Source organism: Alosa alosa, chromosome 23, assembly GCF_017589495.1.
Source record: "Alosa alosa isolate M-15738 ecotype Scorff River chromosome 23, AALO_Geno_1.1, whole genome shotgun sequence".
Lineage (NCBI taxonomy): Eukaryota > Metazoa > Chordata > Actinopteri > Clupeiformes > Clupeidae > Alosa > Alosa alosa.
The window spans coordinates 15,236,026-15,307,174 of NC_063211.1; the positions used below are offsets into that span (position 1 = coordinate 15,236,026).

The window sequence follows — 71,149 nt, forward strand, 5'->3', positions numbered from 1 at the left end:
CATGGATATAGTCCCTCACCCCCCATATCCAAATATTATGATCTTTCATAGAGCCATGCATTTCACATTTTTAGTAGCAACCCTGCATGGGGTCCTCAGTGTCCTTCATTTCTGAAAGCCTCAGATTCTACATAGATTGACCTCAAGTGCTATATAGTGTTCATTTTAAAGGAATACATGCATGGAGAAGCAGAGGGCAGATGATACTTTTTGGATGATGGAAGGTTCTATATGCAATAGCTTTCCCAGGACTTGGAGGCATATTAGCCATAATTTTAGATGTATCAGATAAATGTACTGTAGAAATATATTGGCAATATGTTAGCATGAGTGAGTGGCAAGATTTAATCAGTGAAACATTTAAAAAATAAAATGGAATTTTTCAGACAAAATCTGCACACGTGGTAAAAATATCGCTTAAGTGCTGGAATTGGCTGGACTGTAGTTTTTCTATGCTCAACTACTGTGTGTGTGTGTGAAAATGCTTTGTGATTTTTTCCCCCCAATCTGCAGACGCTGTCTATAGACTGGTCAGTTCATGTTCCCGGAGTGGACAGAGTGGATGGATCCGAGGTGAAGGAAATAGAACTGGAGTCCATCAGCCAATGGGAGACAGGGTTGCTGCGGGAACGACTTCAAGAGCTACTGCTCTGTGCAGACCAGGAGGAGACGCTGAGTCTAGAGGTAAAGCCTTCAATGACCTACTTACTGCCCACCTTTAAAGCCACAGAGATGCACCATGTTCTCCAGATAGTGCTAAGCCTCAGATCACACAGAAGTTGAATAAGTGGGAAATTATTCCAGTGTGGAGTGCTACATGGTGTGTAGGAGGAAGATGAAGCTATTTCCTGCGCTATACATACTGAGCAGTTCCCTACTGCTGTCTTCTGATAACAGAGGAAACAATGTTGTTGTGTAACTCTTCATATTAAGTGGCCCATAGATACTGGTATTCAGTGGCACATTACTTTGTTATTTAGTAAAAAAAAAAAATAATGCAAACAAATAAAAAGTAAAAGTTGTCAAAATGGCTAATTTGATATGATCAGTGTTGCAAATTTTTTTATCCAAGGCGACCTTTCTATTGTAGCAGAGCAAGTCACATATATTGCCTTAACTATTTTTTTTATTTTTTTTTATTATAGGACCAGCAGAGCTTGCAGACCCTCAGTGCCTTTTTACAGAATCAGGAGGACCTTAAAGAACTGTTCAAAGAGGAACTTGAAACTCTTCATGCCATGGGAGATGGACTCCAGAGGGCAGCAGAGGGAATACAGAAGTCAGAGACAGAAATCAGACAGTGCTGATGTTCTTAAAAAAAAAAAAGAAGAAGAAAAGAAATCAACATTTTGTTTCCTTAAGAAATATTTCCTCTTTACCTTAAAACATCCGGGTGGGTGGCAAGATGGTTGTGAATAATACATTTGCATATGTTTACATGTTCTCATGACACAATACAATACCCTCAGAATGTGGCACACATTCCATCAGCATATGTGGTTTTATACCCTCAGGAACTATTGTCTCTGGAACTAATACACATTTAAGCAATTATCAACACCACCGCACCACACATATGATAATGCATCAGTCAGTGGGATTAACAATAAGGGTAATCATTTAACTAAAGTTGTGTGTATTTTAAGGACACAGTGATATGTGCAAAAATGTCCATGAATTAATCAAGATAATCAAGAAAAGATTGCCTTTATCTTCATTATTAACACAAATGGTCCTGCCTTTCCATTCCTCTGTTCTAATACAGCTAGATGTATAGATCAGTGTTTCTCAACCAGTGGCCCGGGGCCCATTAGTGGGCCGCGAAATGTTTTCAAGTTGAAGCTATTTTTTTATTTCTATTATTATTTTTTAGCGAAATAACTGTTTTGTTTGTAATAGAACACAATATTAATATAATCTGTAATGGAAATTAGATGTTTAGAGTAACCATGTTAAACGTATAAGTACTTGTACGAATGAAAGCAGTTTTAGCAAAACCACTCACTAACTTTACAAAACTAAAAGCGCAAACACTGCTTTGCACTCAGTTTGCAATTTTGTAACACACACTTTGCAAAACTGTAGATAAAATCCACTGCACAGCACTCTTTTTGCAGAACAACTCACTGCTTTACACTCAATTTCCAAATGATCAACACACTCCTAGCAAAACTATACACATGTATGCCTATTATTTACACTATTTATATATATATATTATATTTACACTATATATATATTTTGCCCACTGTCTGGCACACTGTCACATCATGAAAACTGTTTTAGATAATTAGTTCACTTTGCAATCAGCCTAAGCAGTGTAAATAAGCCACAGGTAAGCTGTCCATGTGGAGTACAATGGAGGGAACAGGAAGAGTAAGAAGAGTGAGAATTAGAGGAGGCCTAGGAAGAGGGTGGTGGAGGTGAAGAAGCAGGAGGAAGAGGACGCAGAGGTGAAGAAGTGAGAGGGAGAGGACGACAAGGACAAGGAGGAGGAAGAGGAAGGGTAAGAAGAGTAAGAAATAGCCCTTTCCCCCGCTCCAGCCAGGGAGACGGATCCCTGGCACCAGCCCCTCCTTCCCCTTGTGTGTTACACAGGTCATCTGTTGGAAAAATTAGGCCTATTTTCATGTCAAAGTTTTCTCCATGGATTCCTGGTCAGAACCCCTATTGGAACAGATTCAAACTTGTTGAATTTTGTCCAAAAATCCAATATGGCCCGTGGCCGTATGCGTCTCGGGGGAAAATAGGGGAATGATGCATGACCATTCAAAAATATGGGTTTCTAACGATACAAAGCGTAATGCAAATGGGTGAAGTGTCCCTTTAAAATCGAATTTGTGGCCCCTCCTCGTACGATCTGGGTTCCAAAAAACGGTTAGATAGAGCTCTCTATAGTGCAATGATTGAAAACGTTTCGCCTATGATTTATTGAACCGCAATACGCGAATCTGCCAATTTCTGTCAAACTTTAAAATCGAAATAACATTAACATTGCCGGAGGCCTACACCACTGAAAAATATTGCTACAAATGGCACGCTTTAAGGACGACAAATACCGTAACTGGCTTAAAACTACAGAAAGTCTTCTCATACTGAGAGAAGGGATTCGCCCCTTCCTGGAAAACGAAACTGAAAATTACCACATCACCCTTCAGAGTAAACTTAGCAGCACTTTGAAAGAGGCCATCTGTCAAAATAAATGTGATGGAAGCGAGTGGGAAAACAAAGTAGGTGCAGATTTTTGTTACTTTACTCTGGCTGGCATAACATTCAGTTGCATCATTCAGTCATAACTGACGGGCCGTTCACTGACAAGGCTACTAAGGATAAGAAAAGTATATCTCCTTGTGTTAAATGTGATGGCTAAAATTTGATGGATTCTGATCTGCCGTGCCAGTTCTCAAAATTGCTCTGAAATTGAATGTTATCGTAGTTATCGTTCTTGGCGGCCGTTAAGTCTGTGCGGTATTTTATTATGCGCCAAGGAGGTTTGTAACCAATTTCCAGCCTATGACTGTAGGTCTGCATGACTTGGCTACTTTTCTCAGGACTGAGTTGCTTCCACAGATACCTGACTGTAAGGTCTGTACACCATGGAAAAAGGAACTCGTGGCCAATCATGCAAAAAGTAGGCCTATGATTTATTGGAACAACTGCATGCCGTATCTGTGGCCGAAAGAGAAATGGGAGGTGGCAAAGGTGAGTTCATTATTCATCATGTAGCCTACTGTAGCCTATTACATTTCATTAAAAACCCAAATTGATATAGGCCTATTGTATTGAGCAGGAATATAGCGCATGCTTCTTTGGCTTTGAGCCTATCATTAGGACACAACTATCAGACAACTGCATGAAACAATTTCGCTCCAAACCCAGTCGCCTGAACAGAGCATTTGCAGGGCAGAGCAAGATGTTCTCCAACTCAGCCGGCTTCCGCCAGGGGCCAAGTAGGCACTCCCTGCCAGGAAAGGAGCAGGATGAGACACCACTTCACCAAGATTGAGGGACTCTGCTTCACCTTTGTCAGGATGAATGGCCCCTGTATCTTGGTGGAGTTGATGTCCTTCTGCTTCCTTGCTGTCCTGGGTAGGGAGTGCTGACTCCAGTCCACACGATATATCTCCAGCAGTTTGTTGATCAGGTCCTTGATTTCATTTTATGTTTTATGTTTTCTTTTTTATTATGATCTTTATTATTTTTTATTACAATTTTTTTTAACCATTCTTTGACTGTTGCCCTTCTATGCTTTTATTTGCTATTACTGTTTGCTTTCGTTTAGGTAAAGCACATTGAATGACCTCGGTGTATGAAATGCTCATACAAATAAACTTGAGTTGACTTGACTTTTATGGTTACTCCGAGATCCCAGTTCTGACAGCAATGTGAAGCAGGAACAAAGTGCTGTTTATCATCATGCATACAATAATCAAGCAAGAAACCCCGGATGCAGAAACGGAAAGAGAGGTCCTCAGTTGACAGACACTGATGGTGCTTAAATACTCTTAACTGGGAATTAGGCTTAAAACAGCAAGGAGACATGGGCAAAATGATAACAGTTACACACATACTAGTCACAAAAGGAAGACAGAGCACCATCACAAATCCAACACACACACACACAGAAACACAGAAGTATACATTCACACTGAACACACACAATTATACATGGGATTGACCTACAACACATCACACCCAAAGGCTGTGCTACCCCTTGCACACAATATTCAAATGACAATGAACAATGAAATGGTTGGAGCTTTGAATTGTCATAAGTGAATATGCCTGGGAAATAAACAGCCTTTCTATTTTGTAGGTTACAGGGTGTTGTAAGAGATATAAGATGTAAGTCAGGAAGTGGTTCTGTTGTATTTCTGCCATGCAAAGATGTAAAGGTTCAACTAGAGCATATTCTCTCAAAGCCTAAATGTGGTTTGAATTACTATCTTATTTTTCTTATTTATTTATTCCTCCTTCTAAATATATGTCTGTGTCATCATGAATATATCTCAGGTGTACATGCCGAAGGGGCACAGAGGCCATACCACCTATGATGACTTTGATATTGCAGCGTTACTTAACCTCATGGGCCACTGTGCTCACTTCCGCAAATTTATTAAGGGCCAGCAAATACACAAGGTAATCTAAAAATCATCCAGATGACAGCAAAAGGGAATGCAACTTTCATAATGAAATTAATTTAAATGTTTATATTTTCTTCATGGTTTTGGCCACTGGTGTTGCCAGTGACCTTATTTGTATTCTTCCTATTTTAAACAGACTTCATATGTTTTGTACTTTGTTGTCACACTCAATGTATATTTCAGAGGTGTAGGCTATTTTCCATATGTTGTATGACACAGACAATTCAATAACAGTGGCTTAGTGAAGATGTGACCACAATTTAAAGGTATCATAAACTTAACCTTGTTTGTGTGTTCATTTGTATGGTCTCCTTTTTTAGGTGATTAATGTGAGAAATTGTGTGATGCATTCACCTAACCACACAGTGACCAACCAAGACTTTCAGGAGCACTTGGAAAAGATCAAAGATTTTGTCCACCTCTTGGACAAATATGCCAATGACCTAAAAATGCTGCCAGATGAGATTGACAAGGTAAGCAGCCAGTCAGCAAGCTAAACAGACATCTGCAGTATTAAATGCTGACTTTAGGTTTGATCTTTGAGGCTAGTTTGACTGCTTGTAATGTTTTTTTTAACTAGGCTACTTCTACTTTCAAGCAATGTATGTGCTACCTTGTATCTGCAACTGTAATTTCCACTATGTTAATGGAATGAAAAAAAAAAATCAAACTGAAAACTGAAGATGCAATCACAGCATAACAGCATGTTCTGTTACAGTCATGTGAGGCAGTGGATACAGGACTTCGTTGTTTCATATACCAGAGTATGGCAGGAAATATCAGATATATTCCGACAGTGGAACTTACAAAGATAGAGCAGAGAGCCCTGAAAGAGAAGATTGAATATTTGACCCAATGCTGTGAGGAGGACCAAGAAGACATCAAAGTAATGTATTCTTTAATTTGCATGGGTATGGTATGGAAGTGTAATGCATGCACTGCCCTCTTTTTCTTGTCAATTCAATACTTTATTATCTTGCTAATTTAGAGAATCAGCCTTGTTTTATCTGAATTAATGACTTTTTATGTCATAAAGAGCTGCTTCTCTGAATCATTGAGTTTATTGTCTCATTCATTCAGAAAAACAGGGCAAATTGTTTCTCAAGTGAATGAATAATGCTTCCATAGCATGGACTTAAAGACAGTCTCATTTAATTAATGTCAACTAGTTGTTTATTCATTATTATAATTATTAGACCTACTCTATACATTTTTTGTAGGCTATAGATTTTACCATGATGTTAATGGTAATATTTGTCTAAAAAGTGTCTAGTACAAATACTCATACTGATGATGTGGAAATTATGGAGTTAAGGAGTGAGCCTTTAAGTTGTTGAAAAGCAGGAACACTTGGGCAAGGGTTTTTAGTTGTGACCCATTCAACAGTAGGGGTTAAGTCATTAAGAGACCTCAGACCAGCCTCAGACGAGTCCAGGAAGTGACATCAATTCTGGATATAAGTACATAATTTACTTTACTCTTTATGGAGAATACAGCGAGAAAAAACGTGATCTGCCAGAGTTAGAGGAGCTTGTGACTCACGCATAGGGACTCACGGCAGATATTGCGCGAAATTTTGGTTTATGGCTATGTTTTAAATGTCCTTCCTATTCATTAACATGAACATGATGACTGACGAAATAAATGACTATGATGTTTAATAAACCATTGTAAGCATACATTTAACAAGTTATCATTATATCACATCAATTAAGTGTTCTGTAAAATCAGCAGGCTATCAACATGTTTGCAGTATCACTGTTGCAGAAATCACATAAAAAAAGGCATCCTCTTGATTGTTTGTACATTTTTGCACAAACATTTTTCCAACATAAGGAAGCAGCATGAGGAAACTTGCCGTTTTTCTGCCTTATTCTCTAACTAATTTTAGGAGTCTGCAGTATCACCTAGTACAGCTGTTACAAGAGGGACTTGCGTCCCTTTGTTATGATGCACTTCCTGCGACGGTCACTCGTCTCTAAATGACGTAACTCCCATTCAGACCATCATCAGGGCAAACAATCAAAGAGAAGAAACGCCCAGACTGCGTCTAGTTGACGCTAGATCTGCCAATCAACTAGCCTAGCCTTTACAAACACACCTGAAATTCAAGTGGTTTTGCTGGAAAACGAGGTACTAATTCAGATTTTCATTTGAGCGGAGCCATCTTTGATAAAGGCATTTAGTGACGTCACCAGAACGGTTTAGCTTCCATGGAATTATACATTTGACACTGTTGCTGCTTCACTATCCTACCTAAATAAAGGCAAAAAATCCCCCAAACTTATACTTAAACACTGTTGCAGGCGTAAATATGACGCTAATGTCAATGTGGATACCATAAGAACATTTTAAAACAACCATTACATTTAATATAATAAACACTCATGATTCATCATGCTAGATGCCTTCAAGGCAGATTAATCGTTTGATAGGCAGTGCTTTACCTTTCCATATCCCTATGGGACTGATGGACGCAAAGTGCATTCAAATTCACGTTCCATTTGAGTTGCTCACAAAGTACTCATCACACAAATATCACATGCATATCACATGAAACTAAACGTCCTAAGCTTTCGAATGGCAAGGCAATTAACTTGTAATGAAATTGAATCATATTTACATTCTGCATACAGCTCTGCATCTATCTCAACACACCACTCAACACAAGACAATCATTTATCAAAATAAACAGACCTTTCTGAATGCAATGATGTAAAGCATTCTTCTGTACAATTAGCATTTCCTGAGTAATACGGTTTTGAACTCATGCTAAACAACCATTTTTGTGACGCCAAACCATGGCGAACACAATTCAACATAAAACCATGCTTTTTTAAAGAAAAGGCTTACTTTTATGAATGGTTTATATCGTTCATTGATGCTATAAATATGTATTTATATCACTGCTGCATTTCCACTTTAATGCATGGTCAGGGACCACGATCAGTGCCTTCACTGACCACTAGTGCCATGAACCAATGGTTGAAAACCCCTCAACTGATGCATGATTGACACACACACACACACACTTTGGAATAATGATCATGTATTTTAGCTGTGCAGAACAAACTGAGTATCCACCCTCTTTGAATTTTCAAAATAAATCACTGATGTTTTTAAAATATGTGTCTGTTGCTGCAGGAGGACATTAAGGGCATCTGGAACTTTGTTCAGAAGAATGAGGACCTGAAGGTGAAGCTGGCACCACAGATGGAGCAGCTGCTCTCTAAGAACAGATGGCTTGAAGATTTGAAGGAGAGCACATTTTGTTATCTTTTTTAACAAATCTAAATGGCTAGGTATGGGCAGACAGTTTGTTTGATTTCTTTCACTTTTGTTAAAAAAAACAAACACAGCGTTAGAGGGTAGGTAGTAACACATGACGTTCTCTCTGTTACGTGGTATTTTTTTTTCAATAACATGTCTACTTACAGTAGAAGTTAATGCAGTAAAGTAATGCAGAATATTTTAATTCTTAATGCACTGTACACTCCTTTACATAAGGCTACACATAACATTTCACTTAGATTGTCCGTTACTTAAGTTTAGATCGTAACATAGCAGTCACCAGCGTTGAGGGCGGGGGCTTGCATAGTCGGCGCATTCCCAACGCACTTGTAGCCACAACGCTAAGCAACTTTCATTTCTTCTTCAACTCCGATGCAGTTGAAAACGAATGGACATGGGATGACAGTGTTATAAAGCGTTCACATGTTAGATTTGCATACTCTTTTTGTTAAATTTTCACTTAGATTGTCCGTTACTATAGTTTAGATCGAAACATCACGCTGGTCACCAGGGGTGTGTTTCTCAACGCTAACTAAGTTGATGCCTGACTTAAAATCGGCACGGCCAAATAAGAAAATCGGCCGATGGCGATTGATTAAAAAATAGCAAAAATCGGCCGATTAAATCGGCTGGCCGATCGATCGGTCGGTCTCTAATATAAACTTATTTTGTTAATAATTTATAGCATTTTATGATCTGCATAAATACTAATAGCTACACATATTTAGTCATTTAAATACTTAATATCCGGTCTAATTGAGTGCCTGTCACTTTAAGAAGAACGTGAAAGTAGCCTAATTAGCTTTCAGTGTCACTGTTTTAGCATAGTGGAAAATAGTTGCTCATAGTGCAAGGATATGTGGATGCAATTCATCATGTTTTCTATGTCATTATTATATATAATAAATGTTCAAAAATCTTTCTGGGATCATAGGAGATACGTGTCTCTCAATGTTCATTTCTATGAGTATGGAAATGCATGGTTTATCTTTTATTTATTTGCATTGTGCAGGCTACACTCACAAATACATTACATACACTGAATATAAACTGGAAAATGTCTCATATCCATTGTTTATTTCAACTGCAAGAAAAGGTAATTAACAGTCAGTGTCAGTAACATAACTATCATGATAGCACGATTCTGTTGTGCTATATGTGACTATCCATGCTGTACACCCCCCTAATCAACATGGTTGAAAGGTTACAGAAGCTAGTTTAGCTGTAAGAAGTTATTTACAAAATTGACCTTGCCTACTTTCTCCACACGGCTTGCTCTATAAGAGCATCACAGTCCCGTCCACAGCCGATTCCGGAAGTAAGAATTCAATACAATTTCTCCATTGACAATTGGGGTATAAGCCATAAAAACGTAACCACTTAAAACCAGCTACGGCTGTACTAAGCGATTGTATGCTCATATAGAGGGCGAAAATTCAATGGGCACCAACCTTGTTTTGAGATAAATGTCTTTTATTCGCGATGTCTTGGATAAGTACTTTATTACCCATAATCCTGAACAATCCCACAATCCCACAGTGATGCCTCTGATTGGTTGAAAGTGCGTAAACCAGAGCCCGTTTACGGAGAGCCGGATCACTCCCTATGAACTCCATTGTACCTGCAATCTGTTGCAGTTCCGCTAGGGGCGATCACGAATAAGTGCAAAAACAATAGGGGTCTATGGAGCTAGACGGCTAAATTTGTCTCTTTCACCTGGTTGTCGTTGAGAAATTGAAATTGTGGTTTCTGCAAGCTCAATAAGGATTATAGATCAAAAGTTGAATGAACGAGTAGTCACGTCCTTTAGATTTCTTACATGTTGGGTCGTTGTTGCCCACAACACACTAGCTTTCTGCTAATGAATGACGTCATTGACACATTTGAAAGGCTTTTTAGAACAAATAAGTGACTCAAAAAATATAATACTCAGCGGTGTGTATTTTCTCTGCCCCCTCTTTCGCATGCAACATTAAAATTTCTGCGCAAAAAATTATATCCAGAGAAAAGTGGATTTGAGGGGTACAGCTCCATAGACCTCCATTCATTCTGCACTTATTCGTGAGCGCCCTCATGTGGAACCAGAAATGGAACTGCAACCAATTCAGAAACCGGAAGTTTCCCGAGAGTGGCGGTTCTCCCCTTATCAGACATAGACCTCTCCGGAATAAGTCCCGCCTCCGAAACAGCCGTGTCCACCCAACTTCCGGGTGTCGAATGTCTATGGGAAATAACACGGCGTTTCGAAATATCCTACCGGTATAACATCTGTAGGTGGCGAAGTAGGAAAAAATGGTGGGCCGATTGGCCTACACACTTCTGCCATCTAGTTTCCACTGGGTTTTTTGATTGTCGGTGCCGTTAAAAGTAGAAATATATCAGTAAGAAGCACTAAGCTTAACGACGCTTCAGGACGCGACTCCCCAGTCAAGGTTGCATAGCAACGGCAATGTTTCATAGTCTGTCTTCACTGAAATGGAGTTCGTGACACCAGAGCCTGTCTACGGAGGTGGCACTAACCCTGCGTGAAATCATCATGTTTGATAGGTTGTTAATACATTCTGAAAACTTTACTGTTCTGATCAAGCAAAATAAAGCTAGACTCAATACGATTCAGCCTCTGATTCCTAGTCTGCTTATCATTATCTGTTATTTGTGAAAAAAAATCTCATCTCGTCATGTCTTTAGTGTCTTCGTCGGCAATTTCTTTCTTTTTCAAATATCTCAATAACAGCCAACAAACAATGTATGTTGTGTGATAGGCCTACCATTTAGCCAGGAAAGCTAATAGTTTTCTATTAGGATCTAGTGCAATTTTGCTTTTAGAAAAGCTCTGAAACTGGGGTGCGAACGTGTCGCAGAGGGGACAGCGTGGACATCTCAATCACAAACTGAAACATTTCTGTGGGGCGCCTGCCATGGACCTCGCAGTTGCAAAATGCAAGGGACATGAATCAGCCTTTTTGAAAAAACATTAACGGACACCATCTCTTCAGCTTGACCGATTAAAATCTAGTTACTGTGCTGTCAACTAAAGCAGACATCCGTATACTGGACATGGCTATTGAATTTGCGTCATAGGCTGTAGATATTTTCAATTGTAGATAATAGCAATTGTAGTTAATAGCAACCTCCTCACATTCCTTAATATTTCGGATTTAAAACACACTACAGCACATTGTATTAGGCTACTGTACAATTTAAATGGACATTTTAAATGCTATTATTTCCTCTCATTTTCCACCTCGTAAACTCTACTAGGCTAGCCTACAATAAAGGCGCATTATCTTTTGGCTATTGCGCAAAAGCCTCTATAGTTCAATTCTTACAACATAGCCTGTCACAACATACCGTGCTAGGCGTATATTTTCGGTAATCATTTCCAGCTTTCCACGCTGATGATGCTCAAAATGCAACACAACTGTGCTCAAAGCAGGATGAGAAAAAGCTGAGGTTGTGTGTTTGTACAAAACTTTTTACAACTTTGAAAATATTGAACATTGTTTCATGTGTAATTGAGATTGCAGAATTGTGGGAAACTGAAGAGTCAGTGCATCACCAATACCTGTAATAGTAGTGGTAGTAGGCCAGACCTAGTAGGCGCTATTACGTATCTAGATATGGCACTGTAGAATGGTTTGGGGGGAAAAGTTTGAAAACCTGTGGCGTAAAACAATATTGGTGGATAATTGTTTGCTCTGAAGTGAATGGGTCGCGATGGTCTGTCATTTTTAAAAAGTGGGTCCTCAGAAAAAAAGTTTGGGAAACACTGAGTTAGGCTACTGTATCTTTCATACTGTATGAGTCATATCATCAATCATTAACCTAGAAATACTTCGTACATTTAATGAACATTTTGTGTAATAATTCACAGCACACACGCGCGATATAAAATACACGTTGGTAAATATAACATTCAATACCAAAACACTATTATTTACACGATTACTCCTAAAATAACTGCTACTAACTGCACATTCACTATATAAAAAACACTGTTTGGAGGAAAAGGTAAGGTTTGTGTGCTGTCGTCGGTTAGAAGTTTACGGGCCATCCTATATCATTGAAATGTATAGTCTGGAATCGAACCATTCACCTCACTTAATCCAAGGGGCGGGCAGAGAATTGTATTTCAAACTGCCTAGGCATGCAATAGGCCAGCGCTACGACCATATAGATAGATAGATAGATAGATAGATAGATACTTTATTGATCCTCAAGGGGAAATTCAAGGGTCTCAGTAGCATACAGACATACAGTAACACACAACATGCACTTACAACAGAAATGGTAAACATTAGTATAAGTATAAACATATAACTAAACTCCACTGTACAATAAAGACGGTAGAAGATAAGATAAGAAACTAACAAAACGAAATACTAAATAAGTTAAATTAAGAAAGTCCAATGTGCTTGAGGGTGATCAAGCATAAGACGCTTGTAGTGACAGGGCCAGGACTGGAGAGGTGCTAAAGGGAGTGAGTGTCATGGTGAAGGTGCAAACAGTAGTCCAACCATAGTCCTTAGTTGTGTGTGCCTGGCAAGGTGCTCAAGAGAGTGGGTGTCATGGTGAAGGTGCAAAAGGTAGTCCAACATTAGTCCAACAGTGCAACAGTAAGGTCTAGAGACCAGCATAAATAATATAGACAAATAGGAGAGTAAAGTGTAATGTAGACAAGGTAAAATAAAAAACTATTTCAGTGCAAGGGCAGGTTGAGGTAACAGTGTAGCAGTAAAACAGTGAAAACATTAGGCTGTGTACAATAGTAAAACAGTAGTAAAACAGTAGTAAGCAGTAGTGGGCAGTCAGTACTCATAAAAACATGGACATGGAGAGGGTGGAGAGGCAGACAGACTAAGCAGAGAAGTCTATCTCTCCTCTTCCCTTTAGTGAGGCATTGAACAGTTCAATGGCCCTAGGAACAAATGACTTCCTCAGCCTTTCAGTTGTGCATGGCAGTGAGCGAAGTCTCCAGCTGATCAAGCTCTTTTGGTTTTTGATAGTGCTGTAGAGCGGATGACATTCATTGTCCAAGATGTTGATCAGTTTGTTTAGGGTTCTTTTGTCCGATATTGAAGTGATGCACTCCAGTTCAGCTCCCACTACAGAGCCAGCCTTCCTTATCAGCCTGTCAAGTCGCCCAGCATCCTTCTTCTTTGTGCTTCCTCCCCAGCATACCACTGCATAGAAGAGGGCGCTGGCCACAACAGACTAATAGAACATCCTGAGGAGCTTGCTGCACACATTGAAGGACCGCAGCCTCCTCATGAAGTACAGCCTGCTCTGTCCTTTCTTGTAGAGTGCATCAGTGTTGGCTGACCAGTCCAGTTTATTGTCCAGGTGGAGACCCAGATAGTTGTAGGTGCTTACCACCTCCACATTGACCCCATCAATGGAGACTGGTAGCAGAGCGGGCTTAGACCTTCGGAAATCTACCACCATCTCCTTGGTCTTTGAAGTGTTAAGTTGAAGGTGATTGAATTTGCACCACTGCACAAAGTCCTCCACCAGGCTCCTGTACTCCTCCTCTTGCTCGTCCCTGATGCACCCCACAATTGCAGTATCATCAGAAAACTTCTGCATGTGGCATGACTCGGTGTTGTAGCGGAAGTCAGATGTGTACAGGGTGAACAGGACTGGAGAGAGCACAGTTCCTTGTGGCGCTCTGGTGCTGCTGATCACAGTGTCAGAGAGGCAGTTCTTCAGTCTGACGAACTGTGGTCGCTCGGTCAGGTAATCTGTGATTCAGGTTACCAGGTGAGCGTCCACACCCATCTGCAAGAGCTTGTCTCCCAGTCTGAGGGGTTGGATGGTGTTAAAAGCACTTGAGAAATCAAAGAACATGATTCTCACAGCACTTTTCCCCTTGTCTAGGTGAGAATGTGTCCTGTGTAGAAGATAAGTGATGGCATCGTCCACGCCCACTTTCTCCTGGTATGCAAACTGTAAAGGGTCTAGTGCATGGCGTACCTGGGGTCTGAGCATACCTAAGACCAGCCGCTCCATTGTTTTCATCACATGTGATGTTAGAGCGACAGGCCTGAAGTCATTAAGCTCGCTGGGGTGTAGTTTCTTGGGAACGGGGGTGAGACATGATGTCTTCCACAGTGTTGGAACTTGTCCGAGACGTAGACTCAGTTGAAGATGTGCTTCAGTGGCTCCCCCAGTTCAGCAGCACAGGCCTTGAGCAGCCTTGGACACAGTCTGTCAGGCCCGGCTGCCTTACGAGGATGGAGTATCCTTAAGAGATAACTTACTTGGTCCGCTGAAATGATGGGGGGGATGAGGGGAGTGGAGGGGGAGGAGGAGGAGGGGTGCTTCTGTGAGGGTTGTCGTGTGGCTAGAGACTGATGGCCATTGGCTGAAGCCATTGTTGTAGCACTGCTCGTGGTCACCATGTGGGGGAGAGGTGCGATAGCCTGATCAGCAGTGATGATGGAGGGGGGGAAGGGAGGGGAGGGGGGCAGCATCTGAGGTCTGTGTGTCTGATGGCTGTTGACTGAGGTTGTTGTCACCTCTTTGTTCATGGTAGCCATGTGGGGGAGGGGTGCAATATCCAGTGATGGTGGGGGTGAGTGTTGCACTGGTAATGAGGAGGGGTGAGGGCTGGGCAATCGAACCTGTTGTAAAAGTGGTTCAGCTGGTTCTCCCTCCACAGAGCTGCTGCTCTTCTTAAGGCCAGTGATAGATTTCATACAGTCCCACACCTCCTTCATGTTGTTATCTTGCAGCTTCTGTTCCATCTTCCTTCTGTAGTCCTCTTTTGCCTCTTTCAACTTAATCTTGAGTTCCCCCTGTACTCGCCTCAGCTCTGCCATGTCCCCCTCCTTAAACGCCATCTTTTTTTTATTGAGAAGGGTCTTGACATTACTGGTTATCCAAGGCTTGTTATTTGGATAGCAGCGTACAGTCCTTGTGGGAACAACAATGTCCATACAGAAGTTCAGATAGTCAGTGCAATGTGTGACCTCCTCTAAGTCCTCTCCATTCAGTAGCACACTCCAGTCAGTGGACTCAAAGCAGTCTCTCAAAGCCTCATCCGCTTCCGGTGTCCACTTCCTGAAGGTGCGCTTGGCAACTGGTAGCCTCTGAACTTTTGGCTTGTACATTGGCTGCAAATGAATGAGGTTATGGTCCGACTTCCCCAGTGGGGGAAGGGGGGTGGCACTGTAAGCATCCCTCACGTTTGCATACATGAGATCTATTGATCTAAGTTTGTGAGGGTGGAATCCAGTGTAATGTGGTTGAAGTCACCAGAGATCGCAAAGAAGGCATCACTGTGCTGAGTTTGGAGCCTAGCGAATGTAGAGTGAATGACATCACACGCTGCGTCCGGGAGGGCTTGAGGCGGCACGTAGACACAAACAACAATGACGTGTGAGAACTCCCTCGGCATGTAGTATGGTCGTAGACTGACCGCTAGTAACTCCACATCCTTACAGCATACAGTCTCCTTCACTGTAACATGTCCGGGATTGCACCATCTATTGTTTATGTATAGCACTAGTCCGCCTCCCTTCTTTTTGCCAGAAAGTTTACTGTCTCTGTCCAAACGAGCTACACTGAAGCCGGACAGCTCAACGTTAGCTGGGGGATATGGCTTGTTAGCCACGTCTCCGTAAAGCATAGCAAACTACAATCCCTGTGCAGTTTCTGATTTATTACCAGGGCAGCCAGTTCGTCAGTCTTGTTGGCCAGTGAGTTCACGTTTCCCATAACCATCGAAGGAACTGAGGGCTTGTGTTTCCACTTCTTCTCCCGACGCCTAGTCCTCACTTTAACTCCCGCTCTGCACCCCCGAAAGCACCACAGCTCCTCCGGGATGTTTACGTGAACCCTACCAGCATTCCGTCGTATTGCAAGCAGCTGATTCCTTGTGTACACAAGTTTGTTGCCGCTGGAGCATTGTAATAGATCCATATCCATAGGATAGAATGAAAAACACTCTCAAAGTGCGTAATCCAAAAAAGTTGTGAAGTAAAAAAAGTAAAAAGTAAACAAAAGACGTTAAGAAAAAACACGAAGACACGGAGCTACCTCGACAGGCTGCCTCTCTCGACGGCGCCGGAACCAGAACCGGATATCCGTATCCGGTCGGCAAAACGGCAAATACATCCTTCTTCGAAAGGAATGACTTAAGTGGATCGTGTTGCTCAACTTTCAAAGAAAAGCAGCAAAAGTCCAACTCCTCCAAAGTTGACGCCATCGGCGATTCAAACAACCGCTCTTCGTTTGCCATAGCCACCTTCCTTGTTGTTCACCGTCGCAGGACTGTCGTTATCCTGTTAAGCCCGCCTTAAGACTCTCTAACAAAATAGAGCGCTGTGATTGGATGACGTCCACGGCATCAGCCAATAGAAATCCCTATGGTTTGATACTAGACGTGGGCAATTCCATGCAAAGGTCATCCTTACCATGGAAAAAAAAAGTTGTGCATACGCAAATAGAACTGTTGTTAAAATCTTTATTTAGGTCTATATTTTATTGTTTGTAACTGATCTGATTGAATTTGATGGAGAATTACACTCTTTACATCATAAATATGGTGTGCAACCATACAGAAACAAAATTTTTCACATGGTAATATTATACATATTTAAAAAGTGGATAAATGGACCCAAGGTTCAAACAAATTGTACCATTTGACAAATTCCAGATTGACAAGGGAATGGTAGAGCAATGTCTATGCTTAGCTTGCCTTTAAGAGCACAACTCCTTACATTTGTAAGGCTTTTGTTTTTAAGTCAGCAAGTTCCATGGCCATGTCACATCCATAACGTTTTATAGGAAAAGTGTATGCTACACATAATACAGTGTTGATGCGACAATGTCCATAGTGTCTGTGCAAAGCTGATTTATATCAATGTAAAGTGTGATGACCAAATTGTGCCACTTTCTTGCTTTTAAAACCTTTAATGGTGCGTTATGGATGTGACGTTATGGATGTTACATAATGTGAATTTACAAGACTGCAGACTTTATTATACCTCAAAGCCGATAAAACATCTGTTCTGGTGGTGTCAGTTTCAACGCATTTCACCTTAGTGTTTACAATTGACATTTCAAAGATTATTAGGTTGATCAAAACCACAGGGAGGCCTTGCCTAACCATTAGCAAAACAAATATAATATTAAAATACCTCCAGTGATTAGCCTAGCCATAGCCTATTTTCAAGTGGCCTAATAATGAAAATCTGAGCGATTATCTTCCTGTAACTGTCATACTGTTGTTGTACAGTAACTGGATTATCGTGTTAGCCGGTGAAGATGGCTGACTTTGCAGCTGGAGTTAACTTAGCAACCTCCTTCTGTTGCAGATCTGTTCAGACTGCCGTTCACGTATGCTTAACACAGTTGAAGTGTCAGGTCCTCTGTAGCTAATACCCACAGAGTAACATAAGTAACGGCAGCAATAAACTAGATGTACCGCATAGCGGTACAAAATATGACCGCCTCTCAGTCCTGCATATTCTCTTCGCAAAAATAAATCACACTTGTCAATTTGTCTCCATTTCCTACTCCTGCAACTCATGTGCATGTAAATGAGTGTGTGCATATGTGAGTTTGCTTTTGTATAAGTGTGTGTGTGTCTGTGTGTGTGCATGTGCGTATGCGTGCCTGTGTTTGTGTGTTTATGTGTGTGTGTGTGCGTGTGTGTGTTTGCATGCGCACATGCGTATGCGTGCCTGTGTGTGTGTTTTATGTGTCTGCACATGCGTATGCGTGTCTGTGTGCTTGCCTGTCTGTATGTGTTTTATGTGTGTGTGTGCTTGCCTGTCTGTATGTGTGCGACTGTGTGTGCGTGTGTGCGTGTGCGTGTGTGTGTGCGCATGTGCATGTGTGTGCATGTGCATGTGTGCGCATGTGCATGTGTGCACATGTACTTTATGTGTGCAAATCACAAATGAGTGGGTATGGGTTAGGTTGATGCGGGCTCTTGAGACTAACATACCATAAATATTTTGTCATCTTGGGTGCAACGGTTCAGGTAGGGTTAGTTATTTAAGGGAGTGGCCACCAAGTTTCATGTTCCCTGGTGTTTCAGTAACCCGGGAATCACTGACCAAAATTGATGACGGTAAAAGAAAAAATAAATTTATTTTTTATATTTTAAATGACTTGTTGTCCTTATTCTTCCTGTGTCTCTTAGTGGGCACTGAGGAAGCAATAATTTCATCGCTAGTTTTTCATGATTACTATTTCAATTGTTTCATATCAAAATTCACTACTTAATTATGTGTTTTATGTAGTTTGTCGAGGACTGGTTCAGACACGTCACATCCATAATGTGAAACCGTCACATCCATAATGCCAGTTTTTCCTACATAATGCATTATGAAAATGACGCATAGTTTCAAAAACACACTTTTTATGTTCATTCAAGTCTCCTTCATGCTACATATATCATAGTTTCGGCAGTTTCCTTCAAAATTCATAGTTTGTAGAAAACCTGTAATCTCTCACACAAGTGTGTCCATTTTATGTCACATCCATAACGCTGATAAAATGCCTTGTATTCTTAGGATGAAATTGATTATATGAAATTTGAGGATTTATCAGTATTCAGAGGACAGAGGTTACATTAAAAGTTATGTAAATTAATTCACTGATACTAATTTTGCCCCCACTCTAAGGCATTTTGTTTACCAATATGAGTCCAATTGTCACATCCATAACGCTGGAGCTGCCCACGTACAGGCTGAGCAAATTCATTTGCCGCCGCTAGGGTGCGTCTAGATTTCTAGGCTATCAGACTAGTTGTTTAAATGGCAAAATCGCGCCGGTTTTGCCTATGGGCGCGGTGGTTTATGGGATGAGTAGTTCCTTCGGTCGGAAATGAAAATATGTACACAGTCTTGTACCTTTGACTTTTTGTGGACTTTCTCTTCGTTTTTTCACTCGAAATGATATGTTGTATGCTTATGAGTTACGCCGTAGCTGTTTAGCCTGACATGCTCTAAAACTATTTAGTTACGGATTTTTCCAAAACGTCTATGGGAGAAATGAATGGGAAACTTACTTCCGGAAACTAAGCTCTCTCGAAGGAGGGGCGTGACTGTGATGCTCTCATTGCGTGTGTCACGTGACAGCAACCAGTCTATCACACTGGGGCTCTTCGCAAGACGCTACTATACTAGGCAACGGGCGGTCCTGCCAACATGCTTCTGGAACCTGCCCTGGGAAGGTGCTAATGTGGAGATGTAGTAGCCTACATATTACAGGCACGGACATTTAGAAGATACCAGTAAAAATGGCACGCTTCGGCGATGACAATTACCGTAACTGGCTTAAAACTACAGAGAGTCTCAACATACTGAGAGTAGGGCTGCGCTCTTTCCTCGAAAACGAAACCGAAACTTATCACAGGTCACTTCAGCATAAACTCGGCAACAGGTTGAAAGGGGCTACCTGTCAAAATAAATGTGATGGAAAGAAGTGGCAAAAGAAGGTAGGTGCATGCATATTGTTTTGTTTCTCTGAATATAATTTAGTTGCATCGTCTGGTTATAACTGACTCAGCCGGAATGGTTGAAGAACGGACTAGGCCAGGGCTCTTCAATTGGCGGCAGGTCATTTCTACTGGCCCTTTAAAAAAAATGTTGGTCTAATCTATAGCAAGCGCATGAGCTGTTCTCCATTCTTGCATCTCTCGCTTGCTTTAGTCCTGCAGCCACTGCACCTCAGCCTATTGAACAAGTTAGGCTACATTACAATTCATTACATTAGTACATAAGCTGAACGTAAGTGCCATAGTTTAGTTTCAACCTAAATTACCACGTTGGAGTTTATGTACTAGCCTACTAATATTTAACAGGTTGCACCACACAAATAGTTTCTGTCAACAATATCGCAAAAAAACACGGGCACAATTTCCGCAAAACTTGGTGGAAAGGTGGAGCAGATCCGACTCAAAGTATTTTTATATAGTAGCCTGGCTATTGCCGATGTCCTTCATTTCTTCACGTCTTACAACATAAACAAATGCAATTATAGTCTAGTGAAGTCAGAAATTAGCCCGTCTAAAGGCCTCTTGGAAATAATGTGGCATAACATTAAATGCGCACACAATTGCGATTCGTAGCAAAAAGTATCACTGATAGCGAAGGTAAATTGCATATTTGTAAATGTGACGACGGCAAAACGTTTTGTGGTTAAAGTGAATCGAGACTATATAATAACCAAAGTAAGTAAAGGAGATGATTTGCACCTCCGTTCACCAAATAAAGGCCGTGGTTGTGTTTCTACAATATGTTGGCACAAAACGTAATTTCTGTCAGAAACCAAGTAGGCTAAACGTTTTCATTGTCATCGTGAACTATGACGATGCCCATGTTCAGTAGGCTATGTTTTTCATTTATTCAAGCAGTGACATAGGTTTAATGCATGGGGTAACGTGAGGTGCGTCAGAAAAAAGATGGGCCTGTCCCTCTCAAAACATGTTAGAATAGTGTGATTAGCAACCAGAAAATAAAAAATTCCAGGGGGAGACACCCCCGGACCCCCGTGTTATTATTATTAGGCTATTCTGACTGGCCTGCACTGCTAAAAAAAAATCTAGAGGTCACGGTCATCTCATTTAAATGGTGGGAACGTCAAATGTAACAAGTATGCCTATAAGTCAGAAGAGCTACATATGCGACTGATTACACATTTAATTCACCTGAACAGTGTTTGAATCCTGTTTGTAGGCTACTCACTGGAAATCTTGGACCTAACAGTTACTGTGCAAAGCACAGATTCCATTACTGTTATTTGTTATCACAGATTTAATTCCATATTAGCCACCAACAACTGGGTAATGATGTTATGCATACAAAATACAACATTTGAACACCCATATTGCTGCTGTTGTACTTCATTGTATATACAGCTGTTAATGTGATTAGCCTACTCATATTTCAAGCCGCATTTCTCCGGCCCCTCAGTTGTGATGCTTTTCATGAACTGGCCCCCATTACAAACTAATTGAATAGCCCTGGACTAGACTATTGAGCAAAGCCTCTAGGGCAGAGGTCGGCAACCTTTTCTCTTAAAAGGGCAATTTCTTTGACCAGATATAAAAATAAATCTGTCTGGGGTCGCAAAGATGTCGGAACCATTTAAAAGAATTCAGTTTAGACATCTCTATCCTTATTAGCCTCAGGCATATGGCATATGGCATTATCGCCATAGGGCCTAGGCCAGTGTTTCCCAAACTTTTTTTCTGGGGACCCACTTTTTAAAAATGACAGACTATCGCGACCCAACTCGTGACTGTGGTAGTTAACAAACTAGATTCTAATACAAAGCTGTTAGCTTTCCTAAACTATATAAGGTATAAGCTAGGGGTATTACGCAACATAAATTGTCACTATATGCTGGCGACCCAAATGGGTCGCGACCCAGTCTTTGGGAACCAATGGCCTAAGCTACTCTGCCTATATATATGGTGTACTGTGCCGTATAACTGTTAATGTGTTGGGACTGCTTAACAACTATATGAAATTGCTAGAAATATTTTATAACTTCCATTTTTAGAGAAAGCCAGGGAGCCACTAGAGAGGAAGGGGCCGCAGGTTGCCTGTGCCTGCTTTAGGGGCTAGCCATAGCCTACTGTATTTAATTTAACACAAAGCTAGGGAATAGGCCTACAATATGCAAGGTATATGTTGATAGGGCCTGTATATCGTATGAATTCGCTACTTTTCTTCCACAGAAACCTTACTGTGATGTCTGTACACCATGGAGTGACGAAATCTTGGCCAATCACATTGGTGCAAAAAATAAGGTTTACTGGAAAAATTGCTTGCCACATCTGTGGCCGAACGAGAAATGGGAGGTGGCTAAGGTGAGTTTATTAGGCTATTCATCATACATAACTCCAAGCCAATACACTAATGGAGCTCTGAATTGCAATAGGTCTGAAGTGCAATATCTATTTCTTGGAAAAAAAATAGAGACAATAGACAACAGTCTGTCAGAAAATGGCATATATGTACAGTAATGCAATAAATAAGTGTAATTTGCTTGTGCCTAAATGTGGTTTTAATTTGTGTCTTATTTTTTCTATTAACTTTTTTATGTCCTGCTTTTCAAACCTGTCTCTGTGTGTGTTAACTTGAACATATTTCAGGTGCACATGCCCAATGGACATGAAGAGCACACCATCTATGATCATTTTGATATTGCAGCGTTACTTAACCTAATGAGCCATTGTACTCACTTCCGCAAATTTATTAAGGACCAGCACACTAGCAAGGTAATCAAGAGAAACATCAAGCTCACAGCACGGCTAGATGGTGCATTGGAATAATTATTTTGTACATTTAAATTTCCTGATTTATGTGATTATATATTCTTTCTTATATTTTTGTCAAGATAGTGTTGCCAGTGACCAGGGTAGCCCCTTGCGTTGGCCGTGATGCCCTTTGAAAATCAGAGGTTTACAGGCCACGGTGGCCTTGGTGCCCCCTTCTTTCAATATTCTGCTTTGCGTCCTACTAATAGTGATTTTTATTTAGCCTGTGGCCTGTCAAAATAATCTTAGCATTCACAGCATAAAATTACTTTAGTATTTTACGAGTGGAGAAAGTGACAGCCAAGAAAGAAAGCCGCCCAAATTCACCTATTCTTCTCAGTTGAACTACTTATAAGTAGCCTACTGCGTCATCACACAGACATCACAAGTATCACATGAAAGAGCTTTTTCTCAGCTTTTAAACAATGTTAGCCGATAATTGCTGTGTTGAACGGTTCGCGAGAAAAGTAAATAATATAATTCAATTTAATCATACATTCTACTGAAGGTTTTGCGTCCATGATCTCCCTACCCATTCATCTCTTATACTTCACAAACCCTTCTTTTAACACATGACAAACCATATATCAGAATAAACAGCAGACCTTACCGAACACAAAGCTGTAAAGCAGTCCCCTGACAGTTAGCCGTTCCAGAGTAATCCAGTTTTGAATTTTAAGTTTTACAATGTGGTTAAATTGTTCTACATGATTTCATAACGGGCCAAATACAAAATAAATGTTACAAATATCGCCGGGATATTGGTAAATCAGAGGACAGCTCACTAAGAGTTTGTGAAAGTAGCCTTAATGATCACAAAATGCTAAGCATGCATCTAGGCTATTTGAGTTTCTTAGAGCTGTGCTTAAAGTGTTCAATACATGATTTCATAGCAGGCCAAATATAAAATAAATGTTATATATAGCCTAGATATCTGTAATTATTAGATAATCAGATGATTTACAGTTCTATGTAATATGTCATGTTTCATGTTTTTGTAATGTTTCATACAGTGATGCAGGTCTACTGCAGTGAATAGGCTAAATACAACTTTGATCATTTTTATATGCTACTACTGTATAGTTAACTTTGGCCTTGGTGCCCTGACATGTGGCCTTTGTGCCCCCCACCAAATATGCCCAACTGAAGGCCAAGTGGCCTTGCCCCCAGAATGGTGAAATTCCAAGCCTGCCAGTGACGTTATTTTTTATTCTTCCTCTGTGTGTGTGTGTGTGTACCTGGTTTCCTTTGTAGGTAATTCATGTGAGAAACTGTGTGATGCATTCCCCTGACTTCACAATGAGCCAGCAGGAGTTTCAGCAGCACTTGGAGAAGATCAAAGACTTTGCCCGTCTTTTGGACCAAAATGTTCAGGACCTTAAGATGCTGCCCAATGAGATTGAGAAGGTAAGTCAGTCGATAAACTATAGCCTGAATTTGCTCTGCAGATCTGCTTGGTCATCCTTTAATTTACAACAATTTTCCAAAATCACAGAAAACCCAGTAACCAATCACAACCATTTATTGTGTTTTCACTAGTTCGCCCTTCGATATGATTGCTTCAGCTAGACTAGAATGTATGGGAGAAGTGCGTGTTTGGCGAGGTAGCTGTCTCAGGGTTCCCGCGGATCCTTAAAAAGTCTTAAAAAGTCTTAAATACAACTTTTGGTTTTTAAGGCCTAAAAAAGTCTTAAATTGCCTGGGATGTCTTGAATTTTTGAAAGGGAGGTGTTAAATTTGCGAATGGGACCGCCAGCGAGTGAGCGAGTGCAAGAGACCGAGTGAAATGTCTCCATTCGATTTTTCGTGTATTTAAAACACAATTGTATAAGTGACTATAAGGCTACTGGAGGAAGTGTAGTGGTTGCAGAGTGAAGATGTTTTTCACGGTTGTGGTTAAAGGTGTGAAAACGGTAATAATATGTACAAATATGCCTGACGTTTTCATGGTGTAGCCAAGGCCTGAGAGATACGCAGGTAGCCTACGTGAGTGGTAGAATGAGCGGGAGAAAGAGTTGGTAAGACAGTTAGCGATAGGGTGGCCACCCAGGTAACAATTTCTGGGAACCATAGTTTTTGGTTTCAGGAACGTTAGTTTTTGGTTCCCAAACGTTCCCCGAAGGTTAGTTTTTGAGTAAGTTTTGGTTCCCATGGAAAGTTTGCTGAATGTTCCGGGAACGTTTGGTTATATAAAACGTTACCTGAATTGTTCCCCTAACGTTATCTAAAGGTTGCAACCTTTAGAGAACCTTCCCCTAACGTTCCCTAACCGTTGCAAACTTTAGAAACCTTCCCCTAACGTTGCCTAACCGTTGCATACGTTTGAATTTAGGCAGGACATAGCCTATGGATTTTAAAAGCTCTGTCCGGCGCAGCCTCAAGCCGGATGCTCATTTTTCCTTTTTGGAGTTGCGCTGGGCATCATGGTTTCACAAACTATGGACGCCAAGACTGCTGGTCAAATTATGCGCAGTGCTTCTGTCACCGCCTGATAATTTGCTGGCGAAGGAAGGAACCACGGACTGACAGAAAAAGAAAACAAACGTTTTTCGCGAATCAAGAGGAAATACTGTACATGTTAAGTTGATCTGTTTGCATCTTTCCAGCGCGGTGTTGCTGGCCTAGCCTAGGGAAGAAAAATATCTGTCTAAGTTATAATACCTGTAATATCTGTCAGCAGCTTGTTTGCTAGCCTTTCCCAGTAGGCCTACTTCGCAAAAGTTGTGAAATATAGCTGCATTTTTTTTTTGAATGTCGGCGACTGGCTACGCGGCGCTCATAATAATGCGGTAAGGGTTTGAGATGAAACCAGTAGTTTCAGCAGGATCCGAGGAGGACCCTGAATTAATTTTAAAACAAGTCAATGGTTTTACAATGTTTCAGTCAAGCTTTGGTTGGTTTAGATACAACTGGTATGCAAAAAATGTAAAGTCAGATTAACTTTAATTTGCTGTGTTGCATATGGGACAATATGCACATAGTAAATTATATAAAGTAGGCCTATTCAAATATTTAAATAGCTTAGTCTAACTTTGAAAAAAATATTGAAGAGAATCCAGTCCAGTGCATATGTCTTTGGCAAGTAGCCTAGGCTACTACAGACACAGGTGAAGAACAGTCAGCCTCAGCCAGTAAGCACAACCAGATTTGTACAGCCAGCTTCAAAAGCAACCAGCCCAGACCCTAAAATTGGGCATTTATAGCTGTGAAGGTAATTCACACACAATTATTTTTCTTTCACTAAAATATATGTGGTAACTTCTGTAGACATCCAAAATGGGGTGGGGGAATTAGTAGGGAAAATAAACTATTGCATAAAACAGTTTTAAGTTGTCGTATGTATCTTTTTGCCGTGGTATAGTCTTAATTTTTCCATTTAGATGTCTTGAAAAGGTCTTAAAAGTCTTTAAATTTGCACTTGGAAAATGTGCAGATACCCTGCTGTCTGTGGTCCTGGAGCGGAGATCGCGATAGAGCGATGACCGCTTGCACCCCCCTGTGTAAGGAGGACTAAAGATGGGTAACAGGGCAATAGGTGAAATGGAGGAGTAGGGGGAGGAGGGGGGATGATTTCGCGGACGCCGGAGCGTGTGACATATGGAAAAGGAGGTCTGCTTAAATACCCTACGGCGGCAGTGGGTGAGTTAATTGCTGTCAATCATCCCGAAGGCTCCTCCTGAACTTTGTTTAGAAAACAACATTTCACTAGTTCGCCATTCGATATGATTGCTTCAACTAGACTAGAATGTATGGGAGAAGTGCGTGTTTGGCGAGGTAGCTGTCCGTGGTCCTGGAGTGCCTGGAGCGGATATCGCGATAGAGCGATGACCGCTTGCACCCCAAAAGATCACAGAGAAAGGCCGCTACCGACTACATAAGTGCTTGCTGAGCGTCGTGAATCCGCTAGACTGGAGCGGATGTAAGACTGGTAGGCATCCTAGGACCAACGGCCCAGTATTTTAATTTGTTGTTCCGATAAGCCGTTGAGCGCGGCTGTTGTGGCAGCTCCTATCCTGAAGGAGTGAGTGTCTGGAACCTGTGGCGAGTGATGGGTAGCCCTTCATCTGACACGAAGAGCGGGCTAGTAGACGAAGCTTGAGCTGACCGATATGAGATGTAGTGAGATAGGTATTGGAAAGGCTGAAGATCTGAGGCGGAGTTAAAAATGAATATGGAGTGTCCTTTTCGGAACTGGTCGGTTTTACTCTGTTTGATGGGAAATCGAATGGTTTCTTGGTCTAGCTGCTCTAGATCTGCGATGCACGGGTGGACATCGGGAATGAAGAGGGACGAAGGGCATGTAAACTCGCTACATCTCAGCAGCCCAAAAAAGGCCAGTAGAAACATAACGGAGATGGTGAAATCGGAATGCGGTGAAATTAACCCTTTGCGAAGGGTAGCGAGGCAGGTGGCGAGAATGCTTGAGGTAACTGGGAGTCTTGGGGGACTGGCTGTTGCCTACGGATACCTTTAATTAAGAAGCCTATCCTGGTGTCGGAGAAGGAAGGGCATTCGGAGCCGTGGAGGAGTTTGAAGAAGAAATGAATGCCAGGTAGGTAGACTCTAATGGAAGAGACTCTGATCCCGAGTGAAGTGTGGGCGTAGGTGATAAATGATGATATGGTGACTGCATCGAAACTGGGAAATGGATGTGAGTGGAACTGTTTATGGAACTGTTTGAAGAAGACCAAGCAGTCCAGTAGGACTGCATGGTCCTGGGTGCGCAGGGCTTGAGGGCTAGGTCGGTCGTGATGGGCTGAAGGTAGCTGAGGGGTGGTTTATAGGAAGATGGTCTCCCAAAAGCTGGGAGTGGGAGAGGGTAAGGGTCCTCTGGGCCCTTCTGAATCTCTGGAAATTAAGACGAGAGAGAGAGTCAGCAATTTAATTGAGGCAACCGGGGACGCGCTGCTCTTATAATAAACTGGAAGCTGGCTGCTATCCAGATTAGACGCCTGATAAGAGGGGAAAGCGCAGACGATTTTGAGCCCGAGTTATTAATGATGTGCACTACGGCTTCGTTGTCGCTGTGGATTAGCACACTCTTGGAGGTCCACTCCTTCCCCCAGAGTAGGGCCGCGATGACTACAGGGTAGAGTTCGAACACGGCTGACGATTCGTTTTCGGTTGTTAGCTCTCTGAACTCTAGTGGCCACGGGATGCAAACCGCCTTTGAAAAGCCTCGAAGCCTATTGAGGGGGCTGCGTCGGTGTATAACTGGAGGTCTTCTGGAGATGATTGGCAGTCGTCGTAGAACATGCACAGGCCATTCCGTTCGTTTAAAAACATCCTCCAGAGTTTGAGATCAGCCAGACACTGGGCATCTAGAGATACGACGTCTTCGAGAGATGGGGTTGCTGAGGTGCAGTTTAGGAGATGCGAGATGAAAGGGCGGCCCTGGGGAACGATTCTCATGGCGAAATTGAGGTGGCCTAGAAGGGAGAGAACTTCTTGTTTGGTGTGAGATGGTGATGTTATAAACTCGTTCAACAGTAAAGAGATTCTGTCTTTTATCTCTTTAGGGAGAGATGAAGAGAATTCCTCGGTATCTAAAATGATGCCGAGGAATTCGAGTCTGGATAAAGGACCGCACGTCTTCTCGACTGAGAGTGGGACTCCCAGTTTGTTGAATACATCAACTAGGGTAGAAATGCCTAGGGCCGGTGGGTAGGAATGGGGGATAACTATGAGAAAGTCATCCAGAAGATGAACGAGAAATGGGAGCTCATAATTATTTTGGAGAATCCAGCACAGGGCGTATCAAAAATTTTGGGACTGCTGCGGCAGCCGAAGGTGAGGCGAACTGCGAAATAGTATCTCTTATGCCATTTGACTCTGAAGAGGTGCCAGAATTCAAGATTAATGGGCATGACTTTGAAGGCTGAGGTGATGTCCGCTTTAGCTAGCCAACGTCTGCCTGCCTTTTTAATCAGAGCGATAGCGTCGTCGACGGAGTGGTAGTGCAGCGAGAACTCTTCTAGTGGAATCAAACTGTTAATGCTGGGAGTGGTATTATTGTGAGTATTTGCGCTACGCCTATGGGGCTGATCCTGTAGACTGGGAATGGAGGCTTGGTGAACGGACCGATCATAAAAACCGGATTCGACCTCTTTGCTTAGGAGTGAGGTGACCACCTCCGGATCTTCGACGGCGGATTGAAGGTTTTTACAAACGAAAGACTCTGTAGGTCTTGCTAAAACACCTGGATGGAACCCGTGCGAACCCGTGAATGGAGAGCAGGAACAATGATTGGAGTAGAGAGGTACTTTTTAAACTTTTTATTTATGTTCTTGAGTGCGGAACAGACTATGCCCGCGCAGTAGCTGCAAACGTGGAGGTAACGGCAGGAGGATTGGCGACACTGAGCAAAGGTAAATCTTCGGCAGATTTCTCGACCTTTCCAGGAATGCTCGTCTTCTTCCCTGGCTTCTCCTGCCGAAGCATCGGGGATGCGGGGAACATAGGATGAGGATTTCGGGGCTGTGGAGCTGGTGCTGGGGAGTTGGTGGTCGGGGTTGACTAGTGGACACTCGACCGCGCCTTGACTGGGGCTATTGCAGAGGGGACAAGATGGCTTAAGTCATAGGAAAACGCGGTTATGGAGCTCCATATCGGCCCCCAGTAGGGGTTTTGGTTCCAGAGGCCGACTCTGGCGGCGCATTTTGCTGAAAACAGCCGGTGGGTATGTATAAAAGTGGGCTCCCCCGTAGGACACGGCTAGTCCGGCGATGATGGCCAGGTAGTCATTTAACTCTTTTCGTCGGCTGGGGAACACGGAACAGATGACTTCTGTGTAGTTGGTAAAAGCTACGGTGAACTCGGGAAATGACAGAATTTTTGATGCTGGGCCAGAATGTTTTAAAGACAAACCAGTTCGCCGCACACTAAATCCCGGTTATGAGAGGGAATAGGGAGGGAGGGAAGAATGGTAGAAAGGTCTACGTCTGCACCTGACAAAATGAGGTTCCTGGTGGACGCTGTGACTGGTGGTGGTTCGAATGCTGCAGCGTGAGGAGGTGGTGGCATGGCCTTTGCTGTGGCTAATGAATAGCTTGGAAGCCGGAACGGGACGTCGCGTGTCCAGCGGCACTCGCTGAGTCACGAATGACCCCAAGGGCGGGCTGGTCTAGCGCGGAGCCGGGGAAGAGATGGGAAGGGAGAAAAGGGGGGAGGGAGGGAGCGGTCGCTGACGCGACCGGAAGTGGAGCGACCTGGGACAGGGTCGCGAGAAGTGGGACGGGGAAGGAAAGAGGGTTAAGGGGAGAAGCGGCCGGGTCGCTATCGGCGCCCGGCTGAGACCAGGTGCTTTCAGAAGAGAGATGGGGAGCCAGCGAAGTTGAATCTTCAAGCTGACGCCGTGAGTTGAGGTGTTGTACAGGCGTGGCTCCGGAATGGAAAGGGGGGGAAAGGGGAGGGAGGGAGCAGTCGTCGGAACGACTGGAGGTGGGGCAGCCCTGGACCGAGTCCTGGCTAGGGGAGGGAAAGAAGGGGTGGGGGGAGTTGCGACGCGGTTGCTACCGGGGCCATCTGGAGAAGTGGGGTCCGGACCCGAACTACGGTGGAGATCTGGGGCGGGAGAAAGTCGCATGGGAGGAGCCTGAGCCGCTGACGTGGCAGTAGCTGTGGCTGAAGCGGCAGAATGATACGCTCTGAAGCGTGTGGTGCGGGTGTGGTTCACGAGGTGACTGGTGGTGTGAGCTTCGTCCGGCTGAATGGCCGGCGGAAGGAACCGCGCCGGGATGCCAGAAAGAGCAGCCTGCTTCCTGTTCCGGAGAGGAAAACAAGGGGGGGAGCGGGAGGGCGAAAAGACCGGGTTATCCGACTGCGTTAAAAGGCGGAGGAGATGGAACTTCCTATCCGACCTACGGAACGCGATGCCGCGGGAATGGAGAGTGCTGCGGATGCGGGCCACTGTCCAGTGAATAGGGTCATCGCCTTGCTGGCGCTGGGTCCTGGTGTTGCCGCGAGATGAGGCTACTGAGCGAGAGGTGCTGCCCCGGACGGGGGCAGGAGAGGAGCGCCTTCTGCGACCCTGTGACCTGGGTTCCCTACACTGGCGGCGAGGGGAACGAGTAGGATTATTTTCGCCCGGCGGAAGGCCCTGGGTGTCGGGTGTTGGCGGGACGAAGTTGTCCTCCAGATCGCTGGAAGAGGCGTGGATTTCCAGTTCCATGATGGCTGTCTTGTCTGTGCGAACAATACTTCGGACGAATGATTTCGCGGACGCCGGAGCGTGTGACGTATGGAAAAGGAGGTCGGCTTAAATACCCTGCGTGAGTTAATTGCTGTCAATCATCCCGAAGGCTCCTCCCGAACTTTGTTTAGAAAACAACATGTATTGTATTGTATGGTATTGTATTTCACTGCTTGGTTGAATTTCCCATTGTCCTACGTAATTTAGAACGACCATTAACTGTATGTTATTTGCACACCTATGAAGTAGATCCATTTTGTTGGCCATTATCACACTTGTATATTAATTCGCCCGAACTCGTTGTGAAGTTTAAATGAACTGTCACGTTGCATCCGAGCTGTAAAATGCAGACGTTCAGAACATGGCAACATTGTAGCATATGACGGAGGTGGCTTTAAGCTAGATGGATGACAGCAGGCTAAGTAAAATAACGATGTTTCAAAGCTAAAGTTAATCAGAATCTTGGGATACGCCCGCTTGACAACGGGAGAGATAGAACTAACGACTGGCCTTTGGCTGTAGCAACCATCCATTGAGAACTAGTAACAGCAGTTTGTCCAGCAAGTTGAGAAATTAGTTGATATGTGCCGGAAGAAATTTACGGAAGCGTATTGCATTCATGACAAATTAAAAAAAAATGCACCCTGTTTGTCTGAATTAATGACTTAGCACATCCTGTTTTTCTGAATTGTTAAGTTAACTATCTCATCAATACAGGAAAAACAGCCCTGTTTCTCTAAATTAACAAGTTATTTTGATTTTCTGAATTAACGAGAAAATTATCTCGTTAATTCAGAAAAAACAGTTGTTAAGACGGCCAAGCAAACAGCAACATACGATAGCGCTTCGCGTCAGGGCCATTTTACAACCTCGACCGTGCATTAATAACCACCGTGTCGTCCATTATCCCTTACGTATTGTATTGTATCGGTATGGGGTGGGCATTATGTGATGATAGGCAGAGGAGTATGGTTAGCAATGCTATTGAACACAATCAATGGCTGCACTGATGGCATCACTAAACGACATATGTGTATTTTCTCTTTGTAATTGAGTAAATAACTGCATTTAAAATCTTCATTTACAAGAAATATGTATTTACAATACTTCTGAAAAGATTTAGGGAGTGTTTTACCTCTCCAGAAAAAGGCTCTCTGCTGATGCTTCATATGGATGCATATGGTTTTACCATAAGTTACCAAGTTGTATTGATCTTTGAGGCTAGACCAGGTGGGTGGAATGGTTGGTCACATGTATGGGGGTTATTTGAAACTACTGTACTTTTGTGCTGCCATGCATCTGCTATTACTTACAATTACATTAGCATGAGAAAATGTAATGCAAAAGATGGAAAAAGATTTATCTCCATGTGTTTAGTAAAAATGTATTAACAGCATAATGTGTTCTTTTGTAGATAATTGATACAGTGGATAAAGGCCTCCGGGGGCATGGTACGGAAGGAAAGCAAAAGAATAATTCTGATGCACTGCAACAGAAATGTATGGAGATGGAGCAAAAAGCACTGAAAGAGAAGATTGAGTTTTTGATGCAACGATATGAGGAGAACCAGGATGGTGTCAAAGTAATGTATTGTTTAATTTGCAGGCCATTTAAACACCCTGAAGTCATTTCAAGAAGCATTTTATAATCATTACTCTAGTCATTATTTTTATATTCTGTACATGTTATGTGAATGGGGATTGTAAACAAATGTTTCAAGGACACATCAAGACAGACAATGATTGCTGAGGAAGATGTGGATGTGGACCTATTTTCACACATCGACCACTTACTCTAATGCCTGAAAAAGCATGTGTCTGTTGACGTAGGAGGAGATTGAAGGCATCAAGACCTTTCTTCAGAAGAACGAGGACCTGAAGGAGAAGCTTGCTCCGCAGTTGGAGCAGCTTCAGAGGAGGGTGGACGAGCACGAGAAGCAAATCAACGTGCTGAACGAGCGGGTGGACCAGCTGGAGGTGAAGGTCACTCAAGGTGAGAGGCCCAGATTCCAATCCAGGCAACTTAAAGGACCACTTTGTCACGGTAACCCATTACATATTTGGCTAAATGGGAAACAAACTAGGTGGCTAGGATCAAGCCATGCAATATTCCAGCCAGTCAACAAATTGCTTAATTTTCTACCTCACCCTTACTAGAGAAAAGCGCTGTCACAAGAGACACATATAATGATCACAAACCATAGAAAATCATCCTTGATGTGCACTGTTGTTACCACTCAGACTGCACAGCTATACAAGCATGCAAAACCACAGTCCTATTAAACCTGTGTTAGATATGTGGTAATTCACACAATTTCAACACACAGTGTGATGAAATTGCTGTAAAACAACAGTTACTGTAAAAGAGATATCCTGATAGTAGAATAGTGACAACCAGATATCCTGATAGTAGAATAGTGACAACCATGTTACACCAGGATGCATTCTGTAGTAAGTGTTATCTGATAACAATTGTCTGTGTTATTACATTTTATGTCTTCTCAGGACCTAAGAAAGACCCTCTCTTCAGTATGAATCCGCTGAAATATAAGAACTATGTTTTTGAATTGGCACGGAAGTATGGCTGGCCTGAGCCTGTGTTTACTGAGAGTCTTGAGGGAGATGGTATGAACTTCCTTCCTCTCTTATTTGACTGAATATATCTTGTATAATCCCATGATGATTGTTACCAGCTTCACCGAATCCCCAGGATTTTATACTAGAGTATGACAACAATACTGGGAAGACCCAGTGCTTCTTGGTATATGACTGATCATCTAACCTTAGTCATGTCAGGTGCTGTGTTACTTATCGTGTCTGATTTTGTTTCATAGGATATTGAATTCAGGAATTTAGATACAAATTATTATTATTTAGTCAAAATGCAGTGTATTGAAATGCACAGGAACATTTCATGTACAGAATTGTTGAAACAGGAATGTTTAAATTTTCTCATCATGTTTTGTGTTCTGTTAGTAGGTGCCAAGATGTGCTTTGTATTACACTTCTGTCTTGTTTACTTTTCACAGGCTACAGGGGCCACGTAGAGGTGAATGGACTCACATTTTCCGGAGAGCAAGCGTGCCTAAATAAGAAGCTAGCACATCAAGAGGTTGCTAAAAAGGCCCTGGATCACCTGCAGACCTTAGCCCCCAGTGCTGAAGTCCATACTGGAGAAGAACAGCAGACGAAGCATCCAGTTGAGCCCTCAGAAAGCAGCACCTCTGAGGGTGAGTATCCTGGCAGGCTGGCTGGTTGGCTTGCTTATTGTAAAAATGCAGTTCAGTACTGTATGTGGTTCATGAAAATCAGTGGCACATCTACAACATTTAGCAAACATTCAGGTAGGTGCACAGACAGAAACCTGAGAAAGTGTAAATACATTCAAATAAGAGAAAGTCTCCTGGCATCTTCTGGTTCTAGTGTTCTCATCTAGAAAAGATGAGATTGAAGGCAACAATCAGGGAGGCTGTGTAATGTGACAGTAAAAGTAAAAAAGTAATATGTACAGGTTCACACATTCATATGCTCTTTCTCTCTCTCTAACTCTCTGTGTGTGTTTATTTGTGTGTGTGTGTGTTTCTATGTATGTATTTATTCCATTAAAGGATGCATGTCAGGGCAAGACCCAGCGAAAACTGCATCCCAGTACTATTATGGAAGTGTGATAGTGGTTCTGGACACTGAGGTTGCTTCTGAGGAAGGATGTGGTCAGGAAAAGGAGGCCATTGAGGCTGCCTATGGAAAATTGGCCCATCTTTTTGGACTAGATGAAGCCAAAGCAGGTGGGACACAGTATATCAGTAATCCAGACGTTACTGTTCACTAATCATTCTGTGGCAGTTTGTTAAAGCATCGTGTTTCATAATAGGGTCCTCAAAACAAGGCTTGGTTCAGGAGCATTTTCAGGAGCGTGGATTCCCTCCACCAGCAGAAAACAGCAGCAAAGGCCCTGATGAGACGTTTTACTGCAAGCTGAAATTGTGTGGGGCTTTTACCTTTCATGACCAAGGTGACTGCCAGTCTTCTAATATGTTTTTATAATTTTATACAATTATTTCATTTAGCTAAGCTCGAAAAGGGGTGCTTCCAAAGTTCCAGAACACAACTTTATTTAGAAGCACTTATCAAGTAAAGATCCAATCCATAGTTGTCATCAGATAGTTAATTTTGGAGTTTGACTGTTAACCACAGAGGGGTCCACCAAAAAGAAGCAGGCCGAGCATCAGGCTGCTAAAACTGCCCTCCAGCAGCTCTCAAGGGTCCTGGACTGGACGGCCAGTGGAGAAAACTACAAAGGCGACCTAAAGGAGAGACTGGAAGCCCAGAGTCTGGGTCAGCCATCTTATGACGTCACTAAGAAGGAGAGCCTGCCTGGTGGTGAGCGTGGACCCTCAGGTAAACATTGGCTCTCACAGGTTATGAGCCCAATCAATGTTTCCCTGATTGCTTTGTTGAAGGACTTTCCATACCTTGCACTTGGCCTTTTTGTTTTACTTTAAAATTGCTGCCATTACAAACTTGGCTTTCACAATGTCTGAATGAAAGATTGTAATCACCTGTGCACTCATCTCTGCAGTGGCCTTGGCTGGCTGTGAGCCTGCTGGGAGTAGTAACATGAGTCTACCACCAGGAGGCACCAGTGCTCCAAACTCAAAAGATAAACCGTCAGCAGCAGAACTCAAACCACAGCCCACAAAGCCAGACCCTGCTGTTGTAGCTCCAATGATCCCGCAGGTCATAGTGAATGAACCATCTGTAATCAACATGGAGGTGTGCAGCACAGAGACAGACAGGCAACTGCAGGACGTGGACATGTCCCCATCCAGAGTCTCAGGCAATGGCACCCAATCAGTGCCTGTCAAGGAAGAGTCAACAAGTACCTCTGTAGAAGGTGACTCGTTGTTTCACCAACCTAGAATATCAATAGTCCTACTGATATATGTATCGTGTTTTGAACAGTTTTACTTTTCATAGCTTAATCGCTTGCAATAAATGTAAACAGTATGTTGTCTTTGCTTTTAATACCAAAATATGGTTGTTAGTAATAGTGTACTTTGTGCATTTCAAATTTAAATGGCTTATACAATGTGCATACATTTTAGTTGTGACAGAACATATTGAATATGCAGATAGACATAGGCTCTATTTAGAAAAACACTCCCATTTGGCATTATGTAAGACACTAGTGTTTTCTCAGAGGAAATCCTGTACTTAAATCCCATAATTGCTCTTCCTCCAACAGGCACCCGGTACTATGGAAGTGTGACCGTGGTCCTGGACACCGAGCTTCAGGACCAGGATGGGCAGCTTCAGGAGGGAGACGCCATTGAGTCTGCCTACGGGAAATTAGCCGAAAGCTTTGGCCTCGATAAAGCTAAACCAGGTTATAGTGAAAACAATAACAGATAAATGATTGAGTTATAAAATGTGATGATTTAGCAGGATTTTAAATGTACATACACACTTATTTTATAGTATTTTAGAGTATTTTGTTTGACTTCAACCCCTCTTGGCAGGTTCATCCAGAGCTGTGGTCCATATGTATTTTGAGAGATCTGGCTACCCATTACCTGTGGAAAATGTGCAGAAATGTATCGATGACAAGATCAGATGTAGTCTCAAACTCTGTGGGTCCTTCACCTTTGTAGACCAAGGTAATGGCAGAACAGTACATTGATGGGGGTTACATACTGTATGAAATGCTTATTATCACTATTCTTTACTGTGCCCTAAAAACTGTCACAAAAGCTAAGGTTTGACACCTTCAAACAAGATAGGTAAGGGCTGTCTTGGTAAACAATTTAGTAATTGCAATTTAGTTATTTTTGAAATTTATTTTTTTATGTATGTAATTTTGTCAGTAGAATGAATTTAATCTCCCTTTAAAATCAGAGGGGTCCACCAAAAAGAAGCAGGCTGCGCATCAGGCTGCTAAAACTGCCCTCCAGCGGCTCTCAAAGGTCCTGGACTGGACGGCCAGTGGAGAAAACTACATAGGTGACCTAAAGGAGAGACTGGAGGCCCAGGGTCTGGGTCAGCCATCTTATGACGTCACTAAGAAGGAGAGCCTGTCTGGTGGTGAGCGTGGACGCTCAGGTAAACATTGGTTCTCACAGGTTATGAGCCCAATCAATGTTTCCCTTATTGCTTTGTTAAAGGACTTTCCATACCTTGCACTTGGCCTTTTTTGTTTTACTTTAAAATTGCTGCCATTACAAACGTGGCTTTCACAATGTCTGAATGAAAGATTGTAATCACCTGTGCACTCATCTCTGCAGTGGCCTTGGCTGGCTGTGAGCCTGCTGGGAGTAGTAACATGAGTCTACCACCAGGAGGCACCAGTGCTCCAAACTCAAAAGATAAACCGTCAGCAGCAGAACTCAAACCACAGCCCACAAACCCAGACCCTGCTGTTGTAGCTCCAATGATCCCTACCACTGGCTCTAGCCCACCACCTGTACACAGAAAACAGGCTAAATTGCAATTTCAAGGTACCATCTATTTGCTGTTTGACATTTGACATTTTAGTGCACTATCACAAGTCTGGATTTAAATTTCAGAAGTTTGACTTCATATAAGTGTTAATGCAATTCATTTGAATCTGTTTCCCTCTAGCAATTTTTTATGTTAGTTATGCCTAAATAATGTGTTCTTTCGTGCATGTTTTTACACTGGTATGTCTGCCAGGTGAAAAGGTGGAGAGGTTGCTAGTGTTGTTGGGTCTGCTGCCCCCTGTGGTCACATGCGAGAAGTACAGCATGGAACAGAGATTCACGTGCAGTGTGAGCGTTCAGCTGGATCAATACACTTTCCGGAGTCCAGACTGTACCAAGAGCAAAAAAGAAGCCAGTCGTAAAGCCTTCCATTCATTCGGCCTCGCGACCGGGATTTGCCGGCCTGGAGCAGGTGGTTTTTAATTGTCTTGTCTTATATTCTTTCCCATCATCCTTTGAGGGGTACATGTGGAACTATATCAAAAACCTTGTTTTTTATTTATTTATTTATTTATTTATTTATTTTTTTCAGATGAGACCTGTTCAACCCAAGAAGTCAAACAGTACTTTGCCAAAAGATCCCTCCCCTGTCCTATAGAGGAGTTTGGAGGAAAGGAAAAAGCCTTTTCCTGCTCACTGACAAATGTGTCATGCAAATTGGTCTATGAGGGACAAGGTTAATAGTTATTATTCTTCAGTTCTCTGTTTGCAATGCATTCAAGTGTTTTGAACTCACACGATGTTGGAGTTCCCCTTTTCATCAACTCTCAAACTACTGGACACCATTTTAATGCTCAGTGGTTACTCAATGCATTGAGTAACTGATGAGAAGGACCATGCCTGGTCTGGAACAGCAATTCTAGATGTTTTCGGTGTGCATTGATATTCGCAGAGATGCATTTTTGCCAATTATATGTCTGTGTGTCATCAAAATAAGTGTGAAGCCATTATTTTGAGATAAAAGAACTACATAATAAGTCTGAAACCTCCATCCTTTGCCAATGAAGTTATGCTCTCCCTATTGATGTACAGTATGCTGTTTGCTGCCATAACATACAGTAATTGAAGTGATGGTGGGTTGCTAATATTTATTTTTCATCATGGCCGTGTCCTCAGGTTCAACAGAGGGAGATGCCTGCCAGGCTGCCTTCCAGGATGCTTTCACCAAACTCGGCCGCCTCTTCGGCCTCTCGGGGATCCCAGGGGCTCCGGACAAAGCTGACGAGCAGCTGACTGCTATGCTGAAGATGGCCGGCCAGGGCGAGCCAGCATGTTCCCTAAAAGCCCAGCAGTACAAGGCCTCCATTCAGCTGAAGTTCACTGACTACAAGCTGGAGCACAAGAGCAGCACGAACAAGAAGCAGGCGCGGAATTATCTGAGCGAACGCATTCTCAAGATGCTTGGCGTGGACACAGGTGAGTCGCTCGCTGCTTAACTGACAAAGAGTTGACGGGGGCTTTCTCACTTATGTTTGATACACAATGTTTACAACCAAGTTAATTAATTATTGTACCATGTGAACAACACAAGTACAAGTACAACACAATACCGAATTATATAGGGCTGCATTGGCAAGAATCTGATGATATGATACATATCACAGGGAATCAATACAAGGGTTATGATTGAATTTATTGTAATATATTGCAATATTGTGATATACTGCGATAGACTTTAATGGTAAAATCCCATGGGAAACCCAGTGCAAAAGGCATGTATTTGATAGATTCAGGGCAATGCAGCGCCAACATTGTTGATTTGTTTGAGCTTCTGATAAAAAAACAAAACAAAAAACAAAGCACCATCTTCTGATTTGCCAAGTTTATTCTTTCAGCCAAAATAATGGCAAATTAATTATTATGATTACATTTATACTGTACCACTAAAGCTTGATGCATCACATACGATACAAAAAAAATTAAATAAGGATGCACAATATTGGATTTCTGCCAATATTTTCAAACTCATTTTGTCCAATTACTGATGCCGATACCGATATCTGCACATCCCTTTTTATCTCCTTTAAAATATGCTATGTGACATGATATTTTAAAATAAAAGTAGATCTCATCCTATTCTAACAGATCTATATGATGCTGCCTCTGAAACCTTAACAGTTTCTGCTGCTATATTCTTGATGATTTATCTGTCAGGCATATCTCCAGATGGCAATAATACAATTCTTAAGATGTTATCTTCTGATGTTGAGGATATTGCACATCCCCATTTGTAAATATATAGTTGTAGATTTTTTTTGTGTTTAATCAAAAGGGTCAGGCACAATGTTTAACGTCTAATAATTGTGTCTTAGGATATTAACTAGGGTTGGCAAAGCATTAACGACATTGACAGCTCTGTTAATACAAGAAAATTAGTTTGTGTGAAATATTTCAGATATGTACAGATTTTTTGTGTAAGAAGATAAAACATTTGTTTTAAATGAAAGGTAAATCATTACTTTTTGTGTCATCTTTTCACATGTTTTTTCTGCAAAGACGTCACACATTTCAGAAATAACTTGCCAACTAAACTCACTGTTGACAGATGCAAGCACCAGCGGGTCCCTGAGAAACTCCCTAGATGAATGGTGCAAACAAAAGAAACTTCCAGAGCCCAAATTTGAGGAAATGAAAGAACTGCTCGGAGTTCGAGTGACATTCTCGGCCCCTTTCTCCTGTTCCAGTCATGGTAATGAACTCGGCTTCTCCTTTTCTCTCTCTTTCAGACCCACACAAAACACAATGATACCCCCCCCTCCACACAAACACACACACACACACACAAACACATACAAAACACAATGATACCCCCTTCACACACACACACACACACACAGCCACGCAAAAAATTCAAACATATACCCACACAAACACACACATGCATACCCACACAAAAAGATACACCTACACCCTTATCCTACACACATACACACACACGCATGCACAGCAGCACTCAAATGTGGCTTCACACGCACAAGAGGCAAGCTGACCGAGTGGTTGAGAGGTGTGAGAACACATGGAGACACATAAGGTGCAGATGCAGAGAATGATGTGTTTACTGTGCATGGTGAGCTGCTCTATACACAGCCGTAAACATCTACAGCCGCTTTCTTCACTAATATACACAGACACCATTTACATATGGTGAATTAAAACAGGTTAGACCCGAAACATGAGGAGTATTATATGAGATATCTTGCCACGCCCACTTGTACTGTAGGGTTGTATAATGCCGTTGTAATGCAACGCTTGATTTTCTGATGGTGGAGCTATTCCAGGCCTGTCTGTCAGGCATTGTTTGGCTTAGTATCAATCACTGCAGTGTAAAGTGATAATTCTCAAGTATCTTACACTTAAACATCACAAGCTACACACATTAGCACATTAGAATGTGTGTGTGTGTGTTTGTGTGTGTGTGTGTGCTTGTGTGTGTGTGTGTGAGAGAGAGAGAGAGTGTACAGATCTTTGTGGTAATAGTCTGTATGCGTGTTTGTGTGTGTGTATAGATCCTAGTGGTAATTGTGTGTGTGTGTGTGTGTGTGTCTGCATGTGCGTGTGTGTACAGCTCCTTGTGGTAACTCTGTGTGTGTGCGTGTGTGTGTACAGCTCCTTGTGGTAATTGTCTGTATGTGTATGTGTGTTTGTAGACTGGGAGGACAGCTGGCAACAGGCCGAACAGAGCCTGCTTCAGGAGCTGACTGCACGCCTCAGCTGGAACAAAGAGGATGGAACCAGCTCAAGTCTGTAAACAGTGGTGTGTCAGTCTCCTGATCTCAACCCTGTGCTAATACAGCTGTCTCCACCTGCTAATATTAGCCTCTGGTGCCTAACATTAAACAGGAAGTTACTTAGTGGGACCTTGGGCTGGTTGCTACTGTACAGTATATGGCCTTGCACTATGTAGTAATGCTTTGCTGTTGATGTTTACAAGGTAAATCTGTTGTCTTGGCTTTTAGTTTTAGACACAAACTCTTTATATTTTTTAACTCCATTCAGTCTATGAGGATATATAATGTTTTTACGGGCAAAATAATCACTGGTGACGCAAAATGTTGAGCTACAAAGTTAAAATTATTTCAACTTTTGAGGCAACGGGTGTCGGATGATGAGGAAATCACCATATATATGAACTTGTTTGGGATGTTGTGCAATTGCTATTGTGACTAAGTGAGAACTTGTTATGAAATTCGGTATCATTTTTACATAGTATTCAATTCTCCAGTATGATCAGAATCCTGTAGTTGCTCTTTGTATAATGTGCAATAATTGAAACCAAATTACTGTTTACATCAGGCTTCACTGACGTAAGAAGAAGAATAATCATGAATTCCTTGCTGTGTCTGCTCTAGTATATCATCAGTTTGTGTGTGTGTGTGTGTGTATGCATGCGTGTGCGGGCATGTGTGCCTGTGTGTGTGTATGTGTATGCGTGTGTGGGTGGGTGTGTGTGCACATGCATGTTCATGCGCATATGCGTGTGTGCGTGTATCTCTGAGTGAGTGAGTGTGTGAGATGGGTGTGGGTTAGTGTGTGTTTTTGCATTTGTGGCTCCAGCTTTTGGATGTGTGCTGTTTAACCACTTCCTGAAGAAAACAGTCACTTCTAGCAGGTGCAAAGTAGACTCTAAGCATTTGGCAATATCATGTCAGTGGGAAGGTGTGAAATTAAATGAAATTAAATTAACAATGAATTAATATTTGTGCCTCATTATCAATGCCGGTAAATAAATCCTGAAATATACACTAACACACCCAGCTCTCTCTGTGTTTATTCTTTCATGTCAGTGATTTGTCTGAAAACCGAATAAAATACTAAATCAGACCATCAGGGTTTGAACCATAGATATTAGAAAGCTAGATACCGTGTTGTCCGTCAAGTTCTATTAGGTGGCATGTGAACACGGCCACCATATTGCTGGGGCCAAACTCCTTACTATCTATGGGCAACACTTGGCGGCAATCGGAGACACTGGTCTAATTTCCAATTACGGACACGTTTCTCCATTGGCCTTCAGTGGTCGTTGCCCCAACCAATATGGCGGCACTATTTATGTATGTTCTGAAGCTCAATGCGGGATCTAGCTTTCTAATATCTATGATTTGAATTCTGGAGTTGGCCTGTTGGCAGCCCTGCTGGCCTTTTTGTGTTATGTGTTTTGATTTGTGCATCCTGTCATGCATTTGGGTCCTCATCCCATGTAGCTGCATTTGTACATACATGTGAGACTTCTGCTGACTGCATGATGCAGTGTGTGAACGTTGCGTCAGCCTTTTTTGCGACTGAGGGTGTGTACGATCACAAATCGACTGAGTGTGGTAACTTTGGTCGGTGTTGGCCTAGTTGAGAGAGCACCAGAACTTTCCATACCATTTCAGTCGACTCAGAGGTGAAGATCGCCTTTGTGCTCAGTGTGACTAGAGGTCAGTGAGTGGGAAGGATATGTTGATAGACAACAACCTGAGGTTTGCTGTCACCGCAGTATGTCCACACTCTTGAATGCATCACGATACCTATGAATAATTAATCGCTCAATTTGGTTCAATTTAATTCATCTGAGTTGATTGATGTAGACTTCAATAGATACAGTTTCAAGCACTTTATCAGTGCAAACCTTAGCAAAATGTTAACAAAGGCAAAGAAAGTGTATGTAAACAGTGAGATAGTTAATAGGTGTGTGTGTGTGTATGAGAGAGAGAGAGAGCGTGTGTATGAATGAAGACCTCTGAAGGAGCCATGGAACTTGGCCCCTCATATGACTTTAGGTCAAGTTTATTGTCTATGCATGAGGTGATCTATATTAATGTGCCATACAAATATGAAAGTATGAAGTCACATATGAAGAAGTTTCTCTAAGATATCAGGTCAGATATATGAGATTGTATCTGGTCATGTTAGCATGTTTTAGATGCATTTTTATACCCAGCCACTTTTTGTTGTATAGAGTTATATCACTGTGGATAAGAGTCTGTCAATCGTTTAACCAACACAGGCTTGTGCACTGGCAGAGAGCAATCCAACTAGTGGAATTCATGTGACCCTGGTTTCTGTCAACACACACATACACACACACACATGCTACTTTGCTGAACTCATTGAAATCAATGCCTCTGTTCCACCAGCAACAGGATGTGCCTGCCCTATCTTCATGTGAAGTGTGATGAAATCTGCTTCAAAAGAATCACAATTTTCCTCCCGTTTTGAGTGACGCACCCTGTCTACTGTCATTCAAGTTCTTGAACAACTCTCTCCAACCCCTCCACTAACAATGTTTTATTATGATCTTTACCTTTTGAACCTTTTTATTTGTTATTATTGTTTTTGTAAAGCACATTGAATGACCTCTGTGTATGAAATGCGCTATATAAATAAACTTGACTTACCAGGCTTCTGAGTGTCGTTTTGTTTGTCTGTTTGTTTGTTTGTTTTGCCACACACACCAGGCTATTATCAGAGACTTTGTAATTAGGAGACTTTGTAATTAGTTCGTAAAGCTAAAGTAAAGCTAAAGTAAAGATTCATGAAGGGTGATGAAACATTCAAGCCTCACAATGACTTGACTTAAGTCTGTAACTATTTATACATCATGATTGCACTCATTAAGCATCATGATGTTATTATAGAAACTTTTATAGCTTGAAGTATGAAAATGCATTATAAAACTTCTTTTATATCTGTAATGTCCTCGTTGATGTCGTCATTACCATTATCAAAAGGTAGAAGGAGCTTTAAGAATGTAGTCATGGCTATTTCTGAATGGTAAGAAACCATTAATAATTTTGAGGCATTGTGAGTACTTTATAATCCTTTATGAATGTGTGTATAATGCATCATGGATAATGACTATTGACTAGACACCAGGACCAGACTGGACTATTGCATCCTCTTGGAATTATAAGGTTCTATCTGCACTCTGAGCAGATATTTAGCCTCAAACCTTTTGCATTCCATTCAGTAAAAAAATATGTGCAACAAGTCCAAATGTATACAAATTTCAAAAACCTCACATACTGTATTGTTACATTATTAGATAATAATTTCAACTCAATTTTGCCAAAAATATCAGCAAGAAAATAATAATTATGGTTATGGTTATGGGATTTGGCAGATGCTTTTGTCCAAAGCGGCAAATACAAAACAATATAATACTTAAATGTAACAGGGAACAATTTAAAATGTTGGTCAGACTACATTAAGGAGAATAGCAATAATAAACAACAATGTCAATTCAATCAATAGCCTAATGAAATAAGCAATGAAAATTAAGGAAAATAGCAATAATAAACAATAATGTCCATTCAATCAATAATATAATAACAATTATAACAATAGCATGGTAAGACTAAATTACCGGGTTGTGTGTGCAGCTTTCATGTAACCTTCTCTTTCAACAGTGCTGTGCAAACTTAGGCATTTGCCTAAACACAGTTAGTTTAAAAGTCTGCTACATTCAGATACTTAAAAGTACTTTGTATGGACTTCATATGCTTATTATTAATTCAAGTCATTTGAAAGCATCCTCAAATTCTAGTGTTGTTTCAAATGTGTAAACAGCTTTCAACTTTCATTCTTATCTCACACTACTTCACATAAATTGCAAAAACAATGTCGCTTTGAAATCGATAGTACAAGTGCAAACTGTTTTCATGTCCTCTTAAGTGACCACAATATAGGGACACCTGACAGGTCTCATTTAACTCTTGAGCTATTTCAGTGGAACTAAGAGAGCTATTCAAGTAACCAGTGTGTGAGAGGGCTGTGCATGCTCAGATGTATTTTTGTTTACAGGTATATCTGTATTTGTATTATGTTGTTTCGGTTATTAGTATCTATTGATATCTATCGATAGCCACATGAACAAAAAGCCGAAAGGTGAACAAAATCTTAAATGCGAAACACAGTACTTAAATAAAAACACCGATGTGACACGTGGCGCACCATGCAGTGTGGCATGTACAAACTTGATTTGCAGTTGAGGTATATGCACACCACATCCTAGCTGATCTAAAATAAATGTTTTTACTAGAGCTGATATTATACATCATCTTATATTTCAGGTGTCTCACTAAGAGATGCAGAGAATAAAAGACCCCACAAAAAGTTCCAACCAAGTAATATGTAGGCCATGCAAAGTTGACTGTGGTGAGACCTAAGTGTTATCTTCAGACGTGTGACACCTTGGGAGCATGAAGCTGAAAAAGGTGTAAAGAGCCAGTTCCTGCCCTTGGTTTCGTCCTGTTGCCTCTGTGACAGCACACACACACACACACACACTCACACTCACACACACACACAGATGCTGCTTCAGTACTCTGTTAACACAAACCTGCTCAAAGGTGTATTCATGGAGTCGATCTACTATGGTAAGATTAGTAAAGAGGTGACGGAGCGACTACTGGAGAGGTATGGGAAAGATGGCAGCTATCTCCTGAGGGACAGCGAGAGTGTCGCGGGAGCACTGTGCTTCTGTGTCAGGTGTGTATAACAAGAAAGAAGTGTGAGCAATGTGCTGGGCCATGATTTGTAAGAAAGAATCCATGGATTGCCTTTTGTTTCTTTTTGAAATCTTGAAAAGACTTAAAGTGAAAATTGGAAATACATTAACTTTCTGGAGCATTCTGGCTGTGTGTAAAGTGGGTATAATAAGAGAGAAGTTTGAGCAATGTGTTGGTTTATGATTTGTGTTCTTGGTCATTGGAAAAGGGTGAACATAAGAAAATATAGCATATATTAACTGAGGGATGTGCTATATGTGTTTTAATGTTATAGTTTCATCATGTTAACTCTTTGTTGGGTACCTTAAAAGAAAGAAAGACAGCAATTTTATTTTTAAAGCTACATTATTATTAAAGCTAGATTTTTACATGTTTTACATGCTTACTTATGCTTATATTATCTACACAGTGAAATATCAAAAAGAAATAAATGTATATTGAACCAGTATGCCCCTTTGATCAAATTACATTTTCAGATCCATTGTCATTATGAGGGAAGTGTGGCTTTACTTTTAGTTTTACTTTTGATTCTTTTTTTTATTTTGACTTCAGTGTATTTTATTTTAACCCCCTGGTCAAGGTAAAATAAGACTCCATTTCCGCAGAGAAAATGCAAAGTGTGCTTTCTCAACTGTAGTACAAGGCAGGGGCGCCTGCAGGAATTAATGCTATGGTACGCACCCCCCCCCCCAGCCTCGCTCAAAAAAATAAATAATAATCACGCGTGGATAATATTCCACATGCAATAATACAACAACAACATCTACAATGACCTATTCATTTGGACAACTTGATACAGCCCTATACAGGCTAAAGTTACCTTGGTTTGTTCTAGCGTACCGTGATGTCTGGCTTTAAACAGCTGTAATGCAGTCTAACATTCTGACAAGCACACCAATTGCCTACCTTGTTCCTGCCCATCTGGAATAACTCCTTTAGCTTTGCTGACTCCATACTTTCTGTTTTCGTTGTTTAAACTTGTGATATGCATGATGAGTATTGAGTGAATTAGCTCAACATTGTGTGCTGTTAACCATATATAGATAGCCGAGTAAAAGAAAATAACTAGTAGCTAGTTGCATGCCTGCGTGCGTATTCTGTCTCCTGCTCAAACAAAATGTGCGCGCGTTAATTTTGATAACGTGTTAACTAAGTTATGTAATAGAAAATTGTAAATAGCCTGATGATGGCATGCAGCTAATGGGATACTGTGCATAGTTGGGAAGGTATGGTGGGCCAATTTGGTGTGAATACACATTACACACACACACAATTTTCTTTTCGTTTTGAGTAGCCTGATGGTGCGCGCACAGTCGCATGTCGGACATTACACCCTGCAGGCCTGGTCAGCAACAGGATCAGACATCAGGACTGCAGAGCATTGTTTAACCAAGCTTATCACCCGCAGAGAAGAAATACTCTTTTCTGATGGTGGGGTGGCTATTAATTCTGAGTAACGGGACACCTATGAAGTAGATTTGGTAAAAAAAGGTTTAATCTCTGTTCCATATCAATACTTATGAATGGTAACTATAACAACCATAGTAGGACGGGGGTTGAGTCTGGAAGCAGGCTTCACAACAATGGAATCAACTGTAAACAAGCTAACTACCTTTGTGCCGTTATCTCTTACTTATCACCCGGAGAGAAGAAATACTCTTTTCTAATTGGCTGGTGGGGTGGCTTTTAATTCTGAATAACGGGACACCTATGAAGTAGATCTGGTAAAAAAAGTTTGCCGTTCCATATCAATGCTTATGCAATGGTAACTATAACAACCATAGGACAACAGTTGAGCGTGGAGGCAGGCTTTGCAACAATGGAATTGACCGATCCCAAGCCCCGCCCCCTTTTGCTATGTCACAATGAGGACTTCGGAGGACCTCGGTCAACCTCGGTCAATTTTGAATTTTCTAGTGGCCATTCGGTATGACAATACGCCAGTTATGCGAATGCTATAATGCTTCTTTGCGCAGTAGCTGAAGTAACTAAATAACTAAAGAGCTCAAAAGGTTCAAAGATAAGCCTGGGATACTTGTAGAAGTGACATCCGATATCCTGACCGTGTGAAGCGTTAACACACATAGGCCTAACTTTGCATAACTTTGGATAGGCTGCTACTTCTCAGTAAAGAAATCTGAGTGTGTACGAAAATGTTCCCTTTATTTGTGTTCATAACTAGGCTACACACAAAAACATAACTAAATCTGGTTTCCAGTGATGAAACGACAACATAAGCCCCACGCAAAAAATTATACCTACCTTGCAGGAACTGAACTTCGCATATTCATACGATTGGAAGGCGCGAAAAGAATACACCTTCAATCATTATCGCCTTACACACAACAAGAATACTTTCAGCTTTGCTACCTTGCCATGTTTAACTTGGGATAGAAGACTGTTCACAGAAATAAGCTAATGATCCTTTTTCAACAAACGCCAATAATAGCCTATACTGCGATGCATTATTGATGGCTGAACGAGAGATAGCCAATGTCTTCTAAAGATCGAATCATGTGCAGATTCAAAACTATGCAGTCTCGAAATCGCCCATATTAGACCTAGGCTACTACATTGCCCACGTTTAAATGAATTATAGCATAAGCGGGCAAGTCTAGTGCAAGACAAATCACGTCTGCAAACTGCAGATATGTCAAACGTGATAGGCATGGGTTTGAACTCGGAGTGGTTTCTTTTCAATACACTTGTATCATGTTTATTTGAACTCTTCCTTCTAAAGCAGCCATTCAAAATAATAAGTAGGCTATCGGGCCTACCGAAGAGAAGCTATCTCTCCACCTCCCCAACATGAGCTGCTTGGCTAGTCACTCTCCCAAGTTGCATGGGAACTTGGATCTGCAGCACTTGGTCCAGTCTTCTATTAATCCTCGAAATATGGTTAGATTTTGTTATGGACACGTCAACACCATATTTTTGCACAGACCTGTTTATTGTATCAGTCACATCTGCAGCAAATAAGGTAAACTACCTGCTCGTGATAACGTGCTAATTGTTTATCCCCAGTTAACATGCATCCCATTAAGATCCACGACACCGGATTTGTTTGTCCTCAATTTGTGGTGTTCCACCTCGTTGATAACAGCAGACATTGTGAATGTGTCCATCTGCATACTGAAGGCCTTTCTGGCCTCTGTTTTTTGAATATATCAAGATAACTTGACGCCCAGAAATCCAGCATACACTGTTGCACTCGGCTAAATGGGGGTGCTGCGTCCCCATGTTGAACACGCGTTCTCGCACACTTTCCTGCAAACTTGTCCGACTTAGCAACAGTAACTATGGGACTGACAATGGGAGGAGGGGCTTGGGATCAGTCAATTAACTGTAAACAAGCTAACTGTCCATGCTATCGCTGTTATAGGGCCAACGAAGGCATGGCTTTACAGTGGCAACAGGGTGATAAGCGGGATAACCAGGGATGGATTACTGCACGGGCCTACAGGGCCCAGGCCCAGGGGCCCAAGAGGTCAGGGGGCCCTGAAGCCCAAGCCTTTGCATGGAATCATTGCCTCAATATCAACAAATCAGGATGTAGGCTATGAATCTGATTGAATTTAGTATTGGCCATCCCCAAAATGCACCAGAATACAGGAAATCACATTAAACAAATTAAAAGGACCCCCAAACCCCCCCTCCCACATAAGCAACAATTAGTGGGGGGCCCTTAATACATCTGGGCCCAGGGGCCTGAAAGTTCATAATCCGCCCATGGGGATAACAGCCTTTGAGGTGTGTAATGGACTCGGATGGCTCTTCGGAATGCAGCTGAGTTCCATTAACATGAACGGGCGTTCCTAACCTTCAGAGGTCTGATAAATCCACTGCAAAAAAATTGACCACTGTAAATGGCAACCGGTTTTGAGATTCTGATTCTCGTCTTTCATATTATTCCATGAGTAGTCCGCTCACCTATCCCAATGAAAATTCATTGAAAGTGAGTCAGCAAGTAGCCTAACATGTTGTTATGACCGGCGGGCAATACATACCTTACTTATACCACAGCATGGTTGAATTTCTTATTGTGATGCACTCTTTACAACATCAATTATTGTACAGATATTTCCACAACTATGAAGTAGTTCCAGTATTTTGGCCACTCGTTGTTTAAATGAACTGTCGCAACCCAGTTACAATTTAGGTTTTAGCTCAGTTAACAACAACAACATGTTACATTTTATATAGCGCTTTAACACTCAAAGCACTTCACTAACCACCACCAATGTGTAGCACCCACCTGGGTGATGCACGGCAGCCAATATGCACCAGAACGCTCACCACACACCAGTTTAAGGTGGAGAGTGAGGGAGTGAATGAGCCAATTACAGTGCGGGATGATTAGGGGGCCAGATTGAATGAGTCAGGTTGGAAATTTAGCCAGGACACCAGGGAGTGTCATGGGATCTTTAATGACCACAGTGAGTCAGGACCTCGGTTTAACGTCTTATCCAAAGGATGGCATCTCCTACAGTACAGTGTCCCTACCACTGCACTGGGGCATTGGGATCGATCTTTTTGGCCAGAGGGAAGAGTGCCACCTACTGACCACCCACCAACATCACTTCCAGCAGCAACCTAGTTTTCCAAGGAGGTCTCCCATCCAAGTATTAACCAGGCCCACACCTTCTTAGCTTCAGTAATTCAGCTATAAGACAAGGTATCCATTGGTCTGGCTGCTGGCATTTGAAGCGAGTAAAACTGTGATTTTACGAAGCTAAAGCTCAACAGAATCCTGGGATATGCCAGTTTGGCAACGATAGAGATGGGCTTTTGCCGCAGCAACCACACTTGATTGGGATCAATGTATAACAGCCAGACAGTTTTTCAAACAAGCCGCCTGAAGCCGGTTTTAGCCACTGAACGGTGGAAATTATGGCAGCAAATTACAGTTTTTTTCAATCGCTAACAAGCGCTTATCCATACTTCAGATACTTTTTCTAAACTCTTAACACAGACTCACACCTACAAAACACAATTGGCCAAATGGATAATTTTCCTCTCAAAAACACATTTTGTTAAATATATACTAACTCTTCATTTCAAAACAGAACACATCTTTCTCTGCACACACTAACTTTACCAAAACACTGGAAATCTGATTTAAAATGAAATTATTCTGTCAAAGAATAACACTTGTTTTCACTTCACAAGGTACATGCAGTCAATCAAAGTACACCAGGTTTCAAAATACTGGCTATTGTTGTTGACATTACAAAAGCAGCATAGACTTTATGTTTCAGTTTTACAGGTATCTGCGTGCAAAACATGCAATCCAGCGTTTTTACACTACATTTCTTGGTTGGGAACTGTATGTCCACATGTAATGTTCACATTCAAAAGCATTCCAGTAAAAAGCTAATCAGTTTTTTTTCCTGTACTACAGGAGGTTCAGTAGAAATACTGTTTACAGTATGATAGAACAGAAAGAGTTTACAGTATTGCTTACAGTGAACAGAATATCCATGAAACACACAAGAGCATTCTGAACAAAACAAAAAAACAACAGCAAAAAGCCCAGATAAAAAGGGGGGAACTAAAAAAAAGCACAACATTACTGTATCTAATCTCTGCGATTAGGCCACATGTTTTCATCAACATCACATATTATCCAAGGCGATGCACCTGGGATGAAACCGCTTGATAGCAGAAGCAGAGCAGCTACTGTATCTAAGGTTTGGAATATTGTTTTTACTATTGTGGGATGTTAACATTCGTAAATACTGCAAAAACGATCCATAATTGTGTTGAGAGGTATAGCTTGTTTGTTAAGAAAATGTAAGCATTGTGGAAATGTGTTCACTGACTGCATATTGTGTGAAAACAACATGGAATGTGTGAATGGTATGGCCATAAAATACCAATGCTGTGCTAATTGTGTTTAGAGTTTTGAAAATGTGGTTAGACAAACGCTTGTTAGCGACTGAAAAAAACTGTAACACAACGCAAGAGTGCAACAGTGGTAAATATATAATGGACTCCACGGCATTTGGGTATTAGAAGTTAATGCACTTCGAGGTATAGGGCCTAATGGCCATTTCTACCTCGAATGAGCATTATCTTTTAATATCCGAATTTGTTGTCCATTATCCCTTACATCGCTGAAAAGAACAGTGAAATCTGGAAGAATGATGGAATGGTGTCTTCAACATTATTATAACTGTCAGTTTTGTCAACTGGTCCAATCACTGCAAAGAGACTGTCTCTGTCTCTTTCAGGCTCTTTCGCTTCTCATCTGACTGTCTTTTTGTCTATTAATCTTTTGCTGTTTCACTCAAACACACACCTATCATCTTCCCATTTGTTTGATGAGGTCTCACTCTCACACTCCTCATTCTCTCTCTCCCCTGAATATCATTTAAATTTAGGGTATACCTCAGATGATAAATAGACACTGGGAAGATCTGCACACGTATGCACACACAGACACACACACACACACACACACACACACACATACATTTCTGATAAAACAAACAAACAAAATTACAACACTATGATTGAGCTAGCTAGACATAAGGAAGATCTGTCACATTTTTACATCTCAAGAGCATCAGACCAATAGAAGCAGCTACACTGCAACCATGTAGACCTATTTAGAATGAGTAACAGCAGTTTGTCTATGTGAGGTAAAAAAAAGTAAACAAGACAGTTTCAGCTAACAAAAGGTGGTAATTATAGCAGCAAATTAAATGGGATGATGGACTCAAAATGTTAGAATATGGGATAAGGTCTATACATGCTACAGCATCCTGGTTTCTTTTGGAGTAGGTACTCCAGCTAGCATAACTGGATTTCTCAAGGGATTATCCAGGGTTCTGAGATCGGGATAAGATATTTATATGCACAAACACAAAATCGGGAAACTAAACAAACCGGGATAACTGGGGTACTCAATGTCCATGTAAACACAGTCTTGCTCTCTTTTGGTCTTTCTCTCTCGTGTCATTCCTGCTGCAAGGGTTCAAGCCAACAGGGAACTGCTCCGGCTCTGCTGCTAGATGGAGATAGGCTTTGTCTACGTTTGCCATTCCCCAGTCATGCACAAAATATGTACAACATTTCTTTGCACATGCACAAATTATTTTGCACAGCTGCACAACATGTCAACATCTTTTCAGGAGCAAAAAATATTATCCTGAATATGACTCTGAATTAACCCCATAGATCAACAACAAACTCTTATAAAAGCTGACTCCAGACATGTGGTTCTCATCAGACAAAGATATGATAACAGAGTTAAAATAATAGATTGAGCATAAACTGTGATGTACTTAAATTGAGCTCGAGCTGTGTACCTTTGCCAAAGTGCAAGATGTGCTTGACTGGGAATGAATGGGATCAGTATGGGATGGAGGGAGGATCTGTGATTGCTATGTTACTAACGAGCATGTCTTATGTCCATGCAGGAAAGCACCCTTTGTCCACACCTATCGCATTGAGAAGTCTCAACGAGGCTGGGCAGTAGAGGTAAGATGTGTAACCTCAACACACACACACACACACACACACACACACACACACACACACACACACACACACACACACACACACGTACATAACTCATGATTATTGTTTACGTTTCATTTTTAGGTTTGACTTTGTTGAACAGTAGAAAACATTGTTTTCATGTTGAATGAACTTGATTTAACTTGTTCCTCTATGTTGAGTCTGTTTGGCTCCTTTCTTACTTACTTGTGTCAACTCTATCTTGAGTCCTCTTTTGTACTTTTGTCCATTTTATGCAGTATCCTATAATCTACATTTGTCAATGAACATACTGAATGAATCTGAGAATTTGATTCTCAATTTGATTCTGAATTCAGATTCTACCCTATTTACAAGCCTGCTATTATAACTTTACAAGCATAAACACTACAACACCACAGTCTGAATGTCTATTTTCTGGCATTGCTGCTGTGCATGTGGCCTCAAAGTGCTTGTGCACCTTGATCCAGTAGAGACTTGGTTCACATGTGCCCATAGTGGGCTAAAGGGCACTTTTCTGGGGTAGATCACAATGCTCATTGGACTGACTCTAACAAGACCTAACCTGACTTAATTTGACCTAAATTACTGACTTACCGACTTGATTTGGCATTAACTTGACTTAAAAAGAGAAATCTGGTATATTTCAACATGGGCCCTATTGGTATCAGTCATATTAGATTGTTTTGTGCTCTAAATTTCCACTTCAGACCCAAATGAGGGAAATCTGTCAAAGTTAAAACCCAACTGACCCCAGGCTTTGCAATAGAAGCTAAATTGTATTGCTGCTTAGCATTGTGGTTGCATTCTGGATTTCCCCTTTAAAGCAACAATATGAAACAATTTTAACAGCTTTATCCTTAAATACTATAGCTTTAAGTATATTTCAGGGGGGTTGAGGATAGAACAGTTTGGAGTGACATGAAACAGATGTGAGAGAGATGGGGTGATTGGGAAATGACTGTCATAAATCAAACTAGGGTCACCACAACACTTGGGTGTTGCCATTTTCCACGCAGCTGTCCTCTTTACAAATCTTGTATGTGAATTTTTTACTGTTTTGTACCTTCTGACTCATGGATAGAATATCTTTGTCACTGTCACCGTGTGCTCGGAATACATGGTAGCCTATTGTATTAGACAACTCTGCCATTCTGCCGTAGAATGGACGTTATTAGTCATTTTTCAACACACTGGGTATCCCTTTTGCACAATTTCTCAACATGCAGGGCAGTACGATAAAAGGTGACATCAAGGGGTAAATACCAAGGGGGCTATAATTGCGACATGACTGGATTTGACCTGATTTCACCTGACTTGCACCTTGATTTGCAGTGGCTGTCTTCTAGTGCCACATTCAGTCAAGCTTACCGAGTATACTGTATGGTTCACTCAGTTTTAACCCCTTACTGTGTCACCCCAGCAAGCCTTGCTGATGTTCATCCCTGCCTCTCACATGACTAACAAACCAACAGTCCAGCAGAGCTGTGCCAGCCACCGTGTCTTGGCTACACAAGGCACTTCCTCTGATATAGACGTTGAACCAAAACCAGACACATAACAACAGCGACTTCTCCACTGCACTTCTTCCCTAGTTTCACTGCAGTAGCAGTTTGCTGAAAGGCCTGTGGTTTGTTGTGCACTCAGAGCCATGTGTTCTGCACACGCAGGCATTTCTTTACAGTCATTTACACAGCACTAGCTACATGAACAGATATATTATATCTTTATATATATATATATGTCCATATGTCATCATTATCATTCATTATTATCATCATTATCATATCATTATTATAAATATTTATCAATATTTATCAGTCTCTAGTTAGAATGATGCTTGCTAATGCATGGATCTTACTAGAAGATCTGTGCAGACACCTACAACCTACTTATCTCCATGTCTGTGCATATCTTAGTCTATCTCTCTCTCTCTCTCTGTCAGTTTCACTATGATGTTTTTGGTACAAGATTGGCAACAACGACAAGATCCATTACCACAACTTGATATTCAGTCATTATGGTTCATGTGGCTGGCATTTTGTAGCAAAATCACGGCACTGGCCTAGTTTTACTTGGCTCTTTTTAGCATTTCTTTCCTAGCTAATCGTTCGTAAGATCAGTATCATGTACTCATTGCAGTAATCTGATGGCTGGGGACTTGTCTCTGCAATCAATGAGAAGGCATGGAGTTCAGAGTTCAACACAGTACTACTGCCCTCTTATCTGTCCTCAGTGCAGACAACTTATATCAATAAGTTGATATTTGAATATTTGAACCCTGATTATGATGACATTCTGAGCTGGCCTGTCTTCGACTAAGAATTAACTTGGTCGGAAAAAAAAACACTGTTGAAAAAAAAGGATCAAACAGCCACCATTCACAATAACAATAATATTATGTTTAATATACAGTATTTGGTGCAAAAATATTTTTTTGTGAGATGTTACCATCATGTGTAATTTGTTATGTATTCATACAGTAATTTATACCATAACATAATTGTAACATATATACATCTAAATATCATTCTAATAAACATTTGTAATTAAAATACACCTAAATATAATCTACATGATTGTAAATGTACTCTAAAGATCTAATATTAAATTAACGTATTGCCATTTACTGTAAATGACAGTAAATGTAACCCAAGGGCCTTGTTTGCATTTTTGCTGTGCTGCAGACAGTGAGTGGCAGCAACCCTGAATACTTCCAGAGCGTGAGCAAGCTGGTGGAGTGCTACAGGGCCAAGACCCCCCGCAACATGGAGCCGCCGCTCTATCCCCTGGACAAAGACAAACTCAGCGAGGAGGCTCTGCAATCTATAGGTAACTGAGAGCCATACTATGTGTGTATGGTATAAAATTCTCGCCAAAAGTTTTCTGTACCTGTACCAAAGTTTTGTGCTTGTAAGAATATTTTGTGCTCGTAAAAATTATTTGTGTACATGTAAAAATACTTTATATCCGTAAAAATATTTTGTGCATGTAAAAATGGTTTGTACATCTTCAAATCCGTTTTGTCACTGTGTAGAAAAAAGTTGTGTGAATTTGCGAACGATTTTTGCACGCACGGATTTTTCATTTGCAAGTGCGCATCTGTTTTCTACAGACATGAAACAGATCTACGGGTACGATTTTCCCAAAACAGCCAATCACAGCACTGCTTACTGAACGGCCAGTCAGCCGATCAGCTCGGTTCTTTAATTCTGAAACGCTGGACATACCGCTCTGGGTACATCCATGTAAACACCACAGCAGAGCCCGTCTACGGAGAGCCTTGCCACTCCGTATTAAGTCCCATTGTACCGAATTTTGGATGCAGTTCCACCAGAGTTCCACTGGGGGCGATCGCCACGAGTGCAGAATGAATGGGAGTCAATGGAGCTAGACGGCTAAATTTGTCTCTTTCACCTGATTGTCGTTGACAAATCTCAGATTTGATTGTAGTTTGTATAACTTCAACATGGGTTATAGGTCAAAAAAGTTAAATGAGCAGTACTTATGTCCTTTTGATTTCTTACAGGTTGAATTCGTTGTTGCACATAACACGCTAGCATTGTGCTAATGAATGGCGTCATTGACACATTTTAAAGCTTTTTTAGAACAATTAAGTGACTTTAAAAATATAATACTCAACCAAGTGTATTTTCTTTGCCTCCCCTTTCGAATACAATACTCAAATTACTTGAAAAAAAATTATATCCCGAGAAAAGTGGATTTTGAGGGGTACAGCTCCATAGACCTCCATTCATTCTGCACTCGTGGACGAGCGCCCTCATGTGGAACCACAGAAGGAACTGCAACCAGTTCAGAAACCGGAAGTTTCCGAGAGTGGCAGTTCTCCCCTTATTAGACATTCTCTGACCACAGTCAGAAGAGGTGAAACACTTAAAAAAGAAGAAGAAGAAGAGGTGAAACAAGTATTGGCTGGGCTAAGCTAACATCAAAGATACTGCTTTTATCAACCGTCTCTGCTAACGTTACGTGAAAGCACCGCACATATAACGTGGGAAATACAAAGGGAGGAATGACTAGTCGGAAACATTATAACACAATAACTATACAGAACAATTATCATTAATAATAATACTAACCCTGTGGGAAAAATAACTTAATGAGACACGCTTCATTTTCGTCCATAATGGTAAACTACCCAATTTCATGTAAAAGTACAATGGTTAGGGCGTGACTATTAGATTCATAGTAGGGAAGGAATAGAGTTAAGTTGAGCTGTTTGCTTGTTAGGTAAGTTAGCTCTTCTTCTTTTTTAAGTGTTTCACCTCTTCTGACTGTGGTGTTTACATGGATGTACCCAGAGCGGTATGTCCAACGTTTCAGAATTAAAGAAGCGAGCTGATCGGCTGACTGGCCGTTCAGTAAGCAGTGCTGTGATTGGCTGTTTTGGGAAAATTTGTAAAAAAGTTTTGTGTCTGTAGAAAAAAGATGCGCACTTGCAAATGGAAAATCCGTCCGTGCAAAAATCATTCGCAAATTCACAAAACTTTTTTCTACACAGTGACAAAACGGATTTGAAGATGTACAAACCATTTTTACATGCACACAATATTTTTACAGATACAAATTATTTTTACATGTACACAAATATTTTTTACGAGCACAAAATATTCTTACAAGCACAAAACTTTGGTACAGGTACAGAAACTTTTGGCGAGAATTTTATACCATATGTGTGTGTGTGTGTGTGTGTGTGTGTGAGTGTGTGTTTGGTGTGTGTGTGTGAGTGTGTGTTTGTGTGTGTGTGTGTGTGATTGGTGTGTGTGTGAGTGTGTGTTTTGTGTGTGTGTGTGTGTGTGTGTGTTTGTCTGTGTGTGAGTGTGTGTTTGTGTGTGTATATGTGTGTGTGTGTGTTTGTGTGTGTATACGTGTATGTGTGTGTGTGTGTGTGTGTGTGAGAGAGAGCAAGAGGGAGATAGAGAGATGAAGAGACAAAGAGAGAGAATGAGAGAAAGAGTGAGAGACGGAGAGAGAGAGAAATGAGTGAGAATGAGTGAGGGAGTGAGTGAGAGGGATGGATGGAGGGAGTGGTAACAAGTGTATGAGGGAGTTTGTGAGTAAGGGGGGAATTCTCCCATTTTGGAATTGTCCCATTCGCACGCTTCTGTGTTACGCATATTCTCCCATTCCCGCTTCTGTCACACACACAGCGTGCAAGTTTGAAATCAAGGCGGCCTTATGGAAGAGGCATGATTTATTTAAAATAGAACCAGACTGATCCACCACCTTGTTAATTCAGGTTTATTTGAAAATGTGGAACGTGGACTTTCTCAATGACCTTCTGAATGCCATTTAAATCCAGAAAGAACACAAACCAGTCTTTGATTTTGAAAACGTTAGCATGGAGACCTGCCTACAGTATGGTGTGTCATCACATAACCTAACACAGAATTGACTTCACAAAATGTCACTTTGAGGTTTGTTTATAAAGAGTCAAGACCTGATTGAGTTATGTAGATTCATAATTTAAAAACTCACTGGGGAAAAAAGTTTCAATGGCAGCTGCTTTTCATAATATCAAGGTATGCTAACAAAGCTGTAGACTGACACCTGCAGTTTCTGGCATAACAATACCAGCCTCCATTACAAACGAATCAAGAGACAGGAGAATATAAACTATTCTACTCGACAATAGCGCAGACGTCTGTGCAAATGTATGGATGACTTCAGTCAACTTGGGAAGAAATGGACGAATTCGAACGAAGTAGGCTATTGGATTATGACTTCACGTTAAAACTGAAGATGCACAGTCGGTGATAAGGTAATGTCTGGAAATATGCCACCGTGTGACACTGTAATGGGGAAAAACATAAAGCCGTATCAGCATATTAAGCACCAAATGTGATAGTGTAATGTTAATTTGTAACATTCTGTGTAACATACATGTATTTAGAACTAGGCCTACATGTACACTGCTGACATCAAGCAATATGCTGCTTCACCTTATAGTGGCGTTCGACCCTAATACAGCCATCGGGAGCGCGCAGCTGGAAACATGCCTAAGTCAGTGGCAGAATGCGCACAAGAGTTGTATTCATACAGTAAGAAACGGACAGATTTTGGGGTTGCTCCTCCCAAAACGTGTAACTCCCTCTATATCACACATAAATGGGGTGGGGAGAATTTACACACTTTTTTTGTTAATTACACACCCTTACGCAGTACGCACATGGGAGAATTCCCCCCTAAGTGAATGAGTTAAGTATAACTGTATGTTTATGTATTTACTGTTATGTATTTTCCGGACCCTGAAGTTCTTTCCTGTTCAACAGGTCCAAGTTATTGGGAAATATGACAACATGAAAACCTGCCCCTGTGAATGTGTGTGTGTGTGTGTGTGTGTGTGTGTGTGAGAGAGTGACAGAGAAAGAGAGAGGGAGAGTTTATGTATGTGTGTATGAGAGAGAGATTCAGAGAGATAGAGAGTTTGATATCAAATAATTTGTATATTTGATGTGTAGTAAAGTCTTCAGACTAAAAAAGTCCTCAGTGGCACTGATAATGTGAAAATATATTTTACTCTATTTTTTAAACATTGTTTGTGTGTGAAATAAATACAAATCTAATTTTCTTAATAGTTTTATGTCTCCTGAATTATTGTACAAAAGATAGCACCATGCAAAATGATTTACCACTAGGTGGCAGTAGACACAATTCTTGCAAGAATGTGCAAGCCTGCTTACGGTCAAGTCAAGTCAAGTCAATTTGATTTATATAGCACATTTCATACACAGAGGTCATTCAATGTGCTTTACATAAACACAAGCACAGGAATAGCTAATAAAAACATAGAAGAGCAATAGTCAAAGAATAGAACACACAAGGTACAAGTAAATAAAAGCATAAAAGGGCAATAGTTTAAAGTGTTTAAAAAATAAGAATGAAAACACATACAAAACAACATAGAATGATTATACTAGACAATCACCCAGTGAGCAGCAGCACTCTTGGTTTGCCATAGGTTTTCTCACTTTTTAGAAGGCAAAACGTTTTTATTTTGTTGTTTTTGTTTGATTGTTTGTTTTATCTGGCCACAATTCAGTGTTTCCGTCTGTCTCCTGCCCACAAATATTTGTACAGTGTTTCCTAAAAAAATATACCGAGCTTGGTGTCGTTTGTCGTCCTGTAACCAAAGTGCACTTTGCTGGAAAGTCCCCTCCTCATGTGTCAGTGTTAACTCAAGCTTTTTGTGAGTACAGGAAACAGTGTGTCAGTTCTGTAAATGAAAATAGAAACACCAAGCACCACATCTATGTATTGGAGATATTTGACTGAGCAAGTCATGAAAATGTGTGGTATGTGTGTGTGACACACTTCATTTGATATTTCTATAGCATGTACTGTGGAATCTGGAGGTGTTGCTTTGGTACTAAACTTAATCAGTGTCAGTCAGTGGGACAACATACGTATCTGTAGTTCATCTAGGGAGGGTCTAATCCAGTGCCCTCTTTCAACAGATAAAGTCAATACTGTCACTGTTCATTTAGAAATGAATAATCTAAATTGTTTGTATAACAAGAGAAAATGTGCCTTGTTTGGTAATGAATGAATTTGCTAATGAATTCAGATATAAACATAAAAATCAACAAACCTTCGCAATCACTGACTGCATCTAACACACACTATTCTGAAACTAATTAAAGGTACACTGTGCAAGATTGTCACCTTAATATTACCTTTAATATTATAATACAACTTATAATAGGGGAATCGTTCACCTACCGTAGCGAGTCGCTAACAAGACAACCAGCCATGCAACTTAAACAATAGTCGACCAGAAGAGAATCATGAAACATTACCTTGTCAGGATAGCTCTTTGGAGATAGTTTTTGCTTGTTAATCCTTCACCTCAACAACAAAAGCATTCTCATTGTGTACAGGGAGAACAAGCCCCAAGAAGAAGGCCATTTACAATGGCAGAGTAAAATATAAATATATCACCACTCCAGGGGGAGCTCTACAGTCACCAGAAATACCTGAAACTGCATAGTATACCTTTAAGACATTAAGAAATGTCTCCAGTATACAATTACTTTGCCAATATTCCCATAAATATTGACAACAAGAAAGATCTGTCTGTAATTGATGCATTGAAGCTATATAATTTGATATACAGTACAATGCTATAGCTCATAAAAATAATTACCAAAAATATAATGATTAATGACATGAGCATTAAGTTTGTATTGTTTTGTGGTCTCATCATGAAGTAAAGTGTTATTATCTATCTGAATTACAAACTAGATGTACAGCATAGCGGTACAAAATATGACCGCCGCTCAGTCCTGTACATCCGTTCCGCGAAAATAAATCACACTTCAATTTGTCTCCATATTTTACTCCATCCCCCACTCTTGAAACTTTTGTGTATGCTTGTTTGGCATGCCTGAGTGTGTGTGTGTGCGGCTGCACAGAAAGTAGCCTACTGGTGCTGAAAAGGTGAATAGATTGTAGAATAGCCAAAGAAGATGTAGCATTGTTATAAAACCTTTAAAATCTCTAAACAATCATAAGTAGGGCAGTTCATCACAGTTCATCCATTGCAACTGGATTGATGAAAGGTCACTTACACCTGTAGGCTACATTGTATTTGGGAAAAGCAATATTTATTTATTTATTTATTTATTTATAAACAAAAACATCTCTGTCAGTTCCATGATGTTTTCAACAGCTATCAAAAACAAAGGTCATTTTTGGATGGATGGATTTTTTGTGAATGTTTCTTCTTCTACATAAGATTTTAGTCATCTTTAGTTCATGTAATACTTTATTGTCAATGCACAAATTAAGTGTAGTTTCCACTATCTCCTGGATTGTTGACTTAAAGGAACCATATGTAAGACATGTATTTCAATTAATCATAAAATGGCCCTGATATGTCACTAGACATTAAGAAATCATGTTCATTTCAAATACTAATATCACTGACAACAGTTAGTCCGGCCAGGATATTGCCATTTAAAAAGTGTAAAAAGTGTAAAAAGTTGCAGCCCTCAACTGATGTTGATGTTGTGTTTTGTCATGTCATGTTGTGTTTTGGCCTGATGCACCTATCTACTAATCACAAAGTCAGTAGTGTTTTGGCATCCGGGTTGGCAACCTCGAGTCAGGGGGGAGGGGGAGGGGTTACACCGCTCTACAGTAATTTGAAAGTGATTGCAGTACCAGTTTTGGTCACAATCTTACATATGGTTCCTTTAACTGTGAGGTCTAGAAGTCAATCGAAGCACATCACAGCGACAAGCTCCCAAACAATTACAACACGTAGACCTACTGTTAGTACAAATAGGCTACTGCGTATTAGTAGTATAGCCTAATACCCACCCAATACAATAAGGCTCCCTCTAGCGCCCGATGGGCCTCACCATATAACCCCACCACCAATGATGCACACAACGAGGTAAGCTTTGATAACGGACTATGAAGCGGAGACATAAACAGTGTCGTTCACGATGCTCAGCTTCTCAGGCTATGTAGCCCAGCTCACACCTTTCGCGATAAACACCACAGCTCTGCATACACTTGGACCTCAACAAACACTCAAAACTTCGGCAAACATTCAGCTGGACGATGTTGCCAAGGGGCCTGTACAAACACACACAATCATCTGCTCTCCCACCTACAGCCTACCTAACGGGGCTATATCCAGGTGCACTGCAATCAATGAGATTCCCTCTACGTCACTACAAGCGACACACCTCCGACGTCATTCCGGGGATACCCCTTGACACCACAGTATGTTTTGTGCACACAATTTAATTTCTTCGAGCCACGTTTTAATTATTAGGTGGGGTGCGTAGATCGAGATCTCGAATATACTATAACGTGCTCATGTTTACATGCGTCAAGACAATATTGAGTGCACGTTTTACAAATTGTGGCCACGTTTAAGTAGATCGTGCACACAATGTTCTATAACCATGTTCACAAATTGTGCCCTCGTTTTAATAAATCGTGCCCTCGTTTTAGTAAATCGTGCGCTCGTTTTAGTAAATAGTGCAGTCGTTTAGTAAATTTAGTAAAATGAGCTCACACTATAGTAAAACGAGAGCACAATATAGTAAATTGTGCACACGATTTAGTAAACCGAGCGCACAATTTAGTAACACGAGCGTATGATTTAGTAAAACGAGTGCACAATATAGTTAAACGAGGGCACAATTTAGTTAAACAAGAGCAAAATTTAGTAAAACGAGCGCACAATGTAGTAAAACGAGCGCACATTCTCTCAACGTGCAAAACATTTTGCGATGACCCCTCTAGGGCTCCGTAGAAACGTTATTGTTAATGCACAAATTAAGTAACAGTAGTCTGAAACGAAATGCTGTTTTACATCTAACCAGTGGTGCAAATAACTGACATGTCCAAATGGGCCTTGATGAAATGCGTCGCTAGACTACATTTTAACGGGCCAAAGTTGAAGAGTTGTTGTCCGTTATTGTTCGTGCAAATATAGGCTGATTCATGTTCCCTTGCATTGTGTAACTGAGGTCCATGGCTGGTCTGGCTTTCACCACACCAAGCTCAATCTTTTAAGAAATCAAAAAATAAATAGCGGGCAGATCAGGCTGGGTTCACCCTGCCTAGTCCATAGGCACCCGATATTGTTTAATTTTCCGATTGAGATATCCACGCTCTGGCTATTCTAAATGCAAAAATGCATCAGGGAGTTATGACAAAACTGTAACTAACAAACTAGATCCTAATTGAAAGCTGCTTCCCTAAGCTACAGGTAGGCTTATAAGGTAGGCCTATTTACAACATAAATTGTCAATAGGCTATGCTGGCGACACAAATAAAATCTCCTTTGGAAACCAATGGCTTACGCCTCAAGCGGACTTTTAAACTGCCATATCGTGGCGAAAAGTTGTAATAAAATTCACGCAGCTGCATGAGTCAAGGAAAGCGCGAATGAAGTAGCCACTTCTAAATGGGACCCACTACACAGTAGCTTAAGGTGTATTGCTAAAGCAGGTGTCATTGGATACTTCACACACACGTGCTTTTTAATTTCACAGACTACCAAGCTGGAATCAAAGCACATCGATTCCCCTCTCACACCCTGCACGCACTTAAAACAAAATAAACAGGCGTCTCAGTCTCACGCATGTATAGGCAAAACTGTATCAGACCGGTGTAACGTTGGTAAATCTTCCATTGCACAGAATGATTTTTTGTAGCACACGTGCAACAAATGACAGTCGAAAGATACAATTACAGTGCTGCTATCAATTTGCTTGGTATAACCGCATTTATAGTTTTCTACAAATGTAATCAATCAAATTGGCCTCCATCACTCAACCAACCAACGCTAACGGTAACATTACCTAGGTCCTTATTGATATTATAAGATTAACGTACCTGCAGTAAAATCCAAGCATGTCCGATAAACATCCTCAGATTTATTTCGGCTTCAAGAAGAAATGGAAATTACATTTCATGTGAACATCATCCTATCCTTATTAGACGTTCTCTGCGGTAAACTACACTCCTTGTATGAATTTTTCCAACCCACTTTTAACTTCCAACAAAATTACGTCTCACTGCAACGACGCGCCATCTAGTGGACAAACGACTGCTTATCGCCAATACTGGAAATGCAGCCATGATGATGATGATGATGAATATTTATTTTGGCTTTCTTTTAATCCTACTGATTTTGTAATTATGTATCGGCCGTTCTAATACCGATAGTATGTGGGTGCCTGTGTGTGTGTGCATGTGTATATGTGTGCACCGCCATCTACAGGCCAATGAGTGTACAGTCACTAAATGTACACATAACCTCATTTTTTTTAGACCCCCCCCATGGATGAAATTCTACGAAACTTCACAAATCACAAATGAGTGATTATGGGCCCTTGAGACCAACATGCCATGAAAAATTCTTCATCCTCAGTGCCACGGTTCAGGTAGTTATTTAGGAATAACTAGGGCCCAGCACGGGGGGGGGGGAGTGGCCCCCGGGGACGAAACAAAATTTTTCCGTAAAAGTCTAGTGGGGCTACATACCCACCAAATTTCATGTGCCCCGTGGTTCGGGTGTCCCGGTATCGTTGACCAAAAAATTCAGGAAGTAGATGACGAAAAAAAAAAAAAAAAAAACTTTAACAATCCCTATATGACCGCTTCGCTAGCGGCGGTCATAATAATTGCCTATAATGTTGAGCTTGACAAATATGCTCAACTATCAAAAGAATCTATTACCACAAACTGTATTCTAATTTGATATGAACACAGAGGAGAATCATGTGGCTTTCAACCTTCCTGAGAAAGAGCAAGCATGCACAGACATAAGGGAAGCTAAAATACTGGAATAAATTAGTTCCTTGTTTCTTGGAAATGAGTTCTCCTGAACTCACTGTTTCTCCAGAAAACTTCCTTTGTTCCGACTTCAGGTTTGAAACTGCCCCGTACCCTCTTCCCACACACACACACACACACACACACACAACAATTTGAATTTTTGAATTGGATTTGCTCATTGTTTGCTTCACACAGAAAAAAAGGGTATTTTTCCCCTAACCAAATATTGCATGTCTTCAGTCTGCAGATTAGTTGTTTGTTTATGTGTGTGTGAAGGTGAGGCACAGTGTCTGTGACAGGATGCTTGAGGTCAAAATTAATCCAAAACAACTTATACTCTTAACACACACACAGTGGTGAAGTCTACGTGATACGCAGGACTACGCAGTACACCCACTTAAAAAAGGCAAGGATACATATTAACATTTGGGGTCGATCACAGTATACCCACTAGAGCTAACTAGACTATATCACAGTATACCCACTACAGCCAACTAGACTACATCACAGTATACCCACTATAGCTAATTAGACTACATCACAGTATACCCACTACAACTAACTAGCACACACACACACACACACACACACACACACACATATGCCTCCCCCAACAATGATCCTTCCCACCAGACATCACTGACAATATTGGGCAGGGCTTGCATTTCGCTGAGGCTGTTATCCAGAGACCAATTGCAGCAACAGTACTCGGAATAACATGCCTGATGAGATAATAAAATGTTGTTTGTTGTTGTTATTGCTACTGCTGCAGAAATAGGGACATAGTCAACAAAACAAAAGAGATCAACAGTCACACGGTTAGACAGAACAAGGAAGTTTAAAAACAGCCCTCTGACAAAAAAAAAAATGTGTTTGCTTGACTGCGGACAGGATAGGTGTGACAAAAACACTTCTGAAAAACGCTTTGTATAATTGTGCTGTGCATTAGAGGGTTATTTTTATCTCCTGCAAAGTCAGTAATAACAGAATGATAACGGAGACTCAAAATATTGTAATATCAATACAATACGAGGGCGCAGCTCCGATGGTATGGTGAAGGGTATGTGATAATGTGGGGCTATTTTTTATGCATAGCATCCTGGGTCCATGAAATAAAGAAATCTGCCTGCCTCTATGGAAATTTAACATAGGAGTGTCCTTACTTATGCCCCCTGTATTTTAAGGAAGAACATTTATTTATTTACAATATATTATTCATTTACAAAGAAAATGTATGTCCTTAAAGGTTGGATTTGTACTCATTTTCTTAATTAAGGCATTAAGATAAATTCCCAAAAGATTATTTTTTATTCCTCTTTTTAGTCAACTTTAGCATGGGTGTCCAAACTTTTTCATATGACTGAAGATGTAAGCAAGTGGAAAGTGTAATGTGAACAGTGAAAGTATATGGAGGGTAAAAAAGCAGGGGTAGTAGACCGTAGAGATGTCAGTCATATGCAAAGTAATTCTTGACTGAAGTAGTAGAGTGCAGCTGTCGAACTTTGCCTGAAAGTACAGTCTATTTTCTACCGACCGACTTTCTAACAATTTCTAACACAGTGATTTCTATAACATGAAATCAACAGCTCTTACATGCCTGAATGAACAATTTATCTGGTATAACACAGATACATCACAACTGTAAAATGTTAAGTGTTAAATGAACCTGATATGAAGACAGTAACAAGCTGTACATACTCCATTACTGTCTGTGTAGTTTTAAACACTTAATTGATTTGGGACCATGCAAAGCAAATTCAGAATAGTATTTAAATCCAATATTTTTGTGATTATGCTTCTTAAATTATTATTAGGCAATACAAAATACCTTTTATACACAGAGAGAGTTATTAATGAATGGGGAAAAAGAAAAGGAAAAGAATGGACATCACACTTAGGTCAACAAACACTGGCAGCAAACTCACACTGACGAGACTCTTCAAAGAAGCTCTTTAATAGCACCGGCTAGATTCATCGTTTCAGACGTTTATAGTAGTTGTCTTTGCCTTATTGATATTTGCAGTCATACACTGTTGGCAGACAATGCTATGGAATGACACTATCCAAAATTGCTAGAAGTTTGTATCTGGGGATATCCATTTCGTTAACATAGTGTTTTGCAGCTGTAGAACAATTTGTATTCATGTTATGAAAATTGGCACTTTGAATAATCATTCAATAACAATACACAAGGGTTAAAGTAACAATGTAGTCATTTAGAATCACAGACTGTAATTTTGTTTGGATATTCTGGAATCTGTACAAACCGTTCCCAGGATTTAGCATGTGCTTTGTCAACTGTGATTTTACAAATGTCAGTGATCAGAAATCAAGATGCATTAATTAATCGAATACAATATAAATTAGAATTAGAATATAATCGATTCTTAAAAATGATTGTGCCTTAATTTGTAGTCTTTTGCAAGGCTTATGAAAGTTCCATGGGTCAATTCAATTCAATTTTGTAATACGTCTATTAAGAAAAGATGGGAACATTAATGAACTAGAGCAGTCAGAAATAGCAGATGAGCAATAAAGATCAGAATGAATTGCAGCATTCAAATCTCCCCCTTTGGTGATATCATGATCACTATAAATTCTAGTGTTTAATTAGTATTAATATTCATTTAGCATTAATTTGATTAAAATCAATTCTTAAAAAGTTAACTGAACACTGTTGATTTCATTGTCTAGAATGCATGGATTACAGATTACAGTGGGAGACTTAATTTGTATGCTAAATAGACATTTGTGATTACGGTTAATGCCTGATGCTAGCTGATTCATTAGTTGACATTGACAATATAAATATCAGGTAGGCTATTTGATTCTGTGAGAAATCTGAAAAAAGAAGTAATTAGTAGAGTACACTTGCTCTCCATACCAGGAAAAAAACCTCCTAGCTCAAGTCACTGCATAGAGGTCAGTAACAAAAGACCTGGGAGCAAACAAAGGACAGTGGCAGTCAGGCAGAATGAACTTCCCTTCTTACTGAAGGAAAAAAGAGGAACTGTGTGGTTGAGATAAGCTTAGAACAGACAGAATCTAGAAGGGATTGAGGAGGAGCATGACTTTATGAATGATGACAGAGAAAGTTTAACAGCTCCTGTGCCTGGCAAAATGTGTGCCATGATTTGAGGCACAAATAAAGTATGAAGTCTTAGTACCAGTATACCCCAACATTCTTCAAAAGTTGAAGATGTGTGTTGTGTGTGTGTATATAATATAATATAGTTATTATGATACTGTACATTCTTAACATGAGAAAAACACCCAAACACATTGCAAACAGACCCATCCTTGTAAATTGTAAATCCAGGAACTCTTGACAAAAGGTCTTGGATTGAACGGTCTGGAAAGCAAAGTAGATGTTACCTCAACCATTGCATTTAAACCTTATGTAGTAAACCACTATTTGAGGGGTTGGGTCAGGATCCCTGACCTGGGAACAGGCCCCAACATTGAAAACTGACATGCTCTGGCAAGACACTCCACCACAAAACAAAGATGGCTGCTATCCCCCATTCATAATCATTACAATCTATTCTGAACCCATATATGTCATAGGAACACACCAACCCAAAACAAAGACATCAACTCTGACCATTCATATACACAAGACATAGTCTGGGAGACCATTCAGACACTCTGACCAAAACAAACCCGGAAGGGACATTCGCTGACATATTCTGTAGCTGAGGCTGCAGGACAGGGCTGAGGGGATGATTGATCTACCCAATACCCTGACATTTGTCAAACATTTTTTGAAGGGGGTGATTGATCTATACCTGACAGTGAAGTTGTGAGCCAATAATTGTGCATCTTGAAAGGGAACAACCCAAAGCCAATCAAAGTTGAAATGTATATATGAAACATTTTATTGTAAATTAACATCCTTTCTGACAATGTGTGTCACCATACAGATGCAATTTAAAAACAGTGCGAACATAGCCTCAATAGGTCTTCTTTGTTCATGTATTTATCTCTCATCATTTGTGGTATTAATTAATGCATGCCTTCTCATCAGCAAAGACCTGTCACTTTTCAGCGGTGGTTACTGCAAGCGTGCTTGTGCAAGATTAGACATAAACCATATCAACACAGGCTTTCTCTTATCTCATAAGCTGTCATTTGCAGTAACACAAGCTTTGTGAATATAGGCAACGCAAGGTTGTAACAATGGAGGTGAAACAGATTTTGTTTGTTCCAGGAACTACTGTATGTGGCATGAATGGTGTTTGGAAGTTTCAGCTCTGTGCCCCATTTCCTTTGACACTCATTTCCCCATTTAGTTCACTGCAGCTCCAACCAATTCGCTCAATCAGCCACAGATTTTATTAGGCAAAACCTGTGCCCACACAGTCCTTCCTTTGTTCAAGCCACATGGAGGAATCCTTGTTCGTTGCTGCTGCGAATGCCGTGTCTCCTGCCTTGTGTCCGTTTTTTTAACTATAGACACACACACACACACACACACACACACACACACATACCTTACTCCTGCTCCTATCCAGACAGTCATACACACACAACCATAACCACACTGGATGTAGCATCAATAAAAAAGGAATTGTGGAATTAAAAGTGACTGGACTGAACTGTTCTCACCGACACCTCCACTGGTATGAAGCCAGCCACCTACACCTCCCTCTTAAACCTCATTTTCATGGTCCTTCGAGCCTGGAGCCTACTGATGACCAGTGGAGATGTCCAGTCACTCATTGCCCTCGCTACTTCAGCCTGATCGTCCATGACGCCAAGCCCAGCTTCCTGCCCGGTACGATGACTTCATCCTGAAAAATAGTCAGCGACCACAACATCCTGCTGAAGCACCAGAGCCACAACCTCTTTACTCGGCAGACATCTTTGGTGTTGGACCTCAGTATCAACCACAGCATGAGGATGAGGAGGAGGAAGAGCCACCTCAACTACCCAACGAGTATGATGAAGAGGAATAGCTGGAACCACCGCAAGAGCCGGAGCCAGCGACAGAGAGAGGGACTCAGGCAGACTCTCCAAACCCTCCCTCATCTGTCTCTTCTGGAAGAGCCTCAGCCCCGATTCCTGACCCTCAAACTGAGCTCTTACAGCAGTTACTCGTAGAAATAAGAAATCAAGGTAGACTAATCCAGCGCTGTATGCTTAATAATGGCCAGTCCTCACGGTCTCGTTCATTGCCATTCCCTTGCCCTGATAACCTTGGCCCTCAGTTAGTAGCATCACCCGCCCAGCCTGCTGCAATGCCACCTCAGGCTACCACAAGTGACCATAGGCCCTTTCCTCCCCCACCTCAGCAGCAGCTTACTTTTCCCCCTCCTGTAAGCCGTGCCTCTTCCATTCAGCCCCTAGCTCAGTCCTGGCAGCCCACGAATCCTCCTGATCATAGTCAGTTTCCTGCCACCTCTCAAGTCTCATTCTCACGTA

At 41.1% G+C, this 71,149-nt stretch overlaps 4 protein-coding genes across 11 annotated transcripts in view; all 4 read left to right on the forward strand.

Annotated features, from left to right (window-relative positions):
- Window positions 1–2,036, forward strand: part of LOC125288451 (uncharacterized protein CXorf38-like) — a 5,421-nt gene extending 3,385 nt beyond the window's left edge. For all 4 annotated transcript variants that reach the window (XM_048234833.1, XM_048234832.1, XM_048234831.1 and 1 more), the window contains exons 5-6: window positions 514–684; window positions 1,146–2,036. In XM_048234833.1, coding sequence (XP_048090790.1) covers window positions 514–684; window positions 1,146–1,307 — 333 coding nt within the window. In that variant the 3' untranslated portion in view covers window positions 1,308–2,036. The remainder of the gene's footprint in view (window positions 1–513; window positions 685–1,145) is intronic.
- An 832-nt stretch (window positions 2,037–2,868) lies between these two features.
- On the forward strand, window positions 2,869–9,354 carry LOC125288440 (uncharacterized protein CXorf38 homolog). Of its 3 annotated transcripts, XM_048234811.1 has the most exons (6): window positions 2,869–3,230; window positions 3,571–3,702; window positions 5,014–5,139; window positions 5,465–5,617; window positions 5,863–6,030; window positions 8,289–9,354. In XM_048234811.1, exons 1-6 carry the CDS (start codon window positions 3,033–3,035, stop codon window positions 8,427–8,429), a joined length of 918 nt encoding a protein of 305 aa, XP_048090768.1. In that variant the 5' UTR covers window positions 2,869–3,032; the 3' UTR covers window positions 8,430–9,354. The 3 variants fall into 3 exon arrangements, with proteins under 3 accessions (XP_048090768.1, XP_048090770.1, XP_048090769.1); XM_048234813.1 differs by lacking the exon at window positions 5,863–6,030; XM_048234812.1 differs by lacking the exon at window positions 5,014–5,139.
- A 10,197-nt stretch (window positions 9,355–19,551) lies between these two features.
- On the forward strand, window positions 19,552–41,855 carry si:ch211-91p5.3. 3 transcript variants are annotated; one of them, XM_048234828.1, is made up of 21 exons: window positions 19,552–19,887; window positions 22,135–22,266; window positions 22,552–22,677; window positions 23,971–24,123; window positions 32,322–32,489; window positions 32,737–32,899; window positions 33,412–33,531; window positions 33,936–34,136; window positions 34,515–34,691; window positions 34,778–34,918; window positions 35,101–35,304; window positions 35,486–35,800; window positions 36,152–36,292; window positions 36,426–36,563; window positions 36,802–37,005; window positions 37,188–37,400; window positions 37,597–37,815; window positions 37,936–38,079; window positions 38,520–38,819; window positions 39,949–40,092; window positions 41,051–41,855. In XM_048234828.1, the coding sequence occupies exons 1-21, from the start codon at window positions 19,690–19,692 to the stop codon at window positions 41,149–41,151; spliced, it is 3,702 nt and encodes a 1,233-aa protein (XP_048090785.1). In that variant the 5' UTR covers window positions 19,552–19,689; the 3' UTR covers window positions 41,152–41,855. The 3 variants fall into 3 exon arrangements, with proteins under 3 accessions (XP_048090785.1, XP_048090786.1, XP_048090787.1); XM_048234829.1 differs by lacking the exon at window positions 22,552–22,677; XM_048234830.1 differs by lacking the exons at window positions 19,552–19,887; window positions 22,135–22,266; window positions 22,552–22,677; window positions 23,971–24,123 and adding an exon at window positions 30,314–30,986.
- A 3,779-nt stretch (window positions 41,856–45,634) lies between these two features.
- Window positions 45,635–59,966, forward strand: LOC125288594 (SH2 domain-containing protein 1A-like). Its single transcript, XM_048235073.1, has 4 exons — window positions 45,635–45,875; window positions 53,320–53,380; window positions 56,086–56,230; window positions 59,692–59,966. Exons 1-4 carry the CDS (start codon window positions 45,697–45,699, stop codon window positions 59,712–59,714), a joined length of 408 nt encoding a protein of 135 aa, XP_048091030.1. The 5' UTR covers window positions 45,635–45,696; the 3' UTR covers window positions 59,715–59,966.
- The last annotated feature ends 11,183 nt before the right edge of the window (window positions 59,967–71,149 follow it).

Bases quoted from the DNA above. Each gene is read 5' to 3' on its own strand.
- si:ch211-91p5.3 (XM_048234828.1), top strand. From the start codon at position 19,690: ATGGCACGCTTCGGCGATGACAATTACCGTAACTGGCTTAAAACTACA. The intron at 34,919-35,100 runs GTGACTGCCAGT...TGTTAACCACAG, and splicing joins TTTTACCTTTCATGACCAAG to AGGGGTCCACCAAAAAGAAG. The intron at 36,564-36,801 runs GTAATGGCAGAA...CTTTAAAATCAG, and splicing joins CTTCACCTTTGTAGACCAAG to AGGGGTCCACCAAAAAGAAG.
- LOC125288440 (XM_048234811.1), top strand. From the start codon at position 3,033: ATGGCACGCTTTAAGGACGACAAATACCGTAACTGGCTTAAAACTACA. The intron at 5,140-5,464 runs GTAATCTAAAAA...CTCCTTTTTTAG, and splicing joins AGGGCCAGCAAATACACAAG to GTGATTAATGTGAGAAATTG. The intron at 6,031-8,288 runs GTAATGTATTCT...CTGTTGCTGCAG, and splicing joins AGGACCAAGAAGACATCAAA to GAGGACATTAAGGGCATCTG.
- LOC125288594 (XM_048235073.1), top strand. From the start codon at position 45,697: ATGCTGCTTCAGTACTCTGTTAACACAAACCTGCTCAAAGGTGTATTC. The intron at 45,876-53,319 runs GTGTGTATAACA...ATGTCCATGCAG, and splicing joins GCACTGTGCTTCTGTGTCAG to GAAAGCACCCTTTGTCCACA. The intron at 56,231-59,691 runs GTAACTGAGAGC...CCTGTTCAACAG, and splicing joins GGAGGCTCTGCAATCTATAG to GTCCAAGTTATTGGGAAATA.